A 60,948-nucleotide genomic window follows, 5' to 3' on the forward strand; every position below is an offset into this window, starting at 1 on the left:
TTTAGAACTTTTACTTCTGATCATCTATTAAAAGAATAATAATAATAATCAGAGCCAGGCTATCCCAGCCATATACTGTTCAGTAGTTTGCTTGCTGTATCGTCTTATCAATGGTGGATGGAAATTTAATTTTGGAAGCTGAATTTGTCCATTTAGAACGGTTCCGTGGTGTGCTCAAGATGGAGATTGCCAAAAGTCTTCCATATAATCAGATCAACATACTATGCTTTACATACGCTCTGAGAAAGTAATATTTTATATGTATAGTATGCTTTAAAAAAGTATAAACATGATATATATATATATTACAGTGTTCTACAAACATTCAGTACATGTATTCACCATAGGCTCCGCTGAGCAGGACCAGGCAGGAGAGGACTCGCAGTGTTGCCATTTTCTGATATTCTTGATAGTCGGCCAATCAGGGGAGAGCTCCAGGCTTGTGATAAGGACAATTTTAGACCTCATTATCAGGAAACCTTTAGCAAATTCCGATTTTCCACCAACGGGGGCTGGAGGAAAAATAAATGAAGAAACAGGTGTTACAGGAGAACGTCACACGTCTAGACTCTCGCTGAGTGTTGAAATCTATAATCATATGTATCCCATTACGTCATTTACTCCATATTATTATTATTATTATTATCAGGGCTTTTTTTCTCAAACAATAGGTGCTGGAACTCAACCATGACCCCCCCCCAAACTGCACCCCCCACACACACCCTTCAAATCACATCAAATAGTGGGTGTGGTCATATTTTACAAACAGTAGAAGGGTCTTAAAGGGGCATTACATATCAGGATTGCATTACAAACAGAGTGCAGAGTTCATGGGGGTTACACACAAGTGATTGTGGTGAGCAGGCACCAAAGGGTCTGAGCCAGAGGTGGTGGAACTGAGTTCCACCAAGTTCCCCCTGAAAAAAAGCCCTGCTTATTATTATTATTATTATTATACAGGATTAATATAACTTCCAACTGATTGCACTGCACTTTTCAAACTAGAGGGAGACAGGACAGTTACAGTACAATTCAATACAATCAGGATCAGAGGGCCTAAAGGAACCTAAAAGGAAGGGGTCAAGTGATAACAAATACTGTACCTGTGGGGGATGAGCTGATGAAGAAAGTCAAAGTACAATTTTTTTTAGGTGGAGGTGGGATAGGTCCCTCTGAAGTGATACTGTAATGGATGTGGTTGGAATATCACGATGAAATGTCTATTCCAATATATATATAAGTACATGCTTCATGCCTTATGCTTTATATGCCTGACATATAAAGCTTTTGCTTATCAGTTATCAGCCTTAAAACATATTCAGTAGAATACTGTGGAACTGCAAGCGTTAACAGAAGAATCGCACCTCTTCCGAAAATACATTCAAAGTTAACACCAACGTTTCAGGAGAAGCAAGAACGTTGCAAGAACATAGCTGCTTCCTCATATGGATGACTCAGCTAAAGCTTATATTTTTTTTGTCACAATTTATATATATATTTTGTGGTTGTTTTGTGGCTTGTATGCGCCAGCCTTATCTGACCAAATGGTATATAAGTCTTGAAAAGAGGAAATATTAAAACAGAAAGTATTTTACTCTGAACTGAGTTTTTCAGCGTAATTACTTCAGCACGTGCTCTATATTTAATTTGACCAGGGGCAGAAATAATAATACTGGACCTTGGTTGTTTCTGATCCAATACAATACGTTTTCAGGGATCGCCTAAAGGTAGATAGTTGGAAATATTGGGGTAGGGAGTTCAAGAGGATGGAAAAGGCCTCTGGACAAGTCCTGGAGACAAGCATGGGAGGAGGTGACAAGGGAGCTAAACAGCAGGAAATATTGGGATGAGCAAAGAGGAAAGTTTGGGTGATATTTTAACGTCAAAATTTTTTATTTTGAAGTATAACAGACATATACAGTACATGCTTAACATCGGAACGACAGATGAGGTGCATTGTGTTACACAACGGGAGTATTTCCAAAGAGTCTAGGAAGAGCTCCGTGAGCTAGTAATAAGAGCAGTATATCGACTTCATCTGTACATTGCAAATCCTGAAAGTTGTTGTCGAAGCCCAAAACCTTTACACTATACATGCTGTAGTTTGTGTTGGGCATCCGAAGAGTAAACAGTTAGAACTTTACTGTGGTGAGATCAAGGCGGACCAGGGGAGTCCCCTTTTACGCCCGGCACCCCCAAGGGGATCAAACTGTGCCAGGCGAGGGTCTCAACACCAGAACCAATCACTCCAACCCACCACACAACATTAGTTGATATAATATAATCAAGTATTTCCTATATGCGACTGAAACTCGCAATTGTTAACTGTCATTTAAAAACTTCTGTCATCCTACTTATTAGGAGATCATTGAAAGAGAACAATAGGATAGAGTAGGAAGTATAAAGAAAGAAAAAAAGAGGAGAGAAAGAAGGAGATAGGGATTGAGATTGCCTATCATCAAATTTTGGGGAAGAGTCTAAAGATATCTCAGTCTGGCGTAACGTTAGGTAGAAGGGAGATGCCCACATGTTGAGCCCAGGGTTCCCATGTGGCTTCAAACTTGTTGACAGTGTCTGACAGTATACCAGAAAGCTTTTCTTGGGACATTATCCATGAGTTTGGGTGATATTTTGAGACAAGGTTGGTGATGTAGCTTGTGGTTGAATTTGTATGTTAGTATTTTGAATTTTAAATATTGGATGATTGGAAACCAATGGAGGGATTGGCAGAAAGGGCGGTGGACACCGAATGGTTGGTAAGGTGGATGAGACTGGCAGCGGCATTCATGATAGACTGAAGGGGGAATAGCCTATGTAAAGATAAGCCAATGAGGAGAGGGTTGGAATAGTCAAGGTAGGAGATAACCAGTGAGGGATTTGGTAGCTTTGTGATGTTGTTGGTTAAAAAGGGGTGTGTTTTGGAGATGTTATAATGATAAAGGTGACAATATTTGGACAGTGATTGGATTTGGGGCTGAACGGAGGGTTCAGAGTCCAGGATTACACCTAGCACCCTGGCATACAGGGAGGGACTGTTCCATTGATTTTAATGGAGAAGTCAAAGTGGGGGGGGGGGGGTATGTGGGGGTGAAAATGTAATGAGCTCAGTTTTTGAAAGATTGAGTTTGAAGAAGGTGGTGTGACATCCATATTGACGTGTCTAGTTTAACCGCTTCCGGACCAGCCGCCGCAGTTATACTGCAGCAGGTTGGCTCCCCTGCGCGACACCACGTAGCTATACATTGGCTCGTGGGGTCCGGATAGCAGGCGCACACCGCCAGAGGCGCCCGTGCACGCACGCTGCACAGCGGGGGTGCCGATGCTCGTGGATGATGGTCACGATGACCGCCGGCCACGATCGATCGTGAGCAGGAGACACAGAACAGGGACGAGTGTATGTAAACACACACTTCCCTGTTCTGTTCTGACAGGAGTGACAGATCATGTGTTCCTATTAGCTAGGAACCACGATCCGTAACTTCCTCTAGTTAGTCCCCTCCTCCTTCAGTTAGAATCACCTCCCAGGCAACACAGTTAACCCCTTCACCGCCCCTAGTGTTAACCCCTTCACTGCTAGTGACATTTTTACAGTAATCAATGCATTTTTAATCGCACTGAATGCTGTATTAATGTCAATGGTTCCATCCCTGGTTAGATCCCTGGTGTCTATACTGTAAATGCAGGGATTTTAGATTTTGCATGGACTTCCACTTTAAACCTCTAGGTCTTGGTTGAACTTTAGAATTGCATTGCTGGTTTGTGCCATTATTTTCTCTTGTTATGTTGTATCCTGGAGCTTTTTCTTTAAAAAAAAAAAAAAGGTTAAATTCCCACACTACTGAGCCGAAATGGAGCCCATGATCCATAATGGATTTTGGCCTAACTATAAAAGTGGAATTAGTTATGAGGTTCTTAGGAGACTTGAGGGAAGCGTTGGGAAGATCTTGGAATACAAAATCTGTGTGTGTTTAGGGGTGAAAATTCTGTAATGTAGAACCACAATATTCATTGATTATGGAGATGTTCTTCATCATAAAATCCACTCTTTAGGTAATATGGTGGAAATGACGTACTGTGATACATGGACTAGTTATGGATTTCATCACTCAGCGAGAGTCTTGATCAGTGACGTTCTCCTGTAACACCTGTTTCCTCATATCTTTTCCTCCAGCCCACATTGGTGGAATATTTGGATTTGCTAAACGTTTGCTGATAAAGAGGCCTACATTGTCCTAATAACAAGCCTGGAGCTCTCCCCTGATTTGCTAAATGAGCGTATGTAAGATGAACAGACCTTACAATCGTCCTCTTACCCAAGAAAAGCAGAAAATGACAACAATGCGGGTCCTGTCCTGTTCTGCCTGGTCCTGCTCAGCGGAGCCTATGGCGAGTACACGTATATGTTTTGTAGCACACTGTAATATATATATATACAGTATATTAGCCTGGCTTTAAATATTTTATTATTTTTTTTGTTTTTTTTGTTTCAATGTGTTTATTAGTTTTCAAAGATTAACAAAACATACATAACAAAACAGGTAAGACAGTATGATACACGTATCTTGTTTTCATATAGCATCTGTCATATTAATATCCATCAAGTAGTATATTATTGGTTATTGTATCTATTCGTCCAAATTAGCCAGCTTCTATCAAACATTTTGCAACGCGTAGAGTTTATTGCTATGAGGCGTTCAAAGGTATAATTTCTATGTACATCTTTTATCACACCTGAAAGGTCAGTAGAGGCAGTATCTTTCCAGTGGCAGAGTAGTAAGTTCCTAGTTTCTAAGAGAATATGGGTTGCCACTGATCTAAAGTGTGGTGGGAACTTCTCTATGCCCAGATGTAGAACTCCTAGTGCTGGGTTAGGAGGTGTGATGATACCCGTGAGCGATGAGATTAGTTGAAATATTTGATTCCAGAGACTTTTTATGCTCGGGCAATGCTAGAACATGTGTAGTGAATGTCCTGTGTTACCGCAATTCCTCCAACAGAAGGGTGAGCGTTCTGCGAAGAACTTAGCTAGTCTATAAGGGGTGTAGTGACATCTATTTGTAATTTTGATTGTTAAGTGCCAGAAGTCCCTGAAAGAGGTTATAAAAAAAGAGATATCCCTTGTTATTTTGGGGTGTAGAGTAGAATGCCCATGCTTTGGTAGACATCTTTGTCTTTGTGATAGGATTTGCTTTCAGAAAGTGTGATATACCCACACAGGAGAACAGTGTTTTATTTGGCAGGTTATATTCAGTGAGAATTTGTTCTGCCAATTTAGGTTGTTGGCCATGAAAAAGATCTGACACCTGTGTAATAATGTATTTTAGGAGTGGTTCAAGGTTTAAAACATGGGAATTTGGGCTTCTAGGATATCAATTGGATGCTGATCGTTTTTCACTACTTCCTCAGTGTGCTGTCAGGATAAAAGGTATCCCCATGCTTGGATGGACACCCGAATTGGTGGTGAGAAATGTTTGATATCCCAATGTTTCCAGTTGTCCCCCATGAGAAAAGTTTTTAGTTTCTTTGTTGGGATCTGTGTTTCTTCTATGTCCACCCATAATGGTCTATCATTTTCCTGAAACCAGTGTTTGAGTTGGTCCAATCTTACTGTCCATAGATAGTCATGCAAGTCTGTTATGCCGCGTACACACGGTCGGACTTTTCGGCTACAAACGTCCGACGGACGCCGACGGACCAAGTCCGGCGGACAATCCAATCATGTGTGGGCTTCCCCGGACTTTCAGCGGACTTTTCCAGCTGCAAATCTGACGGACTTTAGATTTGGAACATGCTTCAAATCTTTACGTCGTAACTACGCAGGACCCAGAAATCCGCTCGTCTGTATGCTAGTCCGACGGACAAAAACCAACGCTAGGGCAGCTATTGGCTACTGGCTATCAACTACCTTATTTTAGTCCGGTGTGCGTCATCACGTACGAATCCGTCAGACTTTTGTGTGATTGTGTGTAGGCAAGTCCGGTCGTTAGAAAGTCTGTTGAATGTCCGCCAAAAGTCAGTCGAAAGTCTGTCGAAAGTCTGTCGGACGGGCTGTCGGACTTTTGTAGCTGAAAAGTCCGACCGTGTGTACGCGGCATTAGGCCTGCCCCACCTACTCGTTTATGCGAAGTTAGATTGTGCTTGGGACATCTAGCTTTTTTGCCATTCCACAAAAATTTCCACATGAGGTTGGATAATGTTCTAATATAATGTTAAGGTATGTGGGTTGGCAATGTTCAAAAATATTTTATTATTTTGAATAGATAAATACAAGTAAAAATTCTAAAAAAAAAAAAAAAAATCTCAGGTTGCGGTGTTCCCACCATCAGACCCTTTATCTGTGTGAATGGTGAAAAAAACTGTCTCTGGTTTTTGGCCATGGCAGGTATCTCTTCAGGTACGACTGTTTCTTAACAAATTGTATCTTGTTGTTTTTAGGTTTAATGTAATTTCTAGGAATCGGTCAGCTCAGAATGCCATCCATTGTGTATGGATACAGATACACATACAGGAGTGGGTGAGAAGAAGTGTCCCACCAGAGAACATCAAGGACAAGAAGATGTCACTTAGACTAATAAAGTAGATAAAGATTCAGCATAAGTACGTCAGTGATGAGAGGACTGAATTGGAAATGAGTTGAACAAACAATGCAGAACATCATGGAACAGTAATGAACAATCCAAAACCAATAAAAAACACAATGGGTATGTGCTTGGCGTACTCATTCTGAGCAGGATGAATAAACAAAACCTGAACATGAGGTATCCCAATCACCTGACCCATTATAAAAAAGTTTCCTGAAAGGTGAGTGGGAAAAGTAAGGCAGGAGGGTGAGTAGCGTCAGGATTTGGGGACTTCAGACAGAGGCGTAACTAGAAATCAGAGGGCCCCATAGCAAAATGTTGTGTGGGGCCCCCAACACAAAAAAATGAACTAATGCCATTGAACAACAGATTACCACACTAGTTGAGAACCTCATTAATCCTTGCAGCGCAGGCACAGCCCTGCTTTAAGTTCAGGGCAAAGGTCCTGCTTTAAGTGCGCTAATATGAAAATGACTGTTGCCTAGTCAACCAATCAGCATCCAGGTTTTATTTTCAAACTGCAGAAACACCAGCTGCAAACTTAATGGTTGCTATTAGCAATGAGAGGTCTCCTCCAAAGGCACAGCCCCCTAACAACGTACGAAGCGGTACAGGTGAGCATAGTATAGAGAAGCCGAGAAGGTCACAAGGTCTACGGAGCTCTGAGGGTACAGTCCCCCCTGGCCCTAGGAGTCGGCCTCCTCCATGCCTCTGACACCACTGTGCCCTCACCACCACCTCCCCATTACCCCCCACCACAGCACTCACCTGCAGATCTGCCACTCAGCTTCACAAAGCGGATCAGTGGCTCCCCTCCGCCGGCTTCCACCTCCATCATACGCGGTGCACCAGCAAATCGTTCCACCCGGAAACACGGAGCAGCACTAAGTGTCTGCTTATCATCTGTACCCACAGGGGGCAGGCTAGAGCGGGGAATCACACTCATGTGCTCATCATAGTGTGTCACAGGTGGCTCAGGTGACCACGCTGGACACCTCCTGAGATGGATCAGCCCTGTCTGTGTATTTGGTACTGGAAATCATGCAGAGATGGTGAAGGGGTTCAGACAAAGGCAGTTTGGATGGGGAACTGAGGCCCCACCCAGCAGCGGACCCCACTCGGCTGCGGGCCCCATAGTGCCCACCCGTGTCGCTATGGCGGTAGTTCCGCCACTGACTTCGGACCAATGACTAGAAATGTATGAGGCTGGAGATTTGCCTGTTGGAGAGGGAGGAGTATCCTGCAATAGACCCCATACACGGAGGCTGGATATATCATCATTTGGAGTCATGATGGGTAGAATTTTATTTTGAGGAGAGTTAAGAAACTTAGTGGGATAGCCCCATTTGTAGGAAGTCTTCTGCACACAGAGATCATCTGTTACACATTTTAATTGTTTCTGTTTCTAAGTGTCAAATGCAAAAATATCTGAACATAGAGGGTCAAGACCTGGATCATCTGTTGGTGGCAGAAAGATGTAGTTCCAGTGTCCACCAGCGGGTGTCTCCCAAAAGCCAGCAGTTTCTAGTAATCGTTGATGCTGGCTCCTCTTTTGCTGATTCTCCTTGCATGAGTGTTTTGATCTGCTTGCTGTGCTAGTCTGATGCTGTTTCCATTGCTCCTGCTCCCCTTGTTTTTGATCCAAGTTCTTTTATCTCCCTTTGGTGGACACAGTGGGTGAAAGGTCGCACCAGAACAGTGAATGTTCCGTCCAGTTGACATTTGTCTATAGGCAGGGTGGAAAGTGGTTAATTATTCTGACTAGCTCTTTGCTAATGATTGGACGGTCCATAAGTCCAGCTTGGTGTGGCTTAGGATTTGGAAAATTAGGATTTGTCAGAAAGCTCTGAAGAGAGGTCTTGGCATTAGCAGTCAGTTTTTGCTAAAGTTTGGTAGAAATTGTTGACGAATTTGTTTTAAGACCGTGTACCATCTGCCAGTTTAAAGTGGAAGTAAAGTTAAAACCTAACTAACTATAAACCTACTTTGCCACATTCTAAGCCTAATCTATACTTAGCAAAAATCACTATACTTACCTATTCTGCAGTCGCTCTGGTCCAGTCTTCATTGGCGGATGTGTGTGCAGGAGAAAACCGACAATGGCTGTGAAATTCCTGGGAAGTGACGTCACCCATAGACCTACTACAGGGCTTCCATTGTTGGCTGCCTCTCCAGCACACTGAAGCCACCGCTGACAGCTGATGCTGGGACTGTAGCATCTGCAGAATAGGTAAGTATAGCGATTTTTGCTTTACAGGGCATGATAGATTAGGCTTAGAATGTGGCTGAGAGTAGGATTAGAGTTAGTTAGGTTTTGACTTTACTTCCACTTTAAGTCTAGGTAATGCTGGAACATGGGGTCTAGGGTTCCATTTATTGGCCAAGAGAGATCCAAATTTATTTTGCCAAGTGAAAAGTCTGTGATGTGCCCGCCGCGGTGACTTCTCTACTGCCCTAGTCAGACCTTTCACTCGGTGTGCACATATTCTGCTCTATGAAGAAGAGTAGGGATTGTTCTTCCCTACATACCAGAACTCTCTGGGCAGTTCTGGGACATAGGTGTGAAGTAACCAAATAGGCAGCTGGTCACCTAGTCAGAATGGTGACCAGCAGGGGGCTGAGGTGTGCATAAATGGTTTGGGGCCTAGAACAGCGGGATCCTTTGTCTGGTAGAGAGAGAGCCAGCCTGGAGGGGCTGTCTCCCTTCCTGGACTATCCAGTAGGGACAGTTTAAACACTGTCCCAGCTCAGGAAGAGCTGGGGAGGGCTGATTGACTGCAAAGGATTTTCTTTTACTTTCACCTTCGATGATAGGGAATCTCCCTAACGGGGACAGAAGTAGCAATATGATTCTAACAGGTGTTCTCATCCATCTCCAGTCTGTCCAAAACAAAGGAGTAAAGTTTTGCCTTAAGTCCCTTAGCATTTATAGATGTTATCTCAACCATTTTGGATAATTTCTGTGATTCTTAGAAGGGTTTTCATGGGCCCCATGTATAAAGAAAAATATATCAAGCTAATATGCTTATAAAGGACATAAAGAACCAAGAGAGTCAATATACGTAAATCAGTGATGAGAGGGGCATGATTTGAACAAACAATGCAGAACATCATGAAACAGTAATGAACAATGAACTAATAAAATACACAATGGGCGTGTGGTTGGTGTCCTCCTTCTGACGGGGTGGTTAAATAACACCTGAACAAGAGGTATCCCAATCCCCCGACCCATTATACAGAAGGCTGCTGACTGGTGAGTGAGAAACGTAAGGCAGGAGGGTGAGTAGCATTATGTTTTAGGGACTTCTGATCAATCATTAGAAATGTAGGAGGCTGGAGCTTTGCCTGTTGGTGGGGGAGAAGAAGAATCCTGCAATAGACCCTATACACTGAGAAAGGAGATGCCATCATTCGGAGTCATGATGGGTAGGTTTATTTTGATGAGAGATAAGCAGCTTAGTTGAATATTCCCATTTGTAGGAAGTCTTCTGCCCCAGAGATCATCTGTTACACATTTGAATGGTTTCTGTTTCTCAATGCGGTAGATGCAGAAATATCTGAACATAGAGAGATGTTTCTATGGCTTTGGAAGTTTACCAGTTTTCCTGGAGGTGGACAGGAGTCGATTTTTTATGTGGAAGAAATGTTCTCTAACTAGTCCATCTCTGGGGACCGCAGGTGGGATATGTTCAGGCTTAACAATTCTGTGTGCCCCATCAATGATAAATTCCTGGGGAGAGCTCAAATGTAGAATGATTTCATAGAACAACTGAAGATTTGGAATCAGTTCAGTCTGGGTTATCTCCTCTGGTATGACCTTGAATTTAGGGTTTCTTCTTGATTTGTCCTCAAGATCAGCAATTTTATCCCTGAGCCCCCTTATCTAATGAGCTTGTGCCTGGTAAGCATCAACCAGCTCTTCTTCTACTTGGCCTATTTATCTCTGCATGTGGGGGAATGTAAGTTGTAAATCTTGTTGGATTTCCTGTGCAGGGACAGCAGTATATTTGTTTTGCCATGTTGGCAGAGACTGGTGTGTGTGTGCAGCAGGGAGGTCGGATAGAAGGATGGAGCGATCAAGCTGATGTGGAAAGAAATTCAAGAATCGAGGTGCAATTCTCTACCATGGCGGACACCCCCCCATATTATATTTCATTTTTTTGTTTCTTGACATTTTTTTCAAATTTTTTACCTGTTTTTTGAAACTCTTCGGTAGCCTATATACTATTTATTTTAAAACGCACAAACCTCCACCAGAAGATGAAAGTATCACTAAAGGAAAACCTTTTTTTTACTTTTGGATAGAGTGGAGAGGGATTACAACCCTTTTCAGTTTGTATTGCTGTCTGTGTCCCCGTTAAAGTGGAGTTCCACCCACATTTGGCACCTTTTGGGGGGGGGGGGGAACGGGTACCTGTCTTTGACAGGTACCCATCACCACTTCTGGGAGACTGGGCCGCGGTGACATCGCTCAGAAGTTAGGCCCCCCTCCTCCTTCCTCTGCCGCCGGGTCAGTTAGAAAGCACAGCTTTGCGCATGCACAGTAGGCAACCAGCTGTGAAGCCAAAAAGCTTCACTGCCAGGTTTCCCCTACCACAAATGGTGGAGGCGGCCGAACCCAAGAGTGAAAATCAGCTGTGGGGCCTACATGGCGGGCTCTTTGGACAGGTAAGTGCCCTTATATTAAAAGTCAACAGCTACAGTATTTGTAGCTGCTGATTTTTTTTTTCCCCCAGGTTGGAACACCGCTTTACGGAGATTCCCCTCTCTATTAGTCCTGTTTACCATTGACATTGAAAGTGAAGGAAATCCCAAATTTTGGGTTGTCATAGAGGGGAAATCTTCTGATGGGGACACTAGTTCTGCTGACCTGGGGGCCCCTTCAAGAAATTCCCTTAATTTACAGGGATTTCCTCTCACTTCCTGTTTGATTATGGGTGGGCTCAATTCAAGAAAGAATATCTCATGAGATAATTGAATCAGGTGACACATTTTCTCCAATTATCCCATGAGATAATAGTGAAGGGAAATCTCTGCAATGGGACACAGATGGCAAAAAAAAAAAAAAGTCTGACGGCTTAAAATCCTCCCTTTCTCTATCCAAAATGAAAAAAAAAAATATTTTATCCAATGCATATTTTCAGTGCAAGCAAACACAATATGATACCCAATTTTTTGGTAATATATAAAAGATGCGGTTGCACCGAGTAAATAGATACCAAACATGTCAAGCCTAAAAATGACTCTCTCCCGTGAAATTGCAAAAAAAAAAATCAAGGTACTAAATTAAACTTAAATTAAGGGTCGGGCATTTATTTAAATAGGTGCGTTCTAATACAGGTACATATATCATTAACTTACAGTGCCTTGAAAATGTATTCATACCCCTTGAAATTTTCCACAGTTTGTCATGTTACAACCAAAAACGTGAATTTATTTTATTGAGATTTTATGTGATAGACCAACACAAAGTAGCAAAGAAATGCTGAAGAGATCCGCAGCTCAGGTGGGAGAATCTGTCCACAGGACAACTATTAGTCGTGTTCTCCACAAATCTGCCCTTTATGGAAGAGTGACAAGAAGAAAGACATTGGTTTCCCCCTCTTCAGTTCATCATGAATGCTGCTGCCAGACTCACAATCTTACCAGTCATTCAGTGTCCACCACCCCTCTCTGCTAATCCCTACATTGGCTTACGCTCACCCAACTAATAAAGGTCAAGATACTAAAAACAACCTTCAAAGCTGTCAGAAACTCTGCACCCAGCTACATCACAATTCCAACCAAACCATTCTCTTTGCTTCACCCAAGACCCTTCTGCTGTCTAATTTCCTTGTTAAATCTTCACATGGCCATTTCCAGAACTTCTCCAGATCCTTTCCCATTTTCTGGAACTCCCTACCCCAGTCTTTCTGATTATCTCCTACTCTGTTCTGGAGGTGATTTTTGAAAGCCCTTCCCTTCAAAGAGGCCTATCCTGTCCCCATTTTGTAAAGTGCCCTGAAAAATCTTGGCAATATATAAATCCTGTGTGATAATAATATGTAATTGATGTACTGTGATAAATGGAATAATTTGGGATTTCAAAACTCAGTGATAGTCTTTACAAGTAACCTTCTCCTGTCACACGTGATTCCTTATATCTTTTCTTCCATAGCAGGTTTGCCAAATTTGCTCAAGGTATCCGGATAGGTGTACAAAAATTGTCCTTATAGCAAGCCTGGATCTCTCCCCTGATTGGCTGACTGAGTGTATGTAAGCTGAACAGACCTTACAATTGTCATCATAGCCAAGAATAGCAGAAAATGTCAATCCTGAGGGTCCTGTCCAGCCTGGTCCTGCTCAGCGGAGAATATGGTGAGTACACCCGTTGGATGTTTGTGGCACATTGTAACATACTGTATGTAGGGATGAGCCCTACATACAGAGACCAAGAACAGATCGGTTTGATTCTTGAGGGTCTGAAAATGGCTATGGGGAGTAACTATTTTTGGTACAAAAAGAACTATCATGTTCGGACTAAGGGGGTGGCAATGGGAGCTCATTACGCTCCCAGTGTCGCCAACCTTTTTATGAACATGTAGGAGGAGGAACACATCTATGAGAGTGAGTGACCACAATTAATATTCTACTGAAGATACATAGATGATGTTATTATCTTATGGGAAGGACTGGACATTTACACTATGAGTGTCCCTCCTTTCCATCCATTCACATGCTGATATCCCGTGATTTAACACACCGTGGAAGAGATCCCTGCATTGGATACCTGGAACAAAGGCTGATCTGACTACATGCTTCTTACCCCTGTAGGGGTGCAGCTATCTGGTGAGTGTGGAACCTGAGAGGGGAGCACGAGTGTTGATCACTTTTTGCACAGTTGTGACCAGTCTGTCGTATACAGTCACTGTGGAATTTGGCACCGGTCACTTTGGAGAGTCACGTTTATGGACATTGATTGCACAAGTCACTTTGGACTATTACAGGATATTACACATTTATTTTGTGTTGCTTTTTATACACATATATTTCCTTTACTAGCACTTCAATAGTTTGTTTATAGATGAAGATTTTGGTACATAGCAATTATTGCATATAATTCTCATAGTTTTACAAGGTAGTATCTGGATTTCATATAGTGGGCAGACGTGTCTGGAAGTTCTCCACTTTGACCACTGGGGGCATGGTAGTCCGTTTGTCCTCCCGTGGATCATGTTATTCTAAGTAAGCAAGTAGCCAGATGAACTAATGCTGTGAGAACTTTTAGTGCACTCCCAATGACTTATATACAGTGGGGACGGAAAGTATTCAGACCTCCTTAAATTTGTCACTCTTTGTTATATTGCAGCCATTTGCTAAAATCATTTAAGTTCATTTTGTTCCTCTACACACAGCACCCCATATTGTACACACAGCCCCCCATATTGTACACACAGCCCCCCATATTGTACACACAGCACCCCATATTGTACACACAGCCCCCCATATTGTACACACAGCACTCCATATTGTACACACAGCACTCCATATTGTACACACAGCCCCCCATATTGTACACACAACACCCCATATTGTACACACAGCCCCCCATATTGTACACACATCACCCCATATTGTACACACAGCCCCCCATATTGTACACACAGCACTCCATATTGTACACACAGCCCCCCATATTGTACACACAGCACTCCATATTGTACACACAGCCCCCCATATTGTACACACAGCACTCCATATTGTACACACAGCCCCCCATATTGTACACACAGCCCCCCATATTGTACACACAGCCCCCCATATTGTACACACAGCACTCCATATTGTACACACAGCACCCCATATTGTACACACAGCACCCCATATTGTACACACAGCACCCCATATTGTACACACAGCACCTCATATTGTACACACAGCCCCCCATATTGTACACACAGCACCCCATATTGTACACACAGCACCCCATATTGTACACACAACACTCCATATTGTACACACAGCACTCCATATTGTACACACAGCACCCCATATTGTACACACATCACCCCATATTGTACACACAACCCCCCATATTGTACACACAGCACCCCATATTGTACACACAACACTCCATATTGTACACACAGCACTCCATATTGTACACACAGCACCCCATATTGTACACACAGCACCTCATATTGTACACACAGCACTCCATATTGTACACACAGCACCCCATATTGTACACACAGCACCCCATATTGTACACACAGCACCTCATATTGTACACACAGCACTCCATATTGTACACACAGCACTCCATATTGTACACACAGCACCCCATATTGTACACACAGCCCCCCATATTGTACACACAGCCCCCCATATTGTACACACAGCACCCCATATTGTACACACAGCACCCCATATTGTACACACACCACCCCATATTGTACACACAACCCCCCATATTGTACACACAGCACCCCATATTGTACACACAGCGCCCCATATTGACAGAAAAACACAGAATTGTTGACATTTTTGCAGATTTATTAAAAAAGAAAAACTGAAATATCACATTATCAGCACTTTATTATGTTTACGGATGAAGATTTTTTTTTGGCACATAACACTATTTGCATTTTTGAAATCCCACTTTTTACTCTTTATTTTTATTGATGACATTTTTGGCACAATAGGATCATTTGGAGTCTTGGCAACAATTTGCACTTGCACATGCACTTTAGCACATTTTCAAGATCGCTTTGGTCAATATATTACTAAGTCTCTTGGCAGTGCCACCTACCTCTTTATATTTAGAAATGGAAAACTACGAGGAATGGGACTTTGAGGGCACATAAGTAATTCAACTATGAAAAGATAGAAATTATATTTTAAATTTTATTAGCTTAAAATTGCAAAACTAGACATTTAGTTTAAAAACAGTACATACTGCGTATAGTAGTAGAGTTACAACCATATCAAGTGGACACTTCCCTGCATTTAGTATCTGAAGCCTTGTTAGTGATACAGACAGTCTAGTATATAGTTATAAAAAGGAGAGAAAACCTTCCCGGTATGGAATCGTAGTGACTGTAAAGGCGTAGATGGGTTGAGTTGCAGGTACAGTAATCGACTTGTAGATGTTCTCTATGTACTTATATACTCGTGCTCAACATGTTTCGCGTTGTAGAACGCTTCCTCAGGAGCTAGAGATAGTTCTGCTGGATATACATAGAAAAAAGATTTTTTTATGACAGTACAAACATATATATATTGTATATCCAATAATCAAAACAAACTATACAATTTTTAGAGTATATACATTTTGAATTCTTAACTCCCTGTGGTGATCCATGGAGGCCCCCCCATAAAGGAAAGAGGTCTCCCAGGTGCCAGTGGTACAACCCTGTGACTGGGGGGCTTGAATGGCCTCCCCAGTCACCGGGTTGTACCACTGGCTTCTGGGAGACCTCTTTCCTTTATGGGGGGGCCTCCATGGATCACCAAAGGGAGTTAAGAATTCAAAATGTATATACTGTAAAAATTGTATAGTTTGTTTTGATTATTGGATATACAATATATATATGTTTGTACTGTCATAAAAAAATCTTTTTTCTATGTATATCCAGCAGAACTATCTCTAGCTCCTGAGGAAGCGTTCTACAACGCGAACCATGTTGAGCATGAGTATATAAGGACATAGAGAACATCTCCAAGTGGATTACTCTACCTGCAACTCAACCCATCTACGCCTTTACAGTCACTACGATTCCATACCGGGAAGGTTTTCTCTCCTTTTTATAACTATATACTAGACTGTCTGTACCACTAACAAGGCTTCAGATACTAAATGCAGGGAAGTGTCCACTTGATATGGTTGTAACTCTACTACTATATGCAGTATGTACTGTTTTTAAACTAAATGTCTAGTTTTGCAATTTTAAGCTAATAAAATTTAAAATTTCATTTCTATCTTTTCATAGTTGAATTACTTATGTGCCCTCAAAGTCCCATTCCTCGTAGTTTTCCATTTCTATATATACAATTATAGGGACGTTGGCACATTTTTTGCCAGTACCTACAGTTTACCTGTTCTGAGGTACTTATTAAACTAGGACCTCCTTTTTGCCTACCTCTTTATATTGCACTCTACTTCACGCGGTGAAGTTTCCAGGGGAGGCAGCAGCCATATTTACACCTAAGCGTGGAACTATACATATACAGTATATAGATGTTGCGTTGTATTATATGGTAGTGTGTAACAATGTATTACTGGCAGTTATAATAGGAATGTGTTTATTTTCTCAGGTTTCGGCGTTGCTGTCATCAGGCCCCTTATCTCCGGTTACGAAAGGCCTGTGATTATTGAAAACATCAACTTTAGTTTTGGGCCATGGCAGGTGTGTCTTCATGTGCAATCACTTCTTTCTGTAGGGGTCCCCCAAGGCTCTGTCCCTGAAACCCTTCTCTTTTCTAGCCACACCTCCTCATTTGATAACCTTCTACGGCTCCCAGTACCAGCTCTATGCTAATGACACCCAAATCTATCTCTCTACTCCCCACCGCACCCCTTCAGTCTCCTCTCACAATACTAACTTATTAACTGACAAATCAGTATCACACCACACCACTTCTTCAAACTCAATCTTTCTAAAACTGAGCTCATAATTCTCGCCCACCCTTCCCCCACCCATGCCCACCTCCCTTACTTTCAATAAAGATCAATAATACAACTATAAGTCCCCCCACTCATGGCAGGGTGCTATGTGACATCCTGGACTCTGGCCTGTCCTTTCAGCCCAGAATCCAATCACTGTCCTAACTTTTTAGACTTCACCTCAACATTATCTTCAAAATCTGCCCCTTCTCAGCCAATGAAACCACTAAGCTACTCCTTCACTCCCTTGTTATCACTCACCTTGACTATTGCAAGCTCCCTTCTCATACGACTGCCTCAGCATAGGCTATCCTCCCTTTAGTCTCTCATGATTGCTATTCCCATGGTCATTTCACTTACCAGCTTCTCAGGGTCTCTGCCAATCTTTCCACTGGCTTCCATTCCATGTCTGCCACTTTTCTCTGCCAATCCCTCCAATGGCCTCCATTTAGTGTCCTCCACCCCTCTTTGTCAGCTCCTTCCCTGGCTTCCATTCAGTGTCCTCCACCGCTTTTTGTCAGCCCCTTCACTGGCTTCCATTCAGTGTCCTCCACCCCTCTCTGCCAATCCCTCCACTGGCTTCCATTCAGTGTCCACCACCCCTCTCTGCCAATCCCTCCGCTAGCTTCCATTCAGTGTCCTCCACCCACCTCTGCCAATCCCTCCACTGGCCTCCATTCAGTGTCCTCAACCACCCTCTGCCAATCCCTCCGCTAGCTTCCATTCAGTGTCCTCCACCCACCTCTGCCAATCCCTCCACTGGCCTCCATTCAGTGTCCTCAACCACTCTCTGCCAATCCCTCCACAGGCTTTCATTCAGTGTCCTCCACCCCTCTATGCCAATCCCTCCACTGGCCTCCACTCAGTGTCCTCCACCCCTCTATGCCAATCACTGGCTTCCATGTAGTGCCCTTCACCCCTCTCTGTCAATTCCCTAACAAAAAAAAAAAAAATTCTAAATGACAACAACATACCAAGCCATCCACAACCCAATTAACATCTCCAGTCTTGTCTCAACATATCACTCAAGCCGTCCTCTCCAATAATCCCAAGACCTCCTGCTCTCTAGAATCTCCCTTGTGACCTTCTTCAATGCTCACCTTCAGTAAAGGGGTGGAGGGGTAGGTGAGAAAATGTGTCACGCCAAAGAATGTCAAGGGGCATAAGATGGCACTAGAAGTACCTAGGAGATGAGCCGTTGGCAAACTGAGAAGGTAGACGCCTGCCAAACATCAAAGAGTGAAGATATGTGGAGAAGCTTTCTCCTTCTATCCCCAATGGCAAAACCTCTCTATATTCCAAGAAAAGAATACAGTCTTGCTGGCATAGATACATAAAACCAATAGGAGGGCTGAAGGTGCTGCTTTGGATTTCTGCCAGTGTTAGCAGCATGTCTGACTGCCTAGATAATTACAGTGCCTTGAAAAAGTATTCACACCCCTTGACATTTTCCACATTTTGTCATGTTACAACCAAAAACGTAAATGTATTTTACTGGGATTTCAAGTGATAGACCAACACAAAGTGGCACATAATTTTTTTACAAATAAATATGTGAAAAGTGTGGGGGGAGGGACATTTGTATGGCGCCCCGCTGAGTCTATACTTTGTAGAACCCCCTTTCTCTGCAATTACAGCTGCAAGTCTTTTTGGGGATGTCTCTACCAGCTTTGCACATCTAGAGAGGGACATTTTTGCTCATTCTTCTTTGCAAAATATCTCAAGCTCTGTCAGATTGGATGGAGAGCGTCTGTGAACAGCAATTTCCAAGTCTTGTCACAGATTCTCATTGTGATTTAGGTCTGGACTGTGACTGGGCCATTCTAGCACATGAATATGCTTTGACCTAAACCATTCCATTGTAGCTCTGGCTGGATGTTTCGGGTCGTTGTCCTGCTGGAAGGTGAACCTCCGCCCCAGTCTCAAGTCTTTTGCAGACTCTAACAGGTTTTCTTCTAAGATTGTCCTGTATTTGGCCCCATCCATCTTCCCATCAACTCTGACCAGCTTCCCTGTCCCTGCTGAAGAAAAGCATCCACATAACATGATTCTACCACCACCATATTTCACGGTGGGGATGGTGTGTTCAGGGTGATGTGCAGTGTTAGTTTTCCCCCACACATAGCGTTTTGCTTTTGGGCCAAAAAGCTCAATTTTGGTCTCATCTGTCTAGAGCACCTTCTTCCACATGTTTGCTGTGTCCTCCACATAGCTTCTGCCAAACCGCAAATGGGACTTCTTATGGCTTTATTTTAACAATGGTTTTCTTCTTCCCACTCTTCCATAAAGGGCAGATTTGTGGAGAACACGACTAATAGTTGTCCTGTGGACAGATTCTCCCACCTGAGCTGTGGATCTCTGCAGCTCCTCCAGAGTTACCATGGACCTCTTGGCTCTTCTCTGATGAATGCTCTCCTTGCCGGGCCGGTCAGTTTAGGTGGACGGCCATGTCTTGGTAGGTTTGCAGTTGTGCCATACTCTTTCCATTTTCCGATGATGGATTGAACAGAGCTCCGTGAGATGTTCAAAGCTTGGGAGATGTTTTTTATAACCTAACCCTGCTTTATACTTCTCCACAACTTTATCCCTGACCTGTCTGGTGTGTTCCTTGGCCTCCATGATGCTTTTTGTTCACTAAGGCTCTCTAACACACCTCTGAGGGCTTCACAGAACAGCTGTATTATAAATACTATAACTACTGAGATTAAATTACACATAGGTGGACTCTATTTACTAATTAGGTGACTTCTGAAGGCAATTGGTTCCAATAGTTTTTAGTTAGTTGTATCAGAAAAAAATGGGCTGAATACAAATGCACGCCTCACTTTTTCAATATTTATTTGTAAAAAAATTTGAAAACCATTTATCATTTTCCTTCCACTTCACAATTATGTGCCACTTTGTGTTGGTCTATCACATAAAATCCCAATAAAATACATTTACGGTTTTGGTTGTAACATGACAAACTGTGGAAAACTTCAAGGGGTATGAATACTTTTTCAAGGCACTGTACTTATGTGATCTTAAGCTAAAGGAAAGTTTTGGAGTCCAGAACGGCGGGTCCTTTTTCTCCATGGGGTAGGTGAAGTGGTCTTTATATAAAACAATGACTTCATGATTCTTCTTCCACAGATCAGCGAAAAATCCCACTTTTGCGTTGGTTCCCTTCTAAACGATCGCTGGGTTGTCACTACTGCCCGCTGCGGAGTCACGTGAGTCTTATATGATAATATTCCACTACAAAGTCATTGTTCACTGCAATGCTTCACTGGTAATTTGTCCTTCCTGAGCCTCTGGTTTATAGATCAGATACATCCTAAATATAGAACCATTTATCCAACTGTCCATCCAGAGCCTCTGGTTTATAGACCAGATACATCCTAAATATAGAACCATTTATCCAACTGTCCATCCAGAGCCTCTGGTTTATAGACCAGATAATCCGAAATATAGAACCATTCATCCAACTGTCCCTCCAGAGCCTCTGGTTTATAGACCGGATACATCCTAAATATAGAACCATTCATCCAACTGTCCATCCAGAGCCTCTGGTTTATATACTATGAAAGATAATGTAAAATGATACCCATCGCGTCACGTTTTAAAATTGCGCACACTTGTGGAATGGCGTCAAACTTCAGTGCAGTGGAACCTTGGATTACGAGCATAATCCGTTCCAGGAGAATGCTTGTAATCCAAAGCATTTGCAAATCAAAGCGAGTTTCCCCATAGAATGGGGACGAATGGAATGGAAACGAAGATAATTCGTTCCGCATTGACTTCTATTGCATGCAATATCGCATGTGGCCAGAGGTGGGGGGGCGCCGGAGAGCCTCGAAAATACTCGGGGACAGCTCGGCTGAACTTGGAAAGCCTCGGAAAGGCTCGGAAGCACTCAGGAACAGGGAATTTCCAAGTGTTTCCGAGTGGTTCTGAGTAATTCCGTACGGCTCCGAACGGCTCCGAACCATTCCGAGTGTCACCGGCGCCCCCCCCCCCGCACCTCTGGCCAAATGCGGTACTGCACACCCCATTAGCTTGAATTCTGCTCGTTTTGCAAGACAACACTCGCAAACCGAGTCAGAATTTAAAAAAAAAATGTTGCTCGTCTTTCAAAACGCTCGTTACTCGTTATCCAAGGTTCCACTGTACTTAAAAATCTCAATAGGCGACGCTTTAAAATGTTTACAGGTTCCATGTTTAGAGTTACAGAGGAGGTCTAGTGCTAGAATTATTGCTCTCGCTCTGACGTTGGCGGCGTATGTAACCCGTGTGTATCCGGCTCTGATACCAGCCAGTACCCTCACCAGCCACTCACAGCACCGCACCTCCCTGGTATATAGAGTACACTTTATGGCTTTTGGTAGTAGGTTCTGAGAAATCCAGACCAGGTCAGAATGTATCCAGGCCAAGAATATTTTAAAAATGATAAGACTCCTAATCCTCACAGTAGGTAACGTTTGTGTTTTCTCTTCCATCCAGACCTTCCAGTGTTGTACATCTTCCTGATTCATTTTTTGGGATCCAAAGGAAGAGCTTGAGGAATGCTCGGGTAGGTTCTGATTACTGAGAGGAGCTTTTTTTGTATTTTATCCACATTAATACCGGACACTTTCACCCCCTTCCTGCCCAGGACAATTTTCAGCTTTCAGCGCTCTCACATTTTGAATGACAATTACTCATGGAACACTGTACCTAAATGACATTTTTAAAATATTGTTTTTAGACAAGTAGAGCTTTCTCTTGGTGGTTTTTATTTAATTACCACTGGCATTTTTTTTAAATTTTGTGCTATATAAGATTTTGTGAAAGTTTTATGCCCCGTACACACGGTCGGACTTTGTTCAGACATTCCGACAACAAAATCCTAGGATTTTTTCCGACGGATGTTGGCTCAAACTTGTCTTGCATACACACGGTCACACAAAGTTGTCGGAAAATCCGATCGTTCTGAACGCGGTGACGTAAAACACGTACGTCGGGACTATAAACGGGGCAGTGGCCAATGGCTTTCATCTCTTTATTTATTCTGAGCATGCGTGGCACTTTGTCCGTCGGATTTGTGTACACACGATCGGAATTTCCGACAACGGATTTTGTTGTCGGAAAATTTTATCTCCTGCTGTCCAACTTTGTGTGTCGGAAAATCCGATGGAAAATGTCCGATGGCGCCCACACACGGTCGGATTTTCCGACAACACGCTCCGATCGGACATTGTCCATCGGAAAATCCGACCGTGTGTACGGGGCAGTAGAGTTTGCAATCAATGGTATATACAGTATATATACCCAGGGGCGTAACTACCACCATAGCGACCCATGCGGGCGCTATGGGGCCCACAGCCAAGTGGGGCCCAGTGAGGATGAGAGCACCGCCGGCACAGTCAGAGGAAGAGGCAAGCCACCCGGATCAGCAGAGAGCTGAATTGCCCGATGTAAGAGCTTTCATTAGAACTTCCAGTGTTCCCGGGGCTGCTGATCCGGGTGGCTTGCCTCTTCTTCTGCACAGGTGAGGCTGTATGGGGCACAGGCAGACCAGGCTGTATTGGGCACAGGCAATGCTGTATTGGGCACAGGTCACGCTGCATTGAACACAGGTCACGCTGCATGAGGCACAGGTCACGCTGTATGGGGCACAAGTCACGCTGTATGGGGCACAGGTCACGCTGTATGGGGCACAGGTCACGCTGTATGGGGCACAGGTCACGCTGTATGGGGCACAGGTCACGCTGCATTGGGCACAGGTCACGCTGCATTGGGCACAGGTCACGTTATATGGGGCACAGGTCATGCTGTATGGGGCACAGGTCATGCTGCATTGGGCACAGGTCATGCTGCATTGGGCACAGGTCACGCTGTATGGGGCACAGGTCATGCTGCATTGGGCACAGGTCACGCTGTATGGGGCACAGGTCATGCTGCATTGGGCACAGGTCACGCTGTATGCGGCACAGGTCATGCTATATGGGGCACAGGTCATGCTATATGGGGCACAGGTCATGCTGCATTGGGCACAGGTCACGCTGTATAGGGCACAGGTCACGCTATATGTGGCACAGGTCACGCTGCATTGGGCACAGGTCACGCTATATGTGGCACAGGTCACGCTGCATTGGGCACAGGTCACGCTGCATTGGGCACAGGTCACGCTGTATGGGGCACAGGTCACGCTGCATTGTGTACAGGTCACGCTGCATTGGGCACAGGTCACGCTGCATTGGGCACAGGTCACGCTGCATTGGGCACAGGTCACGCTGTATGGGGCACAGGTCACGCTGCATTGTGTACAGGTCACGCTGCATTGGGCACAGGTCACGCTGCATTGGGCACAGGTCACGCTATATGTGGCACAGGTCACGCTGCATTGACACTAGGGCAGCTGTGGAGGGGGGCTGTTTGCAGGGGGGCCCCATACAACATTTTGCTATGGGGCCCTGCTATTTCTAGTTACGCCCCTGTATATACCGCATATACTTGAGTATAAGTCGCCGCGAATATAAGCCGAGGCACCTACTTTTACCACAAAAAATGGGAAAACTTATTGACTCGAGTATAAGCCTAGGGTGAGAATGCTGCAGCTACTGTAAGTGGAAAAGAGGGTCAACAATGCCCATCTGCAGCCTCACTGTGTCCATCTAAAAGCCTCATGCCTCTGCCTCATGCCTCATGCCTCAACCTCATGCCTCATTCCTCATGCCTCTGCCTCATGCCTCAACCTCATGCCTCAACCTCATGCCTCATGCCTCTGCCTCATGCCTCATGCCTCTGCCTCATCCTCACGCCTCATGCCTCAACCTCATGCCTCAACCTCATGCCTCATGCCTCTGCCTCATGCCTCATGCCTCTGCCTCATGCCTCATGCCTCAACCTCATGCCTCAACCTCATGCCTCATGCCTCTGCCTCATGCCTCATGCCTCAACCTCATACCTCAACCTCATGCCTCATGCCTCTGCCTCATGCCTCATGCCTCTGCCTCATGCCTCATGCCTCAACCTCATGCCTCATGCCTCAGCCTCATGCCTCATGCCTCAGCCTCATGCCTCAGCCTCATGCCTCATGCAGTGTAACCAAGCGCCGCCTCCTCCTCGTCCTCCTCGTCTGTGATAGGCTGAACACTGACTCACTGCTGGGAAACCGAGTCAATGTTCCGTCACGGAGGACAACGAGGAGGAGGAGGCGGCGCTTGGTTACACTGCATGGCCACCGATTAGACTGAATGTATCACAGCCCCGGGGGATTAGGCTGCAGAGGAGGACTCGAGTATAAGCCGAGGGGGAAATTTTCAGCACAAAAAAATGTGCTGAAAAACTCGGCTTATACTGGAGTATATATGGTATATATATTTATTTATTTTCTTTTTCTTTTCTTTTCTTTTCTTTTCTTTTCTTTTCTTTTGGTGGTGTTTATATCTAATACCTCTTCTGTCAATGTTTAACCTTTTCGCCTATTTCCAGTTAACACACCTTACCTTGTTGCCTAATTTCGCATACACACGACCGTTTTTTCCATCGGAATGAACTCTGAAGGACTTTCAGATGGAGTTCCGCTGAAACTGCCGTGCCTACACACAATCACACCAAAGTCCAACCGTCCAGAACGCGGTGACATACAACACGTACAACGGGACTAGAAAAAGGAAGTTTAATTAGCCAGTAGCCAATAGCTGCCGTCTCGTACTTGCTTCAGAGCATGCGTCGTTTTTTGTCCGTCGGAACAGCATACAGACGATCGGTTTTCTCGATAGGAATTGGTTCCGTCGGAAAGATTTGAAACATGTTCTATTTTTATAGGTCCGTCAGAATTTTAGAAAGAAAAAGTCCGATGAGGCATACACACGATCGGAATGTCCAATGAAAAGCTTCCGTCAGATTTTTCCTGCCGGAAAGTCCTACCGTGTGTACGCGGCATTACACTTTTGGAATTTTTTTATTCATATATTTTTTTTTTTTCACTTTTATGTCTTCTATGTTTTTTTGTGAAGTATTTTCTTGGGGGACTAGCTGGAAACCGTTTTATTTATAGGAGTCAGGCCGGGTTCACACTATTTGCGAATTGGATGAGGGTTTCCCCCCACATCCAATTCGCAATAGCAGGAGATTTTGACCGTCTCTCTATGTAGCCGGTTTACATATCTCCACTGTGGCTCCGGTGCAAATTCCTGTGCGTCTTTTTGTTCCGTTTCAGGTCCAAATTCAGCCAAAAATTAGGGCTGTAATTGGATCTGAAATGGTGAACGGGAACGCAGAGGACCAGGGCTGGTGCAAGGATTTTTGACACCCTAGGCGAAACCTAATTTTTCCGCCCCCCTGGCTCCACCCCCTTTGCCCTGCCCATGTACACCCCTCCTTTTTAATGAGCAGCAAATCCATCCCCACCAGCGCCCATCAAATGCAGCTCACCAGCGCCCATCAAATGCAGCCTCACCAGCGCCCAACAAATGCAGCCTCACCAGAGCCCAACAAATGCAGCCTCACCAGAGCCCAACAAATGCAGCCTCACCAGCGCCCAACAATGCAGCCTCACCAGCACCCATCCAAAACATCCTACCAGTGCCCATCAAATGCAGCCTACCAGTGCCCATCAAATCCTTAAATTGGAATGAAAATCCGAAAATTTGAAAATCCAAAAATTCGGAAACCAAAAAATGTGAGAATCCGAAATAGAAACTAACTAACAAATAATAACTAACTATTAAATTTTACGTATTGGAATTTCCTTTAATCATAACGAATATGAATTTATCCAAAGTTACGAATCATGCGAAATAACGAATGCCGCATCTAAACAAATGGAACGTAACAAATTTTATAAGAATAAATAATAATAAAACGTTTTTTTTTATTATTTATATAACATATAATATATATATATGTATATATATATATGTATATGTATACATACATATACATATGTATGTATATGTATATGTATGTATACATATGTATAAATATGTATAAATATGTATAAATATCCTCCACGGATATTTTAACGTGGGAACCACCCCTGACCCTTTTTGATGCCTAAAGGCTAAGAAACTTTAAGTATTTGGCTTAAACACCGACTATCCTGGGCTACTTGGACTAAACAGTGAACATTTGGCATAGGGACAGAAGGGTAGAGAGGTAGGCGCAAGATTCACTCAAGAAGAATCACACGTGCTAAGCCTGGGTTTGGGGGCTAAAACTCATTCCTCACTCTGACAAACAGGGTATATAAGGAGCCTGACAGTAGCCCTGCGGTGTTTTTGGGAGGTGAACGTCCCTGCCCAGACCTGACGTGCAGGGTGGTTGGTGGCGGATAAGGCTTCTATGCAGGACCCCTCATAGACCCAAGTGGACCCGGGAGGTCCTTCGTGGAATTAATATAGGAGCCTTTGCATAAGCGGATACAAGCGACTTGCACACTGGTATAAGAGGGTTATGAGAGAGAACTAAGGGAGTTGGCCCCCGACCCTGTCAAGGAGCAATCTGTTTACAACCACTAGGTCTCATACCTAGGCTTGCATTAATCTTCCGGGGTAGGGTGGAGTACTAGAGGCCTGCGGAGATGAGGGGAAAGGCAACTAAAGGTAGTAAAGGAACTATAAGCGCACCAAGTCCAGGTGGGATTCAGCGCTACATGTCAACTGAAGACAGCATGCTGGAAGAACCTCAAGGGAGTCCCAGATTGGGAGTATCCTCACTCCCAGGAATAAACAAACAGAGAGGGGCATCAGAGGAGAATAAAAGCAAAAGTGCAAGAGCAAGGATCAGCGGAAGCCAGCAGATGTTTGGCCCTGAGACACAGGAAGGCCCTTATGGGAGAACTGAGGAGGAAGATACTGCAGGGGGGAATAAACCACCACTGCAGCTCACACAGGAAGAAGTTCCATATATTAGAGAAATGCTTGCTGAATTGCTACTGAAACTGGAGACCTCCCTTAAAAAAGAGATTGCGACCGTAAGAGTAGACATTGGGCACGTATTGAAAAGGGTGGAGAAGACGGAGGACAGATTGGAAGAACACGAGCGGAGACTAGAGAGTATGAATATGCAAATAAGAGACATGCAAAGAGCAAATAGAAGTCTCCTTTATAAATTAGAAGACCAGGAGAATCGCAGCAGACGCAAAAACCTGCGAATTAAGGGTCTCCCAGAGAAATTCGGGAAGGAAGAGCTGGCGCCGGTACTACAGCAACTGCTAAACCCATTGCTGGATAGAGAAATAACGGCCCCCCTGGAAGTAGATAGAGCCCATAGGGTCGCACGATACCCCAGAAATACATCAGAGAGTCCAAGAGATGTGATAGTGAAGTTCCACTATGAGGAGGAAAAAGTGAAAATTTTGGGAAAACTGCGACATCAACCAGGCCTAAGCATTGAAGGGGCAGAGATACAGGTCTACTCAGACCTATCAGCAGAGACCCTCACAAGAAGGAGGCTGCTGAAGCCGCTAACAGGCCTACTGAAAACGACAGAAATAGCATATCAATGGGGGTTCCCGGCTTGCCTAATTGGAAAAAGGAATGGACGAACGGCAGTGCTTAGATTCCCAGAAGACCTTGAGGACTTTTGTCGCAAGTTAGACATTGCCCCTCCACGTATTCCTGGTTGGGGCGTGGAAGAGACTGCAGCTCCAGCGCGAGATACAATAGGGCGGAGGGAGGGGAGGGGCACAATGGTTAATGTAAGCTAATAACCAAGAAGCATAGCTAGGGGAAGAAGGGTAGTGCCGATATGAGCGGGGCGGGGGAGGGGGGAGGGCGCCGGGGCGATACGGGGAGTCCTCACAACATGAGCCCTATGGGGAATATGGGTGCAGGGTGGCATCTGATCGAGGGAGGCCACCTGATCCATATTTTGAACAGAGGAGTTTGCCCCGCCGGTAATAGGCGATCTGTTCCAGATGGGGGGGTGGGGGGGTGGAGGGCGCGGGGGCGGGAATGGAAGGTGGTGGTGAAGGAGGGAGGGGGGTGTGTGGGCGGGCCTTTTTTTTTTTTGCTCCCTCTCTCTCTCTCCTGCTATGCCTCATGGGATTGGCCGGACGCTCTCTCCAGAAATAAAAAATGGGAGTAGTTAGTTTCGTCACATATAACGTGAGGGGACTGAATACAAAAAAAAAAGGTATAAAATTAATCAGGAGCTACAGCTCCTGGGCGCAAACGTGGTGTTTCTGCAAGAAACCTATGTAACGCACGCAAGTAAGGGATTAACATCGCATTTGTTCCCAAAGTGGTTCTATGGGGACGCTGGATCAGCACATTCAGGGGGAGTAGCTATAGGGTTCGATAGAACAATGACGTTTGAAGAAGAGGAGCGACTGGCCGATCCTGGAGGCAGGTTCCTGTTTGTGAAAGGGAAAATGTTTGAGACGTGGATCACATTGGTGAACATCTGTGCCCCTAATAGAAACCCGGAGAACTTTTTAAAGAGAATTTTGACGAAACTAGAATCTTTTAGAAAAGGCAAACTAATAGTCGCAGGAGATTTGAACCTGCGTATGGACCCTGAGGTGGACACGTCAAGGGGCGAATTAAGATTGGGCACACAGGGAAAGACACTCAAAAAAATGTTAAATCACCTTCAATTAATGGATGCATGGAGAATAAGCCACTTAAAAAATCGGGACTACACTTTCTTCTCCCCTGTTCACAAATCATTCTCGAGCTTAGACTACATTTTAATAGAACATCAGATGGTCCCTTTTCTGAAGGCAGCAGAAATTAATGCTATTACCCTGTCCGATCACGCACCGGTGAAAATCCAAGTAGAGATCGCCGGTGTGGATCGGCCTAGGATAAACTGGAAACTCAATGATTCCCTCACACAGGAGCCAGATGCAGTTGCGAAAATAGAGCAGGAATTAAAAAGTTACTTCGAGATTAATGATACAGAGGACATATCCAGATCCACTCTTTGGGAAGCACACAAACCCTATATAAGAGGGATTTGGATTGCTATCGGAACAAGGAAAAAAAAAGAGAGGGGAGAAAAGTTGTCACGCTTATACAGGGAGATTCAGGAAGCAGAACAGAGTACCAGACCCAAGGGTCTCCCAGAAAAGCATGAGCTAATTAAGAAAAGAAGAGACCTGAATGAGTTGCTGGAGAAGGAAAGGAGCTGTGCTTTTGATATGATAAATAGAGACATGTACCGAGAAGGGAATAAACCAGGAAGGTGGATGGCCAAAAGGATTAGGGAAAAGAAGAATAGGACCTTTATACCTAAAATAAGAGATGAAGAGGGGAACCTTGAATTCTCTACCCCAAAAATTGCTAGAATATTCCACTCTTACTACAGTGCACTTTATAAGGTAGGCCGGAGAGAGAGATTGAGCGATAACAAGAAGGAAAGGATAAGGGAGTATCTTCGGGGACTAGACCTTCCCAGGGCAGAGAGGGATATGGTCGAGCGTCTTGATGCACCCATATCCCAAGGGGAGGTAGAAAAGGCGATAAAGAACACTGCCCTGGGAAAGAGCCCGGGCCCCGACGGATACTCCGTAGCATACTATAAAAAATTTTCTGAAATACTGGTACCCAAATTGTGTGACTATTTGAATGCCCTCGGGGAGAACGAAGAGTCCCGAGAAGAATCCCTATTAGCGTATATTACCCTTATCCTGAAAGAAGGAAAAGATCCAGCCTCACCCGGAAGCTACAGACCAATCTCGCTCTTAAATGTAGATACAAAAATTTTCGCTAAAATACTTGCAGATAGGCTGAAAATTGGATTAAAACAGTGGATACATAGTGACCAGGTGGGATTTGTCCCGGGTAGGGAGGGGAGAGACAATTTACTGAAAACACTTCTTCTCATGCAGGAAGCAATCAGGAGTAACACCCCAGCAGCTCTGCTATCAATCGATGCCGAAAAGGCATTCGATAGAGTGGATTGTTGTTTTATGACTGAAACTCTGAAACATCTAGGATTGGGGGAGAGGATGATGAGATGGATCCTCTCACTATATAGGCATCCCAAGGCGAGGATTAGAGTGAATGGGACCCTGTCTTGTCCCCTTGAATTGTTTAACGGGACAAGACAGGGTTGCCCTCTCTCCCCAATTTTGTTTATCTTATCCTTAGAGCCACTCTTAGCGGCTTTTCGTAGGAACGAAGACATTCAGGGAAATAAGGTTGGAACGAAGGAGTACAAAATAGCAGCTTTTGCTGACGATTTGCTATGCTTCGTTACCCGTCCTAGAACGACAATCCCCATGGCGCTCAAGGAGTTGGAGCACTATGGGGGTTTAGCAAACTTTAAAATAAACATGAGTAAGTCAGAGCTCCTAAATATATCAATCCCTAAGCGTGAGCAGAGAGCACTCCAAGCCGGGCTTCCATTTGTATGGTGTGAGAGGGAATTGGTTTATCTAGGTATAAAAATATCATCCTCACCGGGGGGACTTGTTCGCCGATAAGTCTGTACCCCTACTCAATAAAACTAAAGATCTATTAGGTAGGATGAGATATAAAGCCCTGTCATGGATCGGCAGGATAAATGCGATCAAAATGTTTGTGCTGCCCATGTTAATATACACCTTCCAAATGGTCCCAATAGAGATCCCCCCTATATTTTTTGTTAAACTGCAGTCTTTAATTTTAAGATTTATATGGGCACGTAAGCACCCTAGGGTAGCATATGACACTTTGTCGAAGGATAAAAAATTGGGAGGATTAGGTGCACCGGATATTAAAAAGTATTATCAGTCGGTTGTTATCTCTAGGATAATTGACTGGCTACACAGTAAACAGGAGAAAAGTTGGGTGAATATTGAAGCAACACTGAGTGGGGTGGACATAGAAAAATTAATATGGACTCCACCACAATATAGGGATTTGGGAAATAGAGTTAATTTTTTGACTAGGAACACTTTTAGAATCTGGGATAGGGTAGGCAAGAGTTGCCATTGGGAATTCAATTCACCACTATTATCACTATTAAACACGGATTATTTTTTACCTGGGAAGGAGGAACACTTATATTTCACGAGATGGGCAAAAAAAGACGTAATACAACTACAAGATGTGATGATAGGAAATAGACTGTACACTTACACTGAAATCACACAGGCCTGGGGGAACAAACCACTAGACGAGTGGAGGTACGCCCAGATACAGCACTTTACACGTTCACTGCCACAACCACTAAGAGGAAAAGTCCAGTTAAGGGATATTGAAAAACTATTAACCACTTCCCGCCCGCCCTATAGCGGATTGACGTCCGGGAAGTGGTTCTGTTATCCTGACTGGACGTCATATGACGTCCAGCAGGATAACATGCCGCAGCGCGCCCCCGGGGGCGCGCATCGCGGCGATCGGTGGAGCGGTGTGTCAGTCTGACACACCGCTACACTGATCTTGGTAAAAAGCCTCCGGCGGAGGCTCTTTACCACGTGATCCGCCGTGTCCAATCACGGCTGATCACGCTGTCAATAGGAAGAGCCGTTGATCGGCTCTTCCTCACTCGCGTCTGACAGACGCAAGTATAAGAGAGCCGATCGGCGGCTCTCCTGGCAGGGGGGGTCTGCGCTGATTGTTTATCAGCGCAGCCCCCCCGCAGATCACCACACTGGACCACCAGGGATCGCCACTAGGACCACCAGGGAAGGGGCAACATGTGGATGGCCAGGTATGTACCCCGTGGCCATCCACATGTGCCCAGTGTGCCAAATCTGTGCCAATCAGTGCCCACAAATGGGCACTGATTGGCACAATTATGTTGCAGTGATGCCCAGCAATGCCACCCTTAGGGGCATCACTGCAAACAAGTAATGCCATCAGTGCCACCCATCAGTGTCCATTCATGCCACCTGTCAGTGCCCATCCGTGCCCATCAGTGCCCATCTATATGTGCCCATCCGTGCCCATCTGTGCCAACTATCAGTGCCACCCATAAGTAACCATCAATGCCACCTACGAGTGCCCATCAATGCCACCTATGAGTGCCCATCAGTGCCACCTATAAGTGCCCATCCGTGCCACCTATGAGTGCCCATCAGTGCCGCATACCAGTGCCACCTATCAGTGCCCATCAGTGCCACCTATCAGTGCCGCCTATCAGTGCCCATCATCAGTGCCCGCCAGTGCCACCTCATCAGTGCCACCTCATCGGTGCCACCTCATCGGTGCCCATCAGTGCCGCCGTATCAGTGCCCGTCAGTGCAGCCATATCAGTGCCCGTCATTAAAGAAGAAAACGTACTTATTTACAAAAAGTTTTAACAGAAACAAAGAAAAACTTGTTTTTTTTCAAAATTTTCGGTCTTTTTTTATTTGTTGCGCAAAAAATAAAAACCACAAAGGTGATCAAATACCGCCAAAAGAAAGCTCTATTTGTGGGAACAAAATGATAAAAAATTTGTTTGGGTACAGTGTAGCATGACCGCGCAATTGTCATTCAAATTGCGACAGCGCTGAAAGCTGAAAATTGGTCTGGGCGGGAAGGTGTCTAAGTGCCTGGTATTGAAGTGGTTAAATACCCCCACGTGTGTGAAAGGAAGTATTTCAAAATTATATAGCGTCCTAAGGGGGGAAGCTAGTAAAGGATACCCCACTTTTCTGGAAAAGTGGGAAAAGGAAATAGGAGGCTTAGAAGGGGAAGCACACAGAAGTAAGATTCTAAAGATGGTTCACTTAACGGCAAGAGACTCCCGGACACATGAAATGGCCTATAAAGCGATAGCAAGATGGCATAGGACGCCCCGGAAGGTACACGAATATGATGCTGAGACCCCTCCAACTTGCTGGAGAGGATGTGGAAAAACGGGCACTCTTGCCCATCTTTGGTGGGAGTGTTCTAAAATCCAGAAATATTGGGGAGAAGTCCTGGGCGAAATACAACAGATAACGGGGGAGCAGGTTAATAAAAATCCTTGGACGTGTCTGTTCCATGACACGGAAAGAGAGATCCCCCAATACACCAAGTCAGTAACCCCATTCCTCTTAAACGCAGCTAAAGCACTGATCCCGTGTCACTGGAAAGGGGTAGAAGCCCCAAGGATGAAGGAATGGATAATAAGGGTAGAATGGGCTAGAGGAATGGAAGAAGCAAAACACTCGATGGAAGGCCGGCGAGATAAATACACTAAGACGTGGGCAAGATGGCATGAGTATAGGAACACAGAAAGGTACTTGACAATTATGGAGGCTTGAGGACTGTGGAGGGGAGAGGGAGAGGGAGGATGGGGACTTTTTTTTTTTTTTTTTTTTTTTTTTTCGGGGGGGTGGGGGGAGGGGGGGGGGATAAAAATAGATAAGTAAATATTGGTACTTTTAGTGGATAAAAGGGAAAGGGAAAATTGATTAAAAGTTTTTGTATTAAAGAGATTACAATCTTCCTTAAGCCACAATGATGCGAAAAAGAGAGGGGGCGCAGCGTAAATGACGCAGCTGACTTAAAATCTCTCTAAAAGTTTGCTGACGTGGAAAAAAAAAAAAAAAAAAAATATTTGTATAAAAATGTAATTATTTTTAATTCATTACGTTTCATTCGTTTAGATGCGTCATTCATTATTTCGGATAATTCGTAACTTCGGATAAATTTTTATTCATTATGTTCACTAACAGCCAAATAAAAAAAAAAAAAAAAGGAAATTCCAATACCTATAATTTAATAGTTATTATTATTAGTTAGTTATTATTTCGGACATGTTTCAAGTTTTCGAATTTTTGGATTTATTTTCGGATTTTCATTCTTTTGAATATTCAGATTTTCATTCTTATTTTAGGATTTTCATATTTTCTGAATTTTCGAAATTTCCGAATTTTCACATTTTTTGGATTTTCACATTTCGAATTTCCGAATTTTTCTGAAAAATTTGTTAAACCATTTTTTGTTAATTTGAATATTTCTGAATGAACTAATTTGTCGAATTTCATTGAAAAACAAATTTGAAACAAAATGAATTGCACATGTCTACCGCCGGCTCCATCCTAGAGCAGGAGGTTGAAGGCCACATCAGAGGGCTCTGGTTGGGCATCTCTGGGTAAAGAAGACTTTTTGCAACAAGAATTATAATGGGGATTTCGTCAGCCCAACATGGTATATATTGTATAAACTCAGCGTTATATAAATTGTATTTAGTATATGTAGAACATCTGTACCGCTTCCAGGGTCAATATAAAGTCACAACCTCACCAGGCCTTCCTAGAAGATTGTCCAAGTGTTTGCTGTTTCCATTACCATTCTATTCCTCACTATGGCGCCTATCTGAAGCCACATTTCTCATATTTACATTTATAAGAAAATGAAGTCATATATTCTAGAGAATTTGTTCTGATGTATTAAAAAAATAATAAAAACGCTTAACAAAAACTTTTCTAGGTCTTTGAACACCCCGAGTACAACTCCGAGACCTCCACCAATGACATCGCTCTGATCAAGTTGTCCAGTCCTCTCACCATCAGTGAAGCTGTGTCCCTGATTTCTCCGGATTCTGGTTCTGACACCACGAACAAAGGAGACAACTGCATCACCACCAAAGCGGGATACGCCACTGATTCCAGTAAGGGAATATGATATCCTCCAAAAAAAAAACAGATTAGCCAATTAAAGTCCTAGGGCATGCTTCATGTCTGGGTCTCTTCCCATGTTGTCCCCATCCTGTCACCAATATTGGTAAGACCCGGCTGGCTGTGTGTTTTTTTGTTTTTTAATGAAATCCCTTATTTATGTGTATGTAGTGTAGTAAACAGTTACAGATCTGCCTGATTTATCTTTTGCAGTTTGTGTATCATTGGAGGGGAATTATTATGGAATATTTCTCCTTACATCATTTAGTTTTTTCCCAGAACAAGAAGGTATTTACTGTTCTTTTTGATGATGTCATTGTTACTTAATGATGTCACTGTTATTTGATGATGTCATTGTTATTTGATGACGTCACTGTTCTTTTTGATGATATCACTGTTATTTGATGATGTCACTGTTATTTGATGATATCATTGTTATTTGATGACATCACTGTTTTTTGATGACATCACTGTTCTTTTTTGATGATATCACTGTTATTTGATGGTGTCACTGTTCTTTTTTGAGATCTCTGTTATTTGATGATATCACTTTTATTTGATGATGTCATTATTAAAGTGCTCTTTTTTTGGACTTTTGTGCCTACAGGTAAGTTTATAATAAGGATAACCTGCAGTTACAAATGAGATATGGGGTAGAGCTCCCCCCACTAGTACTGTGTAGTAAAAAGTAAAACACACTGATAATGTATAATACGACACCCTAAGAGCACACTACATGTGAGGTCCTCTACATCATAAGAACCAAATACAATGTGTGGAATACAGAAATAATAAACATGTAAAAAACACTTTAACCACTTCTAGACCGCCCACCGTCGTTATACGTCAGTACTTTAAAGAGGAGTATCGTTGTTGTGGCAGCAGCTAGCTACCATAATCCCGGTATCCTCTTCTTCAGCAGGCGGTAGGGATGAGCTGAACACCCCCCTGTTCGGTTTGCACCAGAACATGCGAACAGGCAAAAAATTAGTTCGAACACGCGAACACCGTTAAAGTCTATGGGACACGAACATGAATAATCAAAAGTGCTAATTTAAAAGGCTTATATGCAAGTTATTGTCATAAAAAGTGTTTGGGGACCCGGGTCCTGCCCCAGGGGACATGGATCAATGCAATGATTTTAATAATGCTTAAAGTGAAACAATAAAAGTGTAATATTCCTTTAAATTTCGTATGGAAAGAAGAAGACTTTAAATAAAGGAATTGTCAAAAACTGTCTCTTGTCATTTATAACATTTTTGACAGTTTTTTTTGTGAAATGGTAGGGGTACTTTTGTACCCCCTTACCATTTCACACAGGGGGGGGGCAGGATCTGGGGGTCCCCCTGTTAAAGGGGGCTTCCAGATTCCGATAATCTCTGGGCAAGGGTTGTGGGGATGAGGCCTTGTACCCATCAACATGGGAACAAGGTGCTTTGGGGGGGACCCCAAAGCACCCACCCAATGTTGAGGGCATGTGGCCTTGTACGGTTCAGGAGGGGGGTGCTCTCTCGTCCCCCCTCTTTTCCTGCGGCCTGTCAGATTGCGTGCTCGGATAAGAGTCTGGTATGGAATTTTGGGGGGACCCCACGCCGTTTTTTTTTTGGCACGGGGTTCCCCTTAATATCCATACCAGACCTGAAGTGCCTGGTATGGAATTTAGGGGGACCCCCATGCCATTTTTTTTTTTAAATTTTGGTTCGGGGTTCCCCTGTGGGGAAAACCTATGCCGTTTTTATCAATGAACTTTGTGTGTGTATTGTCAGACCGACAATGATTTTGAGGGGGACCCCCACGCCATTTTTTTTTTACATTTTGGAGCGGGGTTCCCCTTAATATCTATACCAAACCTGAAGTGCCTGGTATGGAATTTAGGAGGACCCCCACGCCATTTTTTTTTTAATTTTGGTTCGGGGTTCCTCTGTGGGGAAATCCCATGCCGTTTTTATCAATGAACTTTTATGTGTATTGTCGGACCGACAATTCATTAATAGCCGCGAGTAGTTTTAAATGACTTTTTTTCCTTTGAAATGTCATTTTGCTGTCAGACTGTTCTAAACACGGAAACATGCGCCCCTTTACAGGCATACTATAGACACCCCCCAGGTACAAAATTTAAAGGGATATTACACTTTTATTGTTTCACTTTAAGCATTATTAAAATCACTGCTCCCGAAAAAAACAACCGTTTAAAAACTTTTTTTTGCATTGATCCATGTCCCCTGATGCAGGACCCAGGTCCCCAAACACTTTTTATGACAATACCATGCATATAAGCCTTTAAAATTAGCACTTTTGATTTCTCCCATAGACTTTTAAAGGGTGTTCTGTGGCTTTCGAATTTGGCGCGAACACCCCAAATTGTTCGCTGTTTGGCGAACTGGCAAACAGCCGATGTTCAAGCCTAACATGAGTTTGACTTGAACTCGAAGCTCATCCCTAGCAGGCGGTCTGCTTCAACATAAAAGTGGTCTCTGTGGCGGATTCGCTGCAAGATCACTTTTATGGGTGGCAGGGGAGGGCCCCCCTCCTGCTGCTTACCGGTGCCCTCCCCCGCTTACCGGAGACGTCGGTAGCGGTGGAGGCGATCGGATCCTCTCCCTAGCCTGACATGGAGACGAGTGAGGGGAAGATGGCCCCCACCCGTCTCCATATCATTGCAGGACATAAGTGACGTCAAAATGTCACTTCCGCCCATAGAACTTAAAGGGACATTTTTGTTTGTTTTTTTTATTCGTTGGTTATTTTTGCCATAAACGATCTGTAATTAGCTTCAGCCAATTGTGAGGGGGAGGGAGTGAGTTGGATACCTAGGCCCCTTTCACACTGGGGCAGCGGGGGCGTCGGCGGTAAAACAGCGCTATTTTTAGCACTGCTTTACCGTCGTTTTTGTGGCGGTATTCGGTATTGCCGCGGTATAGCTGCGCTGCCCCATTGATTTCAATGGGCAGGAGCGGTTTAGGAGCGGTGAATACACCGCTCCCTCCGCTCCAAAGATGCGGCTTGCAGGAGTTTTTTTCTTCTCCTGCCAGCGCACCGCTTCAGTGTGAAAGCCCTCTGGCTTTCACATTGAACAAACAGTAGTGGCTGTTTTGGGTTGGTTTGCAGGCGGTATTTTTAGCGCAATAACGCCTGCAAGCCCCAGTGTGAAAGGGCTCTAAGTATGGAATACTTTTGCTCTCCCATGTATAGGGTAGATGTGCAGATAAATGTGTCCTGGTGGATTTGGAGACACTTTATTATAAGATATAGAGCTAAACTGCGATAGTACATGATGGGCAAGAGGGAGAGATTCTTTGGGATGAGTAAGGAGGAGGATTACATCACCTGCAAAGCGGTTGATGAGATGAGATTGGTTATTAAGGTGGAAACCTGTGATGGAGGTATTTGAGCGTATAGTCTCGACTAGGGGCTCAATCAAGAGGATAAAGATAGATCGAGATAAGGGACAACCCTGTCTGGTTCCATTAGTTATAGGGAAAGGTTTAGATAAAAGGCTGGAGGAGTAGACTCGTGCAGAGGGAGTGGAATACAGGACCAAGATGGCAGATAAGATATTTCCAGAGAATCCAAATTTAAGCAATACAATTTTCATATATATTGTATATACTTGAGTATAAGCCAAGTTTTCCAGCACATTTTTAAGGCTGAAAAACCTCCCCTCGGCTTATACTCGAGTCAGGGTCCTGAGTGAGGGTCTCGAGTGAGGGTGCAGCCTCACTGTGAACATCTGCAGCCGTACCTTTGATAACTAAAACAGCGGGTGTCTCCCGCTGTGTCATGCAGTCTGTTCGGTGGCCGTCCCTTGTAATAAAGCCCCGCCTCCTCCTCGTGCGTGATAGACGGAACACTGATACAATGCTGGGAAACTGTATCATTGTTCCATCTATCTTGGACGAGGAGGAGGTGGGGCTTTGTTACAATGGACGGCAGCCGAACAGACTGCATGACACAGCGGGAGACACCCACTGTTTTATTTATCAAAGGTACGGCTGCAAATGGGCACAGTGAGGCTGCAGATGGGCACAGTGAGGCTGCAGATAGGCACAGTGAGGCTGCAAATGGGCACAGTGAGGCTGCAGATGGTGTCAGTGAGGCTGCAGATGGGCACTGATGATACAGATGGGCACAGTGAGGCTGCAGATAGGCACAATGAGGCTGCAGATGGGCACAGTGAGGCTGCAAATGGGCACAGTGAGGCTGCAGATGGGCACAGTGAGGCTGCAGATGGGCACAATGACGCTGAAGATGGGCAAAGTGAGGCTGCAGATGGGCATTGTTTACCCAGTAGCTGCTGCATTTCCCACCCTAGTCTTATACTCGAGTCAATAAGTTTTCCTAGTTTTTGTGGTAAAATTAGGTGCCTCGGCTTATATTCGGGTCGGCCTATACACAAGTATATACGGTAACCAATGAATTTGGTCAAACGCTTTCTCTGTATCTACGGATAAGAGGAGAGAAGGAGTTTTACTGAACTCTGCATGGCTAAGTACATTTAGAATGTGTCTAGTTGCATCTGATTCTTGTCTCCCCTTGGTGAAGTAAGTTTGATTGGGCTTGATCAAGGTGGAAGGACATCAATAAGGCGCTTAGCTTTAGATTTTGGTGTAAGATTTCACATCGGTATTCAGTAATGAGATGGGCCTAAAATTGGCAGGGGTAGTAGGTTCCTTACCAGGTTTGGGCAAAGTTACAATGTTGGCTGACAACGTCTCCATGGGAAGGATTTTTGTGTAGCTGTAACTTCAGCAAAACACTGTTATGCCCCGTACACACGGTCGGACATTGATCGGACATTCCGACAACAAAATCCTAGGATTTTTTCCGACGGATGTTGGCTCAAACTTGTCTTGCATACACACGGTCACACAAAGTTGTCGGAAAATCCGATCGCTCTGAACGCAGTGACGTAAAACACGTATGTCGGGACTCTAAAGTGGAAGTAGCCAATAGCTTTCATCTCTTTATTTATTCTGAGCATGCGTGGCACTTTGTGTGTCGGATTTGTGTACACACGATCAGAAATTCCAACAATGGATTTTGTTGTCGGAAAATTTTATAGCCTGCTCTCAAACTTTGTGTGTCGGAAAATCTGATGGGAAATGTGTGATGGAGCCCACACACGGTCAGAATTTCCGACAACAAGGTCCTATCACACATTTTCCGTCGGAAAATCTGACCGTGTGTACGGGGCATTAGTATTTCTTCATAAGACCATCTGGTCCTGGAGATTTACCTGCAGGTAAAGATTTAATTGAAATGGCTATTTTTTTTATCTACAAATGGGGCATTTAATATCTCTAGTTGGGCCAGAGGAGATAGATGGGAGTTTGATCTGATTCAAAAGTGGTCTTCAATTTTAGGTCGAGGGGTTGCAGAGTCATCTTTTAAGTTGTACAAAGCCTTATAATAGTCAGCAAAGGTGTGCGCAATTTGCTGGGGATTACTGAGTTTTTGTTTTGTAAAAGGGTGAAAGATGCTTTAAGTAATGATCATGTTGGGAGCATAAGAGAAACCGCAGCCCATAACATAGTAAAAGAAGAGTAGCAGATGTGGAATCAGATGGCATTTGTTTGTTACAAGATTCAAGCTCATGTATCAATTTCAGTATTTCCGTCAGTCTGCTGTCATGCTACCTTTTTGATCCGGTGCTCATTTGTAGAATTAGCCAGTGAATATAGGCCTTATATGCATTCCATAAGGAGAAAAGATTTATATCGGGAGTATCCTTATTTTGGAAGTATTTGCGGAGATGTTGTGTAAGCCTTGATTTGTGTTTTTGACAATTCCTTTAGTAAAAAAAAAAAAGGTTCCCGCGATGTTCATCCATCTTCAATCACGCTGCCCAACGGACCCGAAAAATAGAAAAAAAATGAAAAAACTCAGTCCATCAGGCAGCGTGATTGAAGATGGATGGACATTGCGGGACACTTTTTTTTTTTTTTAATAAAGGAATTTTCAAAAACTGTTGTGGTTTTTACTTTTTTGACACTTTTTTAGTGAATGAGTAGGGATACAACGTGCAATTCAATTTGTTCTGTATTTGTTTTATAACAAATTTCGACAAATTCATTAATTCAGAGATTTTGGTCAAAATTCGTAAAAAAAACCCGTTTAACAAATTTTTCCAAATATTCGGAAATTGGAATATTCGAAAATTTGTAAGTTCGTACATTTGTAAATTTGTACATTCATAAATTAGTAAATTAGTGAATTCATAAATTCGGAAATTCGGAAATTCGGAAATTCAGAAATCTGAAATAATAATTAACTAATAATCACTTAACTATTACCAACTATTAAATTATAGGTATTGTAATTTCCTTTCAAATTTGACTGTTAGTGAACGTAATGCAACGTACACACGACCGGACTTTCCGGCATACTTGGTCCGGCGTACCGGAGTCCGTCAGACAATTCGATCGTGTGTGGGCTCCAGCGGACTTTGTTTTCTCAAAAGTTTGACGGACTTAGATTTGAAACATGTTTCAAATCTATCCGACGGACTCGAGTCCGGTCGAAAAGTCCGCTCGTCTGTATGCTAGTCCGACGGACAAAAACCGACACTAGGGCAGCTACTGGCTACTGGCTATGAACTTCCTTGTTTTAGTCCGGTCGTACGTCATCACGTACGAATCCGTCGGACTTTGGTTGATCATGTGTAGGCAAGTCCGTTCATTCGGAAAGTCCATCGTAAAGTCTGTCGAAAAGTCCGCCGGGCAAAGTATGCCGTAAAGTCCGGTCGTGTGTACACGTCATAACACATACAAATTTATCCGAAGTTACGAATTATCCGAAATAACGAATGCCGTATCCAAATGCATGGAACGTAATGAATTAATAATAATTAATAACAATAATAATAAAAACTTTTTATTATTGTTATTTATTATTAATTTGTTCCGTTCCATTTGTTTAGATGCAGTGTTCGTTATTTCGGATAATTCGTAACTTCGGATAAATTCGTATTTGTTACGTTCACTAACAGCCAAATTTGAAAGTAAATTACAATACCTATAATTTAATAGTTAGTTACTACTTCAGATTTTCGAATTTTCGGGTTTTTGGATTTTCAAATTTTGAATTTACAAATTTCCAAATTTTCTAATTTACAAATGTACAAATTTACAAATATACAAATTTTCTACTTTACGAATTTACGAATGTACGAATTAACGAATGTAGGAATGTGCGAATGTACACATGTATGAATATAGGAATTTACGAATGTACGAATGTGCGAATGTATGATTGTATGAATTCACTAATGTGCAAATGTACGAATGTACAAATTTACGAATGTAAGAATGTAAGAATTTACGAATTGCGATCATAACGAATGACCCAAAAAATGAAAAAAAAATAAACGAATGAAACGAAAACGAACTCATTTTTTGGCAGTGCACATGTCTACATTGTACCCGATACCCATTCACATGGGTGGGATGGGATCTGGATGCCCCCTTATTAAAGCCTCCCTCCCCATGTTGAGGGCACGTGGCCTGGTATGGTTCAGGAGGGGGCAGGTGCTCTCTCATCCCCCCTCTTTTCCTGCAGCCTGCCAGGTTGCGTGCTCAGATAAGGGTCTGGTAACACCAATTTTTTTAAATTTTTGGCGTGTAGTTCCCCTTAAAATCTATGCCAGACCCAAAGGGCCTGGTGTGAATTTTAGGGGGGACTCCACACTTTTTTTTTCTTAATTTGGAGTGGAGTTCCCTTAAAATCTATACCAGGCCCAAAGGACCCAGAATTGATTTTGGGGGGGACCCCATGTCGTTTTTTATTCTTAAATCTGTCATAGGGTTCCCCTTAACCACTTCAATGCACTGTGTTATATACTCTGCACTGACTGCACTGTATATATATATATATATATATATATATATATATATATATATATATTAGACTGCTTGCACTGTATATATAGTCTACACCAGTGGTTCTCAACCTGGGGGTCAGGACCCCCTCGGGGGTCGGCTGACGATTTGCCAGGGGTCACCAAATCCTGGGCTGTTCCTGAAGCCCACGCCACTCTCCCAGCCTTTTCGCGGCCACCCAGCAGGGCTGTCCCTGGAGCCTGTGGAAGCACAGCTGAGCTGTTCCTGGTGCCCACGGCCTATCACTCAGCCTCTTCCCAGCCGCTCATTCAGTTCACGGCATGGGTGGGGGGCAGAGACTAGAGGTCAGCTGACTGGTGAGGAATGTGACGTGATAGGGGCTGGAGGAGACCCTATCTCCTGATTTCGGCATAGGTGTCACTGCTGCGAGACACCACAGAGCTGGAGACACAGTGAAGCTGGAGACACAGTGAGTAACATTACCTGTGATTAGAGTTGCCATTAAAAGTCCCCACTACAGTTCTCAGATTAGCAGATGACCTTGATCAAGATTAGGGATGAGCTTCGAGTTCGAGTCGAACTCATGTTCGACTCGAACATTGGCTGTTCGCAAGTTCGCCAAACAGCGAACAATTTGGGGTGTTCGCGGCAAATTCGAATGCCGCGGAACACCCTTTAAAAGTCTATGGGAGAAATCAAAAGTGCTAATTTTAAAGGCTAATATGCAAGTTATTGTCATAAAAAGTGTTTGGGGACCCAAGTCCTGCCCCAGGGGACATGGATCAATGCAAAAAAAAAGTTTTAAAAACGGCCGTTTTTTCAGGAGCAGTGATTTTAATAATGCTTAAAGTCAAACAATAAAAGTGTAATATCCCTTTAAATTTCGTACCTGGGGGGTGTCTATAGTATGCCTGTAAAGGGGCGCATGTTTCCTGTGTTTAGAACAGTCTGACAGCAAAATGACATTTTGAAGGAAAAAACTCATTTAAAACTACCCGTGGCTATTGCATTGCCGACAATACACATAGAAGTTCATTGATAAAAACGGCATGGGAATTCCCCAAAGGGGAACCCTGAACCAAAATTTAAAAAAAAAAATGACGTGGGAGTCCCCCTAAATTCCATACCAGGCCCTTCAGGTCTGGTATGGATATTAAGGGGAACCCCGGCCAAAATTTAAAAAAAAAAATGACGTGGGGTTCCCCCTAAATTCCATACCAGACCCTTCAGGTCTGGTATGGATTTTAAGGAGAACCCCGCGCCAAAAAAAAAAAAAACGGCGTGGGGTCCCCCCAAAAATCCATACCAGACCCTTATCCGAGCACGCAACCTGGCAGGCCGCAGGAAAAGAGGGGGGGACGAGAGTGCGGCCCCCCCCTCCTGAACCGTACCAGGCCACATGCCCTCAACATTGGGAGGGTGCTTTGGGGTAGCCCCCCAAAACACCTTGTCCCCATGTTGATGAGGACAAGGGCCTCATCCCCACAACCCTGGCCGGTGGTTGTGGGGGTCTGCGGGTGGGGGGCTTATCGGAATCTGGAAGCCCCCTTTAACAAGGGGACCCCCAGATCCTGGCCCCCCCCTGTGTGAAATGGTAAGGGGGTACAAAAGTACCCCTACCATTTCACTAAAAAACTGTCAAAAATGTTAAAAATGACAAGAGACAGTTTTTGACAATTCCTTTATTTAAATACTTCTTCTTTCTTCTATCTTCCTTCATCTTCTGGTTCTTCTGGTTCTTCTGGTTCTTCCTCCGGCGTTCTCGTCCAGCATCTCCTCCGCGGCGTCTTCTATCTTCTTCTCCTCGGGCCGCTCCGCACCCATGGCATGGGGGGAGGCTCCCGCTCTTCTCTTCTTCTTCATCTTCTTCTCTTCTTCTTTTCTTCTCTTCTTCATTTTCTTCTCCGGGCCGCTCCTCACACATGCTGGCATGGCGGGAGGCTCCCGCTGTGTGACGGCGCTCCTCGTCTGACAGTTCTTAAATAACGGGGGGCGGGGCCACCAGGTGACCCCGCCCCCTCTGACGCACGGTGACTTGACGGGACTTCCCTGTGACGTGACGGGGAATGCCACAGGGAAGTCCCGTCATGTCCCGTGCGTCAGAGGGGGGCGGGGTCACCGGGTGGCCCCGCCCCCCGTTATTTAAGAACTGTCAGACGAGGAGCGCCGTCACACAGCGGGAGCCTCCCTTCATGCCAGCATAGATGCGGAGCGGCCCGGAGAAGAAGATGAAGAAGAAGAGAAGAGCGGGAGCCTCCCCCCATGCCATGGGTGCGGAGCGGCCAGAGGAGAAGAAGATAGAAGACGCCGCGGAGGAGATGCTGGACGAGAACGCCGGAGGAAGAACCAGAAGAGCCAGAAGAACCAGAAGAACCAGAAGATGAAGGAAGATAGAAGAAAGAAGTATTTAAATAAAGGAATTGTCAAAAACTGTCTCTTGTCATTTTTAACATTTTTGACAGTTTTTTAGTGAAATGGTAGGGGTACTTTTGTACCCCCTTACCATTTCACACAGGGGGGGGGGCCGGGATCTGGGGGTCCCCTTGTTAAAGGGGGCTTCCAGATTTCGATAAGCCCCCCGCCCGCAGACCCCCACAACCACCGGCCAGGGTTGTGGGGATGAGGCCCTTGTCCTCATCAACATGGGGACAAGGTGTTTTGGGGGCTACCCCAAAGCACCCTCCCAATGTTGAGGGCATGTGGCCTGGTACGGTTCAGGAGGGGGGGGCCGCACTCTCGTCCCCCCCTCTTTTCCTGCGGCCTGCCAGGTTGCGTGCTCTGATAAGGGTCTGGTGTGGATTTTTGGGGGGACCCCACGCCGTTTTTTTTTTTTTTTTTTTGGCGCGGGGTTCCCCTTAAAATCCATACCAGACCTGAAGGGTCTGGTATGGAATTTAGGGGGAACCCCACGTCATTTTTTTTTTTTAATTTTGGCCGGGGTTCCCCTTAATATCCATACCAGACCTGAAGGGCCTGGTATGGAATTTAGGGGGACTCCCACGTCATTTTTTTTTTTTAATTTTGGTTCGGGGTTCCCCTTTGGGGAATTCCCATGCCGTTTTTATCAATGAACTTCTATGTGTATTGTCGGCAATGCAATAGCCGCGGGTAGTTTTAAATGAGTTTTTTCCTTCAAAATGTCATTTTGCTGTCAGACTGTTCTAAACACGGGAAACATGCGCCCCTTTACAGGCATACTATAGACACCCCCAGGTACGAAATTTAAAGGGATATTACACTTTTATTGTTTGACTTTAAGCATTATTAAAATCACTGCTCCTGAAAAAACGGCCGTTTTTAAAACTTTTTTTTGCATTGATCCATGTCCCCTGGGGCAGGACCCAGGTCCCCAAACACTTTTTATGACAATAACTTGCATATTAGCCTTTAAAATTAGCACTTTTGATTATTCATGTTCGTGTCCCATAGACTTTAACGGTGTTCGCGTGTTCGAACGAACTTTTTTCCTGTTCGCATGTTCTGGTGCGAACCGAACAGGGGGGTGTTCGGCTCATCCCTAATCAAGATCACCTAAGTTGGCTGATCAGAACTTCCCCCAGCACTGCCACTCATCCCATTCCCCCCACCCCCCAAGGCGTAAGAGAAGGAATAAAAATAGAGAATACATGGAAGGTAGAGGAAAAAAGGGGGAGGAATAAAGAAAAGGGGAGAGAAAAAATAAGAAAAAAAAGACGGCTTGAGAGAGGGATGGGGAAAACGAACAAGAAATTAGGCTAGAGAGAGATAAAAGGGAAAGAAAGGAGAACAAAGAAAGAGTAGTACATCCTAAAATGTACCATAAGGGGTTTTAATACTGTACAAGTGGAAGGGGCAAAGGGAGCGCTAAATGTCCATGGGTTAGGGGCGCAAATGACTTGTCTTGCCTTGGGTGCTGACAACCCACGCTATGAAAATAATTTTACTGTTAGGGGTCCCCACAACTTGGGAAATTTTATCAAGGGGTCACGGCACAAAAGGGTTGAGAACTACTGGTCTACACTGAATGCACTGTATATATATATATATATATATATATATATATATATATATATATATGTATATATACAGTGCAGTCAGCGCAGAGTATAAAATACAGTGCATTGAAGTGGTTAAGGGGAACCCTATGACAGATTTAAGAATAAAAAACGATAGCTAGACAACGGGGGGCGCTGCCAGGGTTGGGGGTCTGTCATGGAAACGTATGACATCAGGAGACTCCGCCCACCTAGGCAGATTGTGTCCATTCAAAAAACAAGGGAAGTGAAGGAAACAGTGAATGTGAAAGGTGTAAGTGCATAGAGAGAAATGAAGCCATCAGATCAGGAGAGCAAACAGGGAAAGGAGATAAAGAAGGAAAACGGGTGAAAGAGAAAAGGCAGACCAAGGAGTAATGGAGGACACAGGAAAGTGTAAATAGATAAAGATGAATAGCGGCAAAAAGGAGATATAAAATGGGGGGAGGGGGGGAAAGGGGGAGAAGAACAGATAGAAAAAAATCGGGACATATAAAGAGAAAAAAGGAAAAGAGATAAAAGCAACAGAAATAAAAGACAAAGGAGAAGAAAATAAGAGAAAAAAAAAACACGAGTGAAAAATAAAAAAGGATGAACATGGAGAAGTGAGAATAGGAAAAAGGAAGAAATGAGTGGGAAAATGAAGCATATTAAGAGGAAGAGGTGCAACTGAGAAAAATGTTGTAAAATAAACTGAAAAAAAAAAAACAAGTAAAGAAAATGACCTAAGTAAAAAAAATTGATAAAATGTGAAAAAATAATAAAAAAATGAAAAACTAAAAATGAAAAATAAATTAAAAGAAAATAAAAAATAAAAAGTAGTCTTTTGTGATTGTCACATGATAAATTGTGACAAACAGCTTTGCGCGAAGCTTGTTACCCCAAAAGAAGCTCCTGCTCTTTTTGGAGTGACAAGCTTCGAGCGATGTGGTTGGACTTTCATTTGGTGGCAATGCCACACTTGTGGAGGAGAACTTTCATAATAATTAATATTGTCATGTTAATCTCTCCTTTTCTCTCGACAGAAGCCAATTCAGAAGACTCTCAGGAGGTGACTGTTCCTATCCTGACCAGCGATGAGTGCAAGAAACTATGGGGAACCAAGAGCCAGAGAAACACAATCTGCACTGATGTCTCCTCCTGCATGGTATGATGGCCTAAAACCTTTATTATTGACCAGTGTTGGTTCTCTTCAGGCAGCTTGGGGAACAGAACAATATTCTTCTGGATCAGATTCCCTCTAGTTGGATCTTTAATAAGTAGAACTGTTTCTAACCTCACAATCTTGCATGCATAGAGTATAATAATTTATTGATAGCAAAATATATATTTATATAAAGTATTAAAGGATTAGGAATGAAACCAGTCCTTGTTAGTGATAAATGACTACTAAAGGATTTGCTCCACCATTGATCTTTACAGAGATGATTGAAAGTCCAAATCTTAGAAATGATGTCATCGGGTCATCTTATGTATGATCTCTACACTGACGACACACAAATCTATCTCTCTACTCTCCTCGTCTCACTACTTCAGTCTCCTCCCGCATTACTAACCTACTGTAGACAATAGGAAATGGTCTGAGTGGCTCTAAAATATCATGCACCTCATCCCGTTTAATGAAAATCATGAAAGAGGAGGATTGGGATTATTGCGGTGCCTGTAATAAATGATACATATAGAGTTAGATAAAAATATATATTTCTTTATTGGTACAAAAAAAGAGAAAAAGCAAAACTATCAATTAAAACCGATATAGAGCATATACATAATACATGTACTGGGTCGCTGGAGTCCCAAGAAAAGAAGGTGGTCATAGATAGATGTAAATCCCAACATGTTTCGTCAGTGACAGCTTCCTCAGGGGATAATGAGGGATTACTAACCTACTATTTGACATATCAATATGGATGTCTTACCAGATACCACTGCTTGGGGTGGTATCTGACTGACAGACCCACCACAGGGCTGTGGGTACATTGTTTGCCCCCCCCCCGAAAATATACCACCAGCCGCCACTGATAATACTAATAATAAATATAAAAATTGTCTTCTGGCCCATTTACTAGCTGCCCTGTTTAACCGCTTGCCGACCAGCCGCCATCATTATACTTTGGCAGGTCGGCACAAACCTGTGAGTGGGATAGCAGGCACGTGAATGCGCCCGCTGCACAGCAGGGGTGCCGATGCTTGTGGCCGATGTTCGCGATGACTGCTGGCCACAAGCGATTGCGGGCACGAGAGGCAGAACAGGGACGCGTGTGTGTAGACACACAAATCCCTGTTCTGTTCTGTGAGGAGTGACAGATTGTGCATTCCTAATAGCAAGGAACCACGATCCGTCATTTCCTCTAGGTCAGTCCCCTCCCCCTACAGTTAGAAACACACACAGTTAACACAGTTAACCCCTTACTCGCCCCCTAGTGTTAACCCCTTCACTGCCAGTGACATTTTTACAGTAATCAGTGCATTTTTATAGCACCGATCGCTGTATAAATGGCAATCGTCCCAAAGATGTGTCAAAAGTGTCCAATGTGTCCACCACAATGTTGCAGTCCCAATAAAAATCGTGGATCGCCTCCATTATAAATCTATCCCCTATATTGTAGACACTATAACTTTTGCGCAAACCAACCAATATACGCTTATTGCGATTTTTTTTTACCAAAAATATGTAGAATAATACATATCGGCCTAAACTGAGAAAAACATTTGTTTTTTAAAAAAAAAAATGGGGATATTTATTATAGCAAAAAGTACAAAATATTGTCAAAATTGTCGCTCTTTTTTTGTTTATAGCGCAAAAAAAAAAAAACCAGCAGAGGGGATCAAATACCACCAAAAGAAAGCTCTATTTGTGAGAAAAAAGGAGGTCAATTTTGTTTGGGTACAACGTCGCACGACCGCGCAATTGTCAGTTAAATCAACACAGTGCCGTATCGCAAAAAAATGGCCCGGTCATTCAGCAGCCAAATCTTCTGGGGCTGAAGTGGTTAACTTGAAGTGATTTAGGAAAAGACCCAAAGGGCCCCCAAACATTATAACTGTTATTGATATATTGAACTCCCACGGGACACTTTTTCCAAGTGAAATAGCACTTGTGCATGTTATATTAGTAGGTGATAGGGCAGTCTCAATGATTGAATATACTGTTTGATGGTTTTTACATCATATAGATAGCAGCTGCACTGAGAATGGGAACCTTTATTATTCTTTCTTTATTTTATTCTTCTCACAATTCTGACATTTTTCTAAACCGTTCACGATGAATTACTAATTCCCTGATAAGTGAACAATCTGTTAATTAACTTTTAGAGGGCCCTTTTGGATGTAAACATCCCTTGTAATAGAAACAAGCATGACAGATCCTCTTTATCGAGAGATCCAGGGTCAAAAAGACCCCCAAATCTCCCCTTTACCTTTTAAAGCAAAAGAGAAAAGGAAAAAATGTTGACACTTTGATTTAAAAAAAAGTCTTTAACCACTTCCCGCCCGGCCTAAAGCAGACTGATGGTCGGTGGTGGTTCAGTTATCTTGACGGGGCATCATATGACGTCCAGCAGGATAACATGCCACCGCGCGCCCATGGGGATGCGCATCGCGGCGATCGGTGGATCGGTGTGTCAGTCTGACACACCACTCCACCGATCTCGGTAAAGAACCTCCGGCGGAGGCTCTTTACCAAGTGATCAGCCTTGTCCAATCATGGCTGATCACGATGTCAATAGGAATAGCCATTGATCGGCTTTTCCTCAATCGCGTCTGACAGACACGAGTAGAGGAGAGCCGATCGGCGGCTCTCCTGACAGGGGGTCTGCGCTGATTGTTTATCAGCGCAGCCCCCCTCAGATGCCCGCACTAGACCACCAGGGAAGCCGCCAGGACCACCAGGGAAGCGGGCAACATGTGGATGGCCAGGTATGTACCCCATGGCCATCCACATGTGCAAATTATGCCAGATCTGTGCCAATCAGTGCCCACAAATGGGCACTGACTGGCACTATTATTTCAGTGATTCCCAGCAATACCACCCATTAGTGTCATCAGTGCCACCAATCAGTGTCATCAGTGCCACCTGTCAGTGCCCATCCATGCCCATCAGTGCCTACCTATCAGTGCCCATCAGTGCCCATCTGTGCCACCTATCAGTGCCACCCATAAGTATCCATCAGTGCCACCCATAAGTACCCATCAATGCCACCTACAAGTGCCCATCAGTGCCGCCTATGAGTGCCCATCAGTGCCACCTGTGAGTACCCATCAGTGCCGCATACCAGTGCCACCTATCAGTGCCCATCAGTGCTGCCTATCAGTGCCCATCATCAGTGCCCATCAGTGCCACCTCATTGGTGCCATCTCATCAGTGCCCATCAGTGCTACCGTATCAGTGCCGGTCAGTGCAGCCATATCAGTTCCTGTCATTGAAGAAGAAAACATACTTATTTACAAAAAATTTTAACAGAAACAAAGAAAACATTTTCTGTCTTTTTTTTATTTGTTGCGCAAAAAAAAACCCCACAGAGGTGATCAAATACCACCAAAAGAAAGCTCTATTTGTGGGAACAAAATGATAAAAAATTTGTTTGGGTACAGTGTAGCATGACCGCACAATTGCCATTCAAATTGCGACAGCACTGAAAGCTGAAAATTGGCCTGGGCAGGAAGGTGTCTAAGTGCCTGGTACTGAAGTGGTTAAGCCTGAGAACTGGAAGTGACGTCAGAGGTCGCTCCAGTCCTCCAGGGGCATAGAGCCTAGTGGGGGGGCATCTTGCCCTTACTCAAATTCCTGCCTAGCTATCAGCCATATCGGATCACTTCCGGGTTTACCTGGAAACAACAGGAAAGCGGCGGGAGGGGGAGGGCACCTCTCCCGCTGACCTCTAAAAGCGATCCCACGGGAAATCCGCCACCAGGTTGACTTTTAGCAGAACAAAATGATACCATAAACCCGGTATTAAATGTCAAAATAATTACGTATATATACTGTGGGCGGTCAGGCAAGTGGTTAAATATGGCAGATGCATACCATGCAGAAATACCCTCAAAGGAAATATAAAAGTCACTAAATTTCTATTGTATCACAACAAAAAAGAGCATACTACTAAGAAATGTATCACTTGCAACAGCACACATACTACCTATATGTGGAATTCACTTGTGGCTACCAGTATACATGGAGCACTACTAGAAAACTGGTGTATACAATCATCTTAGAACTACACACAGTAGGGATCTCAGTCATTTAAAATTTTATTCTATAGATAAAATAGGGGGACTAATTTAGGAAGGAGGTGTCATGCTAAGAGACATTTTGGATTTTTGAATTGGAAAGCTTGGACCCAAATGGCCTTAATATTGATTTAGACATTAAATGTTTTTTTTTAAATAATTATTAGTGTTAGATAGACAAATGCAGAATTAAAAAAAAAATTGTTTTGATTCGTTAGTATACACATAAATTTGTTCAGTTAAGTTTGTTGAATTCCTTTTTGGAGTTCGTTTTATTTATTCGAATTTGAAACAATTCCTATTTTCGAACTCCATTCGAATTGCATTCAAGTTGGAATTCAGACATGTGCAGGATGAAAAAATTCGTTTAGTTTAGTTTCGTTTTGATTCGTTATTTAACTAAATTCGTTTAGTTAAATTCGTTGCATTCATTACATTCGTTTTCGGAATTTGGTTCGTTTCGTATTCGAATTCGAAAAAAACCTATCAAATTTGAAAAAATTCTACCACATTCGAAAAAAACTGTCAAATTCGAAAAAATTCTACCACATTCGAAAAAAACTGTCAAATTCGAAAAAATTCTACCACATTCGAAAAAAACTGTCAAATTCGAAAAAATTCTACCACATTCGAAAAAACTGTCAAATTCGAAAAAATTCTACCGCATTCGAAAAAAAACAATAACTGAATTTGAAAAAGTAAACTATATATAACCATTTTGCGAAATTTGAAATTCGTATAGAATGAAATCGAATTCCAATAGAAAAGATTAGGATAGAATAGAAAGTATAAAAGAATAGCATAGAAAAACAATAGAACAGAATAGTTTTCTATTCTGTTCCATTGTTTTTCTATGCTATTCTTTTCTATTCTATTCTAAACTTTTCTATTCGAATTTGAATTAATTCTATGCGAAATTCGAATTTCTGAAGATGGCTTCTAAAATTAGAATTTCATATAGAATGAATTCGAATTTGAATAGAAAAGATTAGAATAGAAAATAATAGAAATAGAATAGACTAGAAAAACAATAGAACAGAACAGAAGAGAATAAAATATAATATATATATATATATATATATATATATATATATATATATATATATTATATTTTTTTTCTCTTCTGTTTCATTGTTTTTCTATGCTATTCTTTTTTATTCTATTCTAAACTTTTCTATTTGAATTTGAATTCATTCTATATGAAATTCGAATTTCGGAAGATGGATTCTGAAATTCGAATTTTGTATAGAATGAATTTGAATTTGAATATAAAAGAATAGACTAGAAAAACAATAGAACAGAACAGAATAAAATATAATATATATATATTATATCTTATTCTATTCTGTTCTATTGTTTTTCTAGTCTATTCTTTCTACTCTATTTTAATCTTTTCTATTCAAATTCATTTTATACGAAATTCGAATTTTGGAAGATGGTTATATATATATATATATACTATTTTTTCTATTCTGTTCTATTGTTTTTCTATTATTTTCTATTATTTTATATTTTATAATAGTCTTTTCAATTCGAATTCATTCTATACGAAATTCAAACTTCAGAAGCCATGTACCGAAATCCGAATTTCGTATAGAATGAATTTGAATTTGAATTGAAAAGACTATTATAAAATATAAAATAATAGAAAAGAAAAGCATAAAAAAACAATAGAAGAGAATAATTAAAAAAAAAAAAAAAAAAATATATATATATATATATATATATATATATATATATATATATATATATGTATATATTTATATATACATATATATTCTATTGCTTTATTATTTTATATTCTATCTTATTGTTTTTTTTAGAAAAACGTTTTCTATTTTTTTCGAATTCGAGTATGTTTTCGAATTCGATTCGAGTATGTTTTCGAATATGTTTTCGAATTCGATTCGAATATGTTTTCGAATTTGTTCGTTTTTTTTCGGATTCGTTTAAATTCTTTACTTTTGTAATTCGGAAATTCGGATGCATCCGAATTTCCGAATAATGAAAAATTCGTCCGAATTTCGATTCGGAACGAAACCAAATGCACATGCCTATTGGAATTGAATTCCATCTGAATTTGAAACAAATTCCATTTGAAATCAAATGTATTCTTTCATTTTTTTCTACTCTATTATTTTATTTTCTATTTTATTTATTTACTTTCTATTCTATTCTATTCTATTCTATTCTTTTTTATTCTATTCAAATTTATTCCATTTAAAATTCAAATTTGGAAAAACGGTTTATATTGGTATATTCTTTCTATCCTATTCTGGAAATGGTTATATTTTTTTTTCTATTCTATTCTAATATTTTCTATTCTATTCAAATTTGAATTTATTCTATTTGAAATTTGAATTTCAGAAAATGGTTATAATCTATTTAATTGTATTCTATTTTTTATTATATTCTATTCTGTTCCTTTATTTTACAATCTATTTTGTTAGTTTTTACTCTATTCTTTTATTTGCTATTTTTCCCTTTTTTTCTATTCTACACTTTTCTATTCTTTTATTTTCTATTCTGTCCTGTTTTACTCTATTATATTCTGTTCTTTTATTTTCTATTCTATTCTTTTCTATTCTATTCTATTTTTTTCCATTCTATTCCTTTATTTTCTATTCTATTTTATTCTTTTCAGAAATTCGAATGCGATATGAAAAAGATTTGAATTCGATTTTAATTTATTCTTTTTGAAATTCACATTTCAGAAAATGGTTATATTCTATTTAAATGTATTCTATTTTTTATTATATTCTGTTCTGTTCCTTTATTTTATAATCTATTTTGTTCTGTTTTACTCTATTCTTTTATTTTCATTTTTTTCCTTTTTTTCTATTCTATGTCTTTCATTTTCTATTCTGTTCTGTTTTATACTATTATATTCTGTTTTTTTATTTTCTATTCTATTCTTTTCTATTCTATTCTATTCCTTTGTATTCTATTCCTTTATTTTCTATTCTATTTTATTCTCTTCAGAAATTCAAATGCGATATGAAAAAGATTTTAATTAGATTTGAAAACTTTTCAAATTCAATTAGAAAACTATTTGAATTCGAATTTCCTCCAAAATTTTGGTTCGTTATTCTGTTTAAATTTGTTACTATTCAAAAATTTGGATACATCCGAAAATACAAAAATAACAAAAAATCCATCTCAGTTTAGATTCAGAACGAAACAAAACGCAGATGTCTAGTGTTAGAACTTATTTTTATATAGGGAGTGTTTAGTATACATTTTGTACATTTATATTATGTACTGATTTTTGAATATACCAAGTGGGGTGTATAATAGTATATGGTGGGTGGGGAATTGAGGAATTATATCCTATGTAGAAATATATGATTGGTTTTCTGAATTTATTTATTACATTTTTTTATGAACACATAGAAAATTGATTGGTTATTGTGGGGGTTAGCTTAAATGGGGATCACCTTCCCTGGGAAAAATGTAGTCCCGACGGCAGGTCTTAAAAGTCTGGCTTGTAGTCAGATTTATTTATTAGGTCACGTGAAAATCAAACAAAACAGAAAAATAAATCCTTGCCATCCAAACACTAAACATTTCAGATTCCTTCCTCACAGATGAAAGGCTTTTCCCAATCACCAACAAAAAAAAAATGTAATGGAAACGTTCCTTTCTCATATGGAGCAATGACAACATCTACAGCTCTTTCAGGTTTGGCTTCCTGAGTCCCAGGCCAAGAGTAACCTCTTGCTCCAGTCCTTATTTATACCACCTGGTGCTGGTCACAGGTGGAGAGAAAAATCTGGTTTGGAACCCACACTGCCAAGGTGGCCTGGAAAACCTGGACCGAATTCCACCGGTCTGCTGTTTAAATTAATAGATGGGATTTGGGTACTTCTCCTAGTGTTACTATGGCTGAATCGGCACTTCCAGTATCTGGTTCCAGTTGGGAACTTAACACACAGGGTATAAATACCAGGAGTAAGATGACGCCTCTGGCTTCCTGATGACGCACTAGGTGTGCGAAACGCATTGAGGCGCAACAGCATGGTCCTGACGTCATTTCCAGCATCACCCGATACATCATTTTTTGGCAATTGGAATGCACGGCAGCCCGGGTTGTGGGAACGGCAGGAATTATGCCAGGAATTATAGATAACAGAACTGCATGCTGACTCACAATGTATAGGAGTGGTCCAAGTGGTCAAACAGCAAATAGTACTTCAAGGCATAGACACCCTGAAAGCAGTACCCACCAAGCTGGACCTATGTGGCTTGTGCTCAGTGAAGGAATCTAAAATTATGATTAAGACAAAATTATCTTTATTACAAAATTACCAGATTACAAAAATAGTATAATTTTATTAAACCACAACCAATATCTTCCCCACAAAGACAATGTTGGGGCTCAAATTGTTGCACTTGAGGGAGCTGAAAGCATTTACAAACTAAGCACCCTTCGATTGGCTTTGAGGGCTTATGGTGACCTTCTAACACCTCAGAGCCTATTTAAAGAGACCCTGTCACCGGACCCATTGTGACAAAGTGACAATGTCTATGTAAAAGGTTCTCCCTGAACAGCTGTGTCACGTACCTGGTCAAGGCCGAGCTGACAAGAGGGCTTCCCCTTACACCTCCTGCCCTCTTTCTCCTGGAAGTGACGACAGGATATAACAAGGCAGAGAGTGGCACAGAGAACCAGAAGAACCTTGCAGCAAGTGCCGATCTGGCTGATGAGCAGACACAGCAGCCGGTGCAGAACCATGGGCAGCAAACAGGAAGGCCAGCAGGCCAATGTAAAAAACTCTTGCAGATGCGGAGGCACTGCAGCAGAAACAGCAGGCAGCAAGCAGTTTTGCAAGCAGGCAGATGCAGGATCTTGAGTGGTCAGGCAGGCAAGAGTCGGTATCAGAAGGGCAGAAGAGGTGCAGAATCAGGAACCAAAGCAGAGTCAGAGCCAGGCCGGGGGTGATATTGGGTGAGCAGAGAAGGTACCAAAACAGCAGGCAGAGTCAGGTCACAAGCCAGAATCAGCAATGGGGTATCAGGAACAAGTAGGGTCAAAACAAGCTGGGAAGTACAGAATCAGACCACAAATGGTAGAAGCTGACGACCACTCAGCAATCCTCTGGTCTCTGGAGCCACTTCAAATAGGCAAGTGAGAGGCATGTATTCATGCGGGCTCACGGGCACGCACATAAATTAGGGTACATCCGGTTGTCACTCGTTTCAATTATGTCAATTATTATGAGCATGCGCATGAGTTAGGGAATGTCTACTTGTCACTCGAGAATTTTTATGAGCATGTGCACATCTTCATGCACATCTTCGTGCACAACCATGCATGTGATTTCCCTGACAAGCTGACATTCACCAATGCTCCACTGTCAATCCTGCCTCCATCACAGATGGCGCCGAAATCCTCAGTGCTGGTTGGTGTTGGACTGGACATGAAGGGGAGTGGTGATATCACTCCCTCAATCATGCGACAGTGTTCAGGACTAGTGATTGGCTGCTGCACCTATACACTGTCACATGGGAGGAGGCTATGCATTCCTACAATACTTGGAAGCAGCGGGTATTTTTAACAACAGCAGCAAAGGCAAAGGATCCCAATCATCCCTGTGTGACTGGGACATGTTGGTGATGACATGGTCATTGCTGGGAGTACGTGATTGACCAAGAGGTACATGATTTCCATTGGTGACTGAGCCCACCAAACTCCCACCAGTAACTGAAATACATCTTTTCACTGACTTTATTCAATGCACTAACTGGTACAAAAAATGAAGCAATCAGGAAGCCTTCCAATTGATATTGGGCGAGGAAGGAGGGGAATTTTCAGGTAGGAGGGATGTCCAGGTGTTAGCAGATATTTCTCTGGTTCCATAGTCCTGTAAAAACTGCAGACCAATAATGCATACCATACATTCATTGAAATACTAAAGGGAAACTTTCTTAGAACTTCTGATTTTGCTTCTTTTTCAGGTTGACGGTGGTGCAGCCCTTGTGTGTGAGAGGAACGGAACCAAGATCCTGGCCGGTATTGCGTCCTCTTCCTGCTCTACATCTAAGCCTGCCATCTTCACTGATATCTCCAGCTACAGAGACTGGATAGACCAGACTATACAAGATAACTAAATATGGTTTAATCCATGTCTGATAGTCAATAAAGTGACATTGCATTGAAAGATCTCTGTGGATTTTCTGAATCGCGTTCATACATTCACAAAGAACACATTCAACGAATTGGGTAAATGAGATGTTATGAGATGTTGGCTTTATGTTGAGGCAGTGACCAGGGTGCAAGTCTCCATGTTCTGTTTGTTTAATTGTCTTGTATCTGATAGTAAATGACAGCTGAAGGGAGACACACAAATGGGGCCGGCCCAAATATCTACTATGCAAGAACAAAAAATGTGCCACAGTCTCCCTAAATGGGTACGTTTCTAGAGTCTCCACTATTAACCACTTGTTTACTGGGCACCTAAACCCACCCCCCACCCCCGCCCAGACCAATTTTCAGCTCTGGGTTTTTTACTTTTTGTTAAAAAAAATTTAAAAAGACCGAAAATTTTTTTTTTTAAATACCAAACCTTTTTATATTTTGTTATTCAATTTTGCAAACAGGTAATTTTTCTCCTTCATTGATGTATGCTGATGAAGCTACACTGATGGGCACTGATAGGCTGCACTGATGGGCACCGATAGGCTGCATTGATGGGCACTGATAAGGCAACACTGATGGGCACTGATAAGGCAACACTGATGGGCACTGATAAGGTGGCACTGATGGGCACTAATAGGCGGAATTGGTGGGTACTGATGAGGTGGCATTGGTGGGCACTGATAGGTGGCATTGGTGGGCACTCACAGGTGGCACTGATGGCTTGCACTGACGGGTTTCACTGATGGGCGGCACTGAAGGGTATTGATAGATGGCACTGAAGGGCACTAATAGGTGGCACTGATAGGTGGCACTGATAGCTGGCACTGATGGACACTGATGGGTGGCAGTGATGGGCACTTATCAGCACTGGTAGTTGACACTGATAGGCAGCACTGCTAGGTGGCACTGATGAGGCACTTAATGGCACCACTGGTGGGTATTGATAGGTGGCACTCATAGGCATTGATAGGTGGCACTTATTACTGGCACTGATGTACTGGTGGACACTGATTGGTGGGCACTGATTCATGGTGCTGGCAGGTGGTACTGGTGGGCACATATGAAGCGGCTTCACCTCTTCCTCTTCGGGACCGATGACCCTTCAACAGAAGCCAGTGATCGGCTTTTTTCTCCTCATGCTGTCAGCGTGAGAAGAAAAAAAAAACAATTACCTATCTTCTGTTTACATCACGTGATCATCTGTCATTGGCTGACAGCTGATCACGTGGTAAGGGGTCGGGATCGACCCCTTACTCCGATCTGTGATCACCCGATTCTTACTGACTCGGGTGATCACAACGCGCGCCGCACGCGCCATTCAGGGGGGTGTGGCGAGCATGCAAAGGGGAGGACGTCTATTGACGGCCTCCCGGTGGAGCAGATCCGTGCTGTGCACCCCATGGAATGAATATGCCTGGAGTGCGGCCTTTCCCCCTTTTTATAATCTGTTGCAGACTGAGGACACCTGGAGCAGGTAAAATCTCTGGATTGAAGGTGAATATTGCAGCAAAGCTGGTTTTCTTTTATTGGTGGATTTAATTTTTTACTATCTTTAAATAAACACATAAAACACAAATGGGAAAGCATTGTAACAGCAATAAAAGCTACAGTAGGTCTGTCATAGAAATGAATGAGCTTATGTCTAAACCAAAACAGCAGATTTATAAGAGGTGGACCAAATACCAAAAACATGTCATCATTATATCATTATCCATATGATTGTATGGAGCCGATTCAGTCTCTCCTACAAAGGTGTCCTACAAGTCCCGGACTGTGTGTAGGGTTCTGCCGCCATGTTCTCCAGAGGAGAAGTCTACTTTTCTATGAGGGTGAAGAAGGTAGAAATCTATTTCATACTTCAGACTACTTTATAAAGGTTTGTGAGACAGGTGGAATCCGTATTCAAGCCTGTACTAGGATCTACAACGTGGGTGCTCTGGCTCTCTGATGTTCTCCGACCATCAAACACAAGCATCACCTAATAGTAGAGCCGGCAACTCCTCAGTCCATGCAAATTTCTTTATTGATAGATGGTAGTGAGTAAAAAAGCCAGGGGCTTATGTGTTTTGGCTGAAAGCCTTGATCACCGCACCTGTGCCGTGATCAAGGCTTTTAGCTGAAATGCGTAAGCCCCTGTCCTGTATAGATTGGTTCTCACTTAATAATAATAAACCTTTTAATTGCCTATTTTTTGTACTAATAAAATATATTTTTATATATAAAATCTCTGTTTCCAATGTGTTTGCACCCAAAAATCCCCCCCCCCCAAAAAAACCTCTCTGTATCTATTGAATATTCAGGGATGTTGGCGCCTTTTTTGAATTTGCACAAATCCATATCACCCCCCTCCCTTCTGAATGTACCCAAGTTGAGAGCTGCTTGATGAATCCTATGCCTCCTACACGTCCGATAAGGGTATTGATGGATGGAGAAACCTGTAGTTCCACTTTGGAGCTTTTAGACACTGAGCTGATGTCTAAATGTGTCAAGTTAACTGCTTCCCGACCAGCCACCGCAGTTATACTGTGGCAGGTTGGCTCCCTTGGGTGAGCCGTTGTAGCTGTACATCGGCCGCTTTAAGACCACTGCTCCCGCAGCTCGACGACTGAGCTGATACGCGTGCCCTGCGGTCGCGATGTCCGCAGGTCACCCATGATCGCTCCACACAAAGACAAAACGGAGGTCTGTCAATGTAAATAGACAGATCTCCATTATGTCAGGGGTGAGTAGGCTGATCTGTTGTTCCTATTGCTTAGGAACAACAATCTCCCCCCCCCAGGCAGTCCCATCCCCCCACAGTTAGAAACACTCCCTAGGACACACATTTAACCCCTTTATCGCCTCCTAGTGTTAACCCCTTCCCTGCCAATGACATTTATACAGTAATCAGTGGCTATTTTTAGCTCTGATCGCTGTATAAATGTCAATGGTCCCAAAATAGTGTCAAAAGTGTCCGATCTGTCCGCCGCAATATTGCAGTCCTGCTAAAAATTGCAGATCTCCGCCATTACT

General features: G+C 42.9%; 1 protein-coding gene across 9 annotated transcripts; it reads left to right on the forward strand.

Annotated features, from left to right (window-relative positions):
* The first annotated feature begins 9,727 nt into the window (after nucleotides 1–9,727).
* Nucleotides 9,728–57,958, forward strand: LOC141124155 (chymotrypsinogen A-like). 9 transcript variants are annotated; one of them, XM_073612233.1, is made up of 8 exons: nucleotides 9,728–9,834; nucleotides 12,742–12,938; nucleotides 16,878–16,969; nucleotides 20,359–20,438; nucleotides 21,709–21,778; nucleotides 34,530–34,710; nucleotides 47,594–47,715; nucleotides 57,756–57,958. In XM_073612233.1, the coding sequence occupies exons 2-8, from the start codon at nucleotides 12,887–12,889 to the stop codon at nucleotides 57,906–57,908; spliced, it is 750 nt and encodes a 249-aa protein (XP_073468334.1). In that variant the 5' UTR covers nucleotides 9,728–9,834; nucleotides 12,742–12,886; the 3' UTR covers nucleotides 57,909–57,958. The 9 variants fall into 9 exon arrangements, with proteins under 9 accessions (XP_073468334.1, XP_073468330.1, XP_073468331.1 ...); XM_073612229.1 differs by having other exon boundaries at nucleotides 9,731–9,860; nucleotides 12,739–12,938; XM_073612230.1 differs by having other exon boundaries at nucleotides 9,733–9,860.
* Nucleotides 57,959–60,948: the final 2,990 nt, after the last annotated feature.

Source organism: Aquarana catesbeiana, linkage group LG01 (assembly GCF_042186555.1).
Source record: "Aquarana catesbeiana isolate 2022-GZ linkage group LG01, ASM4218655v1, whole genome shotgun sequence".
NCBI classification, from domain to species: Eukaryota; Metazoa; Chordata; class Amphibia; order Anura; family Ranidae; genus Aquarana; species Aquarana catesbeiana.

Bases quoted from the DNA above. Each gene is read 5' to 3' on its own strand.
- LOC141124155 (XM_073612233.1), top strand. From the start codon at position 12,887: ATGTCAATCCTGAGGGTCCTGTCCAGCCTGGTCCTGCTCAGCGGAGAA. The intron at 12,939-16,877 runs GTGAGTACACCC...TTATTTTCTCAG, and splicing joins CCTGCTCAGCGGAGAATATG to GTTTCGGCGTTGCTGTCATC. The intron at 47,716-57,755 runs GTATGATGGCCT...CTTCTTTTTCAG, and splicing joins CTGATGTCTCCTCCTGCATG to GTTGACGGTGGTGCAGCCCT.